Raw genomic sequence first — 72,089 nt, 5'->3', positions numbered from 1 at the left:
TCTTGGACTTCTAGCCTCCAGAACTGGGATACAATACAGTTGTGTTGTTTAAGCCCCCCAGTTTGTCGGACTTTGTTAGGGTAGCCCTAGGACACTAACTAGTACAGTGAGCACAAATGTGATTTCCTAAGGATGAAATCCAAAGACCCTTTCTTACTCACCTTGGTCAACTCCTCTGACTTATTAGCCACTTTGTGTTTTAAAATTGGAGGCTCAGCATGATGGGATATGATATGCCAGAGTACCAGAGTTAGGCCAAGCTGGGCTCAAATTCTTGGGTAATTCAATTCATCTTCTCTACATCCACAAAATAGAATTTTTATATACCTCATATGGTGTTTCTGAGGATTACAGAAGATAATATATATAAAATATGTACCATATAGTAAGCACAATAGAAATAAAAACATAAATGTTAGCTCTGTACCTGGGATGGGAAGAGTCTAGACATTGGCTAGTCAGCTGAGATACCAAGTTACATGGTATCTCACTCTGGAGGTGAGAGACTGAGCATGGCTTAACCATGGTAGGTGTTTGTTCCTCCTCTATGCTCTTACCTTTCTCACTACACTTAGCAGTCTATATGCTTTCAGCTGTGTTTCCTCTCTTACTAGATTTTGAGATCATTGATAGTGGACATAGTAAATATTTGATGAATGAAGAAATAACTGAATGGGACAAATCTAAAAGTGCATTATTGGCTGATCCAAGAGCCAAGTGTCCATGTTGTTGTGTCAAGGTTCAGTGTGGAAAGCAATGAATTGTATGAGTCTGCAAGATGGCAGAAGATGCTGTTGGGTTGATTGTTTGGACTGAAATGTGTTTTTCTGAAGTTCTCAACAACTCCCTCTTCCAGGACTGGCTAAAAATATAATTTGGTAAATCACCATTGGAGTCAACCAGAATGGGTGATGAAAATGCACTTTCAATATATTTTTTGAAACTGTATATACTACTATTGTATATTGCTGTCGCTTTTTAATTGTTTCCCTGTGCTACTCAGATGCAAAGATAACATCAAGACTAACCTTTTAAAATGTTTAAATTTTTTAGCAGTTTCTCACTTTAAGAATGCAGAATGACAAACCAGAAAGAGCATTAATTTTAGGAGCCAAAATTATATGGCAATAATCCTAGAAATCCCAAATATATCAGAACTTGCTAGTTCCTATGTCATTTAAAAAGTAAGCTGGATCGTCACAAAAATAGACTTCCTCAAAGCAACCCAAGTACCCATCAATAGAAAAGTGGATAAAAAAGTTGTGGTACATATATATGATGGAATATATTACTCAGCCATAAGAAAGAATGAAATGTTTCCTTTTGCAACAGCATGGATGGACCTAGAGGGTATTATGCTAAGTCAGTCAGAGAAATACAAATATCATATGATTTCACTTATCTATGGAATCTAAAGAACAGAGTAAGTGAACAAGCAAAATAAAAGTAGACTCATACATATAGAGAACAGACTGACAGCTGTCAGAAGAGAGAAGGTTTGGGGCAGGGTGGAAAGGGTGAAGGGATTAAGCAGCACAATTGGTAGATACAGAATAGTCACAGAGCTATAGATTACAGCATAGGGAACGTGGTCAATAATAATTATGCAAGAGGCCAGGTGGGTACTTGAAGCAGCAGGGTGACCACTCTGTAAAGTACATGATTTTATAACCACTTTTCTGTACATCTGAAACTAATACCAAATAATATTGACTGTAAAATGTAATTGAAAAAATAAAAATAGAAATAAGAAGTACAGATTGGTAGTTACAAAATAGTCCCAGGGATATAAAGTACAGCACAGGGAATATAGTCAATAATGCCTATGCATGGTGCCAGGTGGGTACTGGAAATGTTGGGGGGAATACTTTGTAAAGTATATGATTGTCTAACCACTATGCTGTACACCTGAAACAAATGCAAAATAATATTAAACTGTAATTGAGAAGTAAAATTTAAATTAAACAATGAATGAACTTCCTCAGCAAATACTAATTTTCTTTAATTAACACTCTGGAAGCTCTTTGTTGTTCTTATTATCAGACTATGAGATAGGTTGTATTGACTTTGTTATAATTTCAACATAAACTTCTCTTCTTTTTAAAAAAAATATTTTATTGTTGTTCAAGTATAGTTGTCTGCATTTACCCGCCACCACTCCCCCCACCCCAGCCAAACCCACCTCCCTCCTTTGCTTCCACCCCACCTTGGTTTTTTCCATGTGTCCCTTATAGTTGTTGCTGTAAACCCTTCCCTTCTTTCACATGAATCTTTTCTGTTTTGTTTCTGGTGCCTCAGTAGCTTTTTCAAATAACTCTGTATTTATTCAGTTTACCCATGGTCCCTCTCCTATTCTGAATTTATTCTAGTCTAGATATATATATTTCTCAGTGCAGGTACAGAAAAAAAAGAATCATAGTAGCTTTTTCTAGTGCTATTCATTTCAGACTTTATCATGGGGCTTAAAATAAAAAGCTGTATTTGTATGTCACTGCATAAAGATGTTTGCTTCACTAGATAAGATAGCATTAATAAAATATTAATACAATTTAAAAATAGGCAATGGTTGTGTTACCCCTGACTTGAAAATAAAAAGCATAAGACAGGGCATGGCAGGAGATGAAGCTGAAAAATGAGGAATTTTTCTGAGAAAGAAAGAGAGTAGTAGTAAAGTGATTCTGAACTTCAGGGCAAATCCTTGGCCTAACTCTGGCCTGATTCCATGCAGTCCAGTGTATGCTTTACTATAAAATTCAGAGAATGTCAGGTATACACAATCAATATCCTTTTGTGTCATACATCCCAATTCCTCTTTTAAATATGCTGGCATGAATGTTCTCATCTCCATGTTATTTATAACACTGAAAAATTGGGAACCACTCAAATATTGAAGAGTACAGAGCTGACTAATTAAACTATGATACAGTCATATGATGGTGTGTTATGCAGCTGGTAAAATGTTGTTGAAAGAGATTTAATGGCATGGGATGATGTTCACAATATATCTATAATTAGGAGGAAGGAGATTACACATTAGTAAGTACAGTAGGAACCTAATAAAAATACATACATATATTCATAGAAGTCTGGAATATAATTCCTCAAATTTGCAACAGTGGCTGTCCCTGAGTTGTGGAGTTAAAGATGGGTTTTATTTTTCTTTGTGCTTTAAAAATACTCTCTATACTTTGATAATGAATATGTATTAAATTTACAGTCATAAAAAGAATGGATACCTCTACCCCTTGTAAACACTGTTGTAGTGGGTGGAATGATTGCCTTCTCCCCATCTATGTCCATGCCCTAATCCCTGGAGCCTATGAATGTGACCTTATTTGAAAAAAAGTCTTGGCCCTGGCTGGTGTAGCTCAGTGGATTGAGCGCGGGCTGGGAACCAAAGTGTCCCAGGTTCGATTCCCAGCCAGGGTACATGCCTGGGTTGCAGGCCATAACCCCCAGCAACCGCACATTGATGTTTATGTCTCTCTCTCTCTCTCTCCCTCCCTCCCTCCCCTCTCTAAAAAATAAATAAATAAAATCTTTAAAAAAAAGTCTTTGCATATGTAATTAAGTTAAGGCCTTCAAGATGAGATCATTATGGATTATTTGGGTAGGCCTTAAATCCAATAACAAATGTCCTTACGAAAGGCAGAAGAGGAGAAGGCACAGATACAGAGGAGAAAATCATGTGAAGATGGAAGTAGGCTTTAGAATGACGTGGCCATAAGCTAAGGAATGCTAACAGCCAGAGAAGCTAGAAGAAGCAAGGAAGGAGTCAACCCTAGAGTCTCCTGAGGGAGTATATCCCCAGCCTCTGGAACTGTGAGAAAATACATTTCTGTTGTTTTAAGTTTGTGGTAATTTATTACAGCAGCCACAGGAAACTAATATATGCTACAATGGGCCATGTATCCCATTCACTATTCCTTCTGCATCAACAGCTGACTGAGATCTTTTCTCTGGCTTTCCTCAGCCCTGCATCACTGTATGGCATCTTCAAAGAGTCATACTGACTTCTGTTGCCAGTTCACTGGTGCTCTTTGCTTCAGTGTCATTTGTGAAAACTTCCTTTTGATACAGACTGCACCTGTTATTTGGTTCTGGGCTGAGAACTTGTCCTCTAGTTTTCTCTGGCAGTTGGACATTTGTTACTTATACATTCACAAAAGGGCCTTAATGGCTGCCTAAGGCCTCTGTATTTTCAAAGGAGACCTAGTGACTTTCACTACCCTATATATATGGTAAGTCTTTACTTAATGTCCTCAATAGGTTCTGCAACTTTAGGTGAAATGACATATCATGAAACCAATTTTACCATAGGCTAATTGATGTAAACAAGAGGTAAGTTCCTGCAGTGTCTCAACAACCTTAAAATGAGGTGTTATTTGAGGACCTGCTGTATCTGCAGTGACTTAAAGAGGCTCCCAAATGACATGGGCACCCAGTTGATATATTATACAGTTAGAGGAGAAAAGGAAATTCTTTATAGCAACATGGGGAGAAATCACCCCCAAATTGATGAAGAGGTTTCCCAAATAACAGAGGTAGATAATTTTCAGACATTTTGCTATTCCTATTTACTGAGGAAGTGAAGCTAGCTCATTGGTGACCTGACTCAGTCTACTGTGCCAGCTTCATCTCCCATCTCTTGCTGGCTGTCCAGTAATTGTGGTGGTGTGTTCCTCCCTCCCCCACACCATTGCCCATGCTGTCTGCTCTGCCTGGGGTCCTCCCCCACCATGGTCCTCTTACTCTGACTCACTCCTTGCCTGCTTACCCAATCCAGCCTGGGCTGGATACCAGGCCTGGTCTCTTGTATTTATTTCGCAGCATGGCCTCACATCTTTCTCTGCTCTACTCACAATGTGTGGAAGTGATCTCTTTGTGGAAGTGGGGCATTTTCAAGTCCATGTTACCTGATGAGAGAGTTTTTTCAAGATGAAAGAAAGAAAATGAAGCAAAGTCTCCTGTGGATGGAATATTGTCTATGGCTGAATAATCTCTGCAAAGAAAAGGCTGTAATAAACCACTGCCATGGAAATCTTTTATCTTTTGCCCACTGGATCTACATGTAAAATTCCCTAAGCAAAATTCTCATTTTCTTTTGCAGGGGAAAAATAGCAGAAGCTGATGAGAAAAGGTTGAATAGGGCCCTCCAAAATGTGAGAAATGTGTACTTTGAATGATCATTATAAAAAAAAGAAAATGATCTGTGTGACCCTCCCCTACTGTACTGTGAGCTACTTCAGGGATGCAACCTCTGGTTTCCTTGCACTTAGTGCAGAGTTGGCGCTCCTTAGATAGTTGTGGAAAGAATGTGTGAATATTTTCATCCTAGCCCTGTGCTTTTTGCTCAGGAACTGTGAAGAGAGAAGCACAACAAACACACTGATACCAGGTCTGCCATGTGTCTGGATTAGTGTCCTGAAGCCCTTCAGACAAAACCTTTCTATCACCCATCTCAGAAGCATCAATGTATGACAGGGTTTTAAGCAAATGAGAAAGGGGAAAAACAGATAATCCTTTCTCTTTTCAGTGTAGAAAAATTAACAAGGAGCTTTATGCTGGGAGGTGATAAGGACACCACACACAATGGGGGAAATCAATGTACAGTCCCTCTGTGGTCAATAAATATGGTGGTTTCAGAGGAGATTTTGCTAAGAGGTTAATCAATTTTGGTCCTGATAGCCTCCACATCAGGACCCAGGATTTCAGGAATAATTGATGCAAGGTTGTGCACCCAAGCATTTGCAAGCTGTACTGCTCATGCTAAGACAATACTGGAGGTAGTTTTCAGTTATGAAAACTATAACTACCGCTATGACTTGAGCACAAAATTTGAAAAGAACTCCTTAGATAGATGATCCCTCTTGGAAAAAAATGGCACTATGCTCTTCCTTGTCTTAAGGTTCTTGGGTCAAGCCTAATGGTTTCTTGGAAGTGTCTCAGAACATTGAGTCTGGAAGAAGAAAGTAATTTAGAGCTGGGAAGAAAAGCAGGAGAGTCAAGAGCCACAAGATTGATCAAACAGGTTACCACACTGGAAGGGCAGTACTATCTGGGAGCCAGAGAAGCATAAGGGAGCAAGCAGAGAGGAAAGCAAGATGCAGGGAGTTGAAACTGGTGACAGAAGCAATTTCAGGAATACAGCCCTCCTCTGCGTGGCCTGGTATGCTTTGCTGGGAAAGGGATATGCTCCTAAAGCTCTAGAATAGCTGTCTTTCCCCTCTTCATGGTCTAGTAAGGTTAGCCAAGAGCTGACAATCATGAGGAATTATATGTTTTGAGGTATGAATGGGATTAGTAGACACTTTTCAAATGCAGTACCTATGCTGAAAAGTTAATTTGAGGATTAATTATATATCTTTTGTGAAACATAGAACACCACACATGTCATTTAACAAATATTTACTGAGCTGTATTTATTGATTATGAGAAAATCATACTAGAGTATGGTGGGTATAGAAATGGGTATTACATTCCATGCACTCACCTTACACCTTACTTTCACATTGAAAGTATCTCACCTTACATAATAAAATCATGAAGAGAGATGAAAAACATGGGTCATGTTCTAGTTACAGTCAGGTAAAGTAGGGGAAAGTAAAGTGACAAGAAATGAGGCTGGAAAGATATGTTGGGATAGACTCCAATGCCAGCTACAGTAGCTATTACTTAGAATGATAGTTGGACAGTGTTATGTAGAATGTTTTGGAAGTGTGGAAGGCAGTTAGGCCATTGCATTGGTCTAAGTCAGGATGATATGGGACTGACCTACTCTGGTGTTAGTGAAAAGAGAATAGAGACAGGACTCACAGACATGTTGGAGAGTTAAGTTGACTCTGGCTTAGTGATTGATTGACTGTTGGGAATAAGGAGGAGAAGAAACAAAGATGACAACTAGTTTGAAGCTTGGGTGACTTGTTGAATAGAGTCACTCATAGAAATAGAGAAGTCACCTGAAGTCATTGATTTGAAAGAGGAGATTTGCTTGGTTTTGTACATTGGGTTTGTGGTACTGGCTGAACATCTAAATGGAGACATCCAAAAGTGAGGATAGATCTCATTCTCATAGGTTCCCATAGGTCCCCATACTCTCCCTACCTCTACACTCACCACCTTCCCTTGTAGCTTTTTGTGTAATGAGTTTCTGTTAGCTCTGCCTGGAGGAGACGTTTCTTTGTTCAGTGTATTACTGAGAAATCATAGGTTCACAATACTATTTTTTATTTTTATTTTTAAAATATTTTATTTATTTATTTTTAGAGAGAGAAGAAGGGAGGGAGAAAGAGAGGGAGAGAAATGTCAATGTGTGGTTGCCTCTCACATGGCCCCCTCTGGGGACCCAGCCCGCAACCTAGGCATGTGCCCTGACTAGAAATTGAGCCAGTGACCTCCTGATTCACAGCCTGTGCTCAATCCACTGAGCTACAGCAGCCAAGGCACAATACTACTTTTTAAAATCAGTGATTAGGAGCAAGGTCAAGGCCAAATCTGATGGGTCATATTTACTGAAGTGATCATTGAAGCCACTAAGTAGATGAAGTCACTGAAGGAATGTCATGGGTTGAATGGTTTCCTCCTAAAACTCATGTGTTGAATTCTGAAATTCTAATACCTAATAATGTGACCTTATTGGGAGATAGGATATTTACAGAGGTAATCAAATTAAAATGAGGTCATTAGGGTGAGACCTAATCCAATATGACTGATGTCCTTATAAAAAGGGAAAATTTGGACAGAGACAGACATGCATATGTAGGGGAGAAAAAAGAATTTCCCCTCTTTCCTTCTAGGTTCTTGACTGAGATCCCCATGTAATAAAAAGGTATATTAATAGGAGAAAACCAAACAGGTTTAATGACCTGTTTACCCCCTGTATAGAAGGAAGATACCCAGGAAAACAGAGTGACTATCTGAAATGGCCAAAACTATCACCTTAAACACCATCTCCAGAAAAAGACAAAAGAAGATGTTGGGGGAAAGGGAGTCAGTCATGGAAGGTTACCAGGCAAAGCTCTAGAGATTTAGAGTCATCCTTCCCTTTCTGGTACTGAGAGGAAGACACCTTTGTAAATGTATATTTCCCTCATATATGTAAATGCCTCTTACAAAAGGGTAATTTCTTCTTGGTTTTCAGAGCTTCTCTCCTGTTTGGTATTTCTTAAAAAATAACCAACTCAAGCTAATCCTTCTGCCAAAGAGTCATATTTTGGGTTAACATATACTGCTTCATTTCACATAGAAAGAATAATGTATGAAGAAATATGGGGGGGAATAGCCACCTACAGGCCATGGAGAGACACCTGGAATACTTCCTTTCCTCACAGCCTCAGGCAGAACCAACCCTGCTGAGACCATGACCTCAAACTTCTAGCTTCCAGAACTGTGAGACAAATTTCTGTTGTTTAAGCCCCACCCCCCCACTCTGTGGTAATTTGTTATGGCAGCTCTAGCACACTAATAGAGGAAGAGACTATATAATGAAGAGCAGAGGACTAAAGTTAAAAGCATAGGATCACTTCTACCAAGGATGAGAGAGGACAGGAAATTTTAAAAAATGTATTGGTTATAGAGTTGAAACAAGAATAACAGTAGTATCCTGTCATGAAAGCCAATGGAGGAGAGAATTTCAAAAAAGGGAGTGGCAAATAACAGTGCCAAATGCTCCAGGGAATTTGAGTAGGACAGAGACTTAATGGTTTTACAATTAGGAGGTTCTGGAAGTCTTACATGGCCTATGGTAAGGGGTAGGGGATGGAGAAACCAGGTTATAGAATGTTGATGAATAAATGAGAGGTGAGGGACTGTTGACTATGGGGGGTGGTGCATTCATGGTAGGACATGTCTGAGGAATGGTACAGGATAGCTAACTCAGAATCAGCTGGTAAGACTATAAAAAGGTGGTCCAGTGTCAGACCCAGAATTGTATTTAGATTCATCCAGTCTGGGTTGAGGCCTAGAAATTTGGCTTCTTAAAAAGCACTCTGGGTATTTCTTATACACAGGACGATTTGAGAACCACTTACTAGATTGTTTTGTGAAGAAAATTGTCAGTGAAGTAGAAGAGAAAGGAGACTATTGATCAGGATGGGATAGGAAAAATTTCCTTAACAACCCCCACATATCAGTGTTTTTGACCCATTTCTCAGTGAAAAATGCTAATTTCTTACACATACTGTATGATCATCATAAGCCAGGGGAGAGGTCCTGTTGAACCTGGCTGACAAGACTTCAATCATCTTGCTGCCATATCTTGTCAAACATTTCACACCTACTCTTTTAAACTTTGTCTCTAAATGAAATGTTGCCTTCACTCCCAAATTCATTGGCCAGAACTAGTCACATGAGTCTACCTAACTGCAAGGGAGTAGGAAATGAAGACTTTATACTCCTAGAAAGAGAGGAGGACCAGATATTAGTGAGGAAGAGTCAGAGAAGCTGAAAAGTGTTTCTGGCTTGGGAGAGAGCTAAGCATGGATGTAGGCCAAGAGAAAGGTGCCAGAAGAGGAATTTGAAGCGTGGAAGGAAAAGGGTAAGAAAAAAAAAAACAAGAATTAACAGGGTAAAGTCCTAGAAGAAGGGTGAGCGCAAAGATACCTATGGGCAGGGAATGTTTCACATTTGACTCTTAAGGAAAAGTAAAATGTGAACAAAAGAAGGAGAAGGAAGTCTCTCATTTTGTAGGCCACAGAAATGTATCACTATTAGCAATATTATTCTGAGACTTGATTTGTCCCTTCCTTTCTCCTTTCTAGATTTCTATTTACAATTCTTTTATATGAGAGTTCAGAGAGTTCCAGCACTTCCAAAATTGCCCTAAGGCAGGGGTGTCAAACTCATTTTCACCAGGGGCCTCATCAGCCTCGGCTGCCTTCCAAGGGCTGAAATAATTTTAGGACTGTATAAATGTAACTGCTCCTTAACTGTTAAGGAGTTGAAATTACATTTGGCCCTTTGATGGCAACTGTGGGGCTGATGTGGACCCCGGTGAAAATACCCCTGCCCCAGGATTGAATTAACAGGGCATTCAAGAGTAAATTGCATCTATCCATCTTAAAGGTAAAGTTCTGAGTTGAATCAAAGCTTCAGGGTCCCCTCTGGATTGGCAGTTTCATATTTCCCTTTTTGAACAGCGTGTTATTGTGTAGGTTCCCAAAGTGTCAGTTCTCCTGGCCATGGTCACACCATTACAATTTGAATAGTGAACTATGCTACTAGGTTAGGGAAACAGTAATGCTATTACTTACACTATATTTACAATTCCACATTATGAGAAACAGCATTCTAGATTTGCAAGGGACCTTGAGGTAGGACCATACTAAACTGACTAAAGTAAATGAAAAATTATTTATTTTCTATTTTATAAAGCCCACATCAGAAGCTGATACCCAGTTGTTTCTGTTGTTCCTTATAGTTAGCCTGGTTCCCTCATCTTGCATTTGAGATATCTGTCCTTTTCTTTTGCTTTCTATGGGCATGAGAACAAACGTGCAAGCCTTTGTATACATGAGGAGTGTTGACTGTAAAAAAAAGTCAACCAGATATTTCTCCAGCAAAACTGATTTATTCAGGAACAACAAGGAATTGAAATCTAGTACATGCAACTGTTGTGAGCCAAGTCCACTAAAACAAAGGAGAATAATATCTTTTATAAAGAGGAAGAAGAAATTGGGTAAGCTGTTTTCCTGTTGTGCTTTGCAAAGATGTAGGGCATAAGAGCTCCCCCTTCTGGCCTCCCTACTTCACTTTATTTTTTAATTTTTTTTTAAATATATTTTATTGGTGATGCTATTACAGTTGTCCCATTCCCCCCTTCACTCCCCTCCACCCTGCACACCCTCTCCCACCCACATTCCCCCCTTTAGTTCATGTCCATGTGTCATAGGTTCTTTAGCTTCTACATTTCCCATACTATTCGTGCCCTCCCCCTGTCTATTTTCTACCTACCATCTATGCTACTTATTCTCTGTACCTTTTCCCCCTCTCTCCTTCTCCCACTCCCCTGTTGCTAACCAACCCTCCATGTGTCCTCCACTTCTGTGGTTCTGTTCCTATTCTGTTTGCTTAGTTTCTTTTTTTTTGTTTTAGGTGTGGTTGTTAATAATCGTGGTTGTTACATGTTCTTTATCTTCTTTTTCTTAGATAAATCCCTTTAACATTTCATATAATAAGGGCTTGGTGATGATGAACTCTTTTAACTTGACCTTACCTGAGAAGTCTGTCTGCCTTTCCATTCTAAATGAAAGGTTTGCTGGATAGAGCAATCTTGGATGTAGGACCTTGCCCTTCATGACTTGGAATACTTCTTTCCAGCCCCTTTTTGACTACAAGGTCTCTTTTGAGAAATCAGCTGACAGTCTGATGGGAACTCCTTTGTAGATTACTGTCCCCTTATCTCTTGCTGCTTATAAGATTCCCTCCTTCATTTTTATCTTGGGTAATGTAATTATGATGTGCCTTGGTGTGTTCCTCCTTGGGCCCAACTTCTTTGGGACTCTCTGGGCTTCCTGGACTTCCTGGAAGTCTATTTCCTTTGCCAGATTGGAGAAGTTCTCCTTTATTATTTGTTCAAATAACTTTTCCACTTGTCGCTCTTCCTCTTCCCCTTCTGGTAGCCCTATAAACGGATGCTGGAACATTTAAAGATGTCCTGGAAGTTCTTAAGCCTCTCCTCATTTTTTTGAATTCTTATTTCTCCATTCTTTCTGTTTGGTTGTTTCTTTCTTCCTTCTGGTCCACTCCATTGATTTGAGTCCCACTTTCTTTCCCACCACTATTGGTTCCTTGTACATTTTCCTTCATTTCACTTATTGTAGCCTTCATTTTTTCATGTAATTTGCGACCAAATTCAACCAATTCTGTGAGTATCCTGATCACCAGTGCTTTGAACTGTGCATCTGATAGGCTGGCTACCTCTTCATCGCTTAGTTATATTTGTTCTGGAGCTTTGATCTGTTATTCAGTTCAGGCCATTTTTTTTTCTTGTTGGGACTGTTATAAATGAGGGGCAGAGCCTTAGGTGTTCACCGGGGCAGGGCAACGCAGTTCCTGGGTTGTGATGCTGTATGTGGGGGTGGGGCCTGAGAGGGAACAATGGCGCTTGCTCCTCTCTGTCAGATTTCAGTCCCTACCGCTGCTTCCTCCAAGCTAACTGGGCCTTTCTGGTGCTAATTCCCATGTTGTTGGGCTTGTACACGTTCTAGATCCCCGTGGGTCTCTCCAACACACTCTCCTGTGAGGCTGGGAGTCCATCCCTGCACCTCAACCCCCACAGGTGTTTTCAATCAGTGTCCTGAGGCTCTATTTCCAGGTGCTGGGACCCTGGGTTGCACAGTCTGTCTCACTGCCCAATTTCGCCTGGTTTATCTGCGCACAAATGTGGGATTGCCCTGACAGCCTGGTGCCTTGCATGCAGTGCCTCGCTTCACAGTTGCCACCTTGCTGGGTCTGCCAGCTGCCTGCATGCCCAGGGTCTGCCCACTGCAGTCTTGCGCCAGGGATGCCTTATGTGTCTGGTGCCACCGCCTTTTGTGCTGCAACCCCTCTCCGCCCGGCTGCCTGACTCCTCCCTTCCTACCAGTCTGGATGAATGTGTATATTTTAACTCCTTGGTTGTCCGACTTTCATACAGTTCACTTTTCTGTCAGATCTGGTTGTCATCTTATTTCTAAATTGTTGCTGACCTTATTTTCGTTGTGCAAGGAGGCACAGTGTATCTATCTATGCCTCCATCTTGGCTGGAAGTCTCCCAACTTCACTTCAAATCAGGTTTCTGTATATTCATTTTTCTTAGAAAACCATTATTATATTGTACCACAGTCTTAATTTCAAACTCAAAGTATCGTTTTTCTTTCCCAGAAGTTTATCAAGTGGCTAATATCTGCCAGTCACTGTGGCTATAAAATTAATAAATTAATGAATCACTGTTTGCTTTAAAAAATTTGTAAGGGAGAAAAAATAATTTTCCATTTATTCCTCTAGATTCTTGGCTAAGACCTTCCCACCTACCCCATAATAAAAGATTAATAAGAGAAAAACAAAGGGAAGTTTAATAACATGTATATCTCTTGTATACATAGGAGAGACCCAGGAAAACTGAGTAGCTCCCAGAAATGGCCCAAGCTATCATCTTAAGTACCATTTCAAGCTAAAAACAAGATGTCAGAGGTGGAGAGAGGTCAATTTTGGGAGGTTTTTGGGCAAAGCACAGTAAACAGGGGTATGAGTGTTTTACAGATTTAGGCTATTGCCTTCTCCATTGAAAAGAGTTTCTAGAGATTGAGTCATCCTCCTCTTTCTGGTACAGAGAGGGAGACCCCCTTACTAATAGAGATTTCCCTTACAAATGTGAGTATATCTTAGAAAAGCGTAACTTCTACTGGTTTTCAGAGATTCTGCCCATCTGCTATTTCTGAAAAACAAAACAAAACAAAACAAAAAAAAACCCCAACCCCTACAGATAATCCTTCTGCTTTGAAAATTGGTAAAGCAACTATGGGAAACAATATGAACATTCCTCAAAAAAAATTAAAACCAGAACTACCATATGACCCACTAAACCCACTTCTAGGTATATATCTGAAGAAATCCAAAGCACTTATTCAAAAAGACACATGCACCCCTATGTTCATTGCAACATTATTTACAATAACCAAGATGTGAAAGCAACCTAAATGTTCATTGATAGACGATTAGATAAAGAGTGGTCCATACATACAATGGAATATTACTCAGCCATAAAAAATAATGAAATCTTGACATTTGTAATAATATGGATGGGCCTAGAGGGTATTATACTAAGTGAAATAAGTCAAACAAAGATAAGTACCATATGATTTCACTTACATGTGGAATCTAAAAATAAACAAACAAAGCAGAAATAAATTCCTAGGTATAGAGAACAAATTATGATTGCCAGATGAGAGATATGTTGGTGAACTAGGTGAAAAAGGTGAAGGGATTAAGAAGTAAAATTAGAAGTTACAAAATAGTTACAGGAATGTAAAGTACAGCAGAGGGAATATAGTCAATAATATTGTAGTAACTGTGTATGGTGCCAGGTGGGTACTAGAGTTATGAGGGGGAAAAGATCACCTTGTAAGTTTTATAAACATCTAACTGTTGGAGGTGAAATGGTACCAGGTGTTATACTGGTGGAGTCAGACTGGGCCTTGGTTTAGCAACCTTGGTACTTGAGCTTTGGCTAAGAAAGAATTCAGAGTCAAGATGGAAACTGTAAGAGAAAGTTTATTTAGAAACTCACAGAGGTAGACTAAGTCAGTCGTAGAAGAAATGGACTCAGGAAACAAGTTACAGGGGCAAAAGAAAGGCCCTTTCTTTGGAGAAAGGGAGAGACAAGGAAAAGTGTACCTCGGGGGAGAGGGTGGGGAAAGGTACTGGCTTGCTCCATTCCATAGAGAGAGCCACACTGGGTCCTCCATATTGAGGGTATTTATCTGGAGGTCCCAGGGGAGAACCCCAATAGCATATTCATAAGCTTTCCAGATGTGTCCTTGCAGGGTCATGGTCTCCAGTAATTGGTCAGTGCTAGAGCAGGGGTTCATTAGTCACTGCAGCTGGTCCTGATGTCAGCCATGGAGTCACTTGTCTGGTTTTGCTGCTTCTCTGGGCCTGGAGCTGAAACAGAATTGAGGCGTAGATATTATCCATAGGGGTTAATGCTTAAAGGAGTGGTCATGAAAGGGCCTAGATGGGAATTGCACGAAGCCACTCTTCTGCTCTTTGTTCCACCTGGAAGGGGTCTACCTCAGGACTAGTGACATGCCACAAGAAGAAAGGTCAGGGGAGGGTCTGGACCACATGGCCAGCACTATGAAAGGTCAGGGGCTCTAAACTGCATGAGCAATGATATGCTAGGGAAGGAAAGGTTACCCTGGGGCTGAGGTCCTTGTTTTCCCAGTTTTTCCCATTGCTAGGTACATGAGGCTTTCCATGCTGGTGACTTTCTGTACCTGGCCCACCGTCCTTGCTCTGCTTATGTCTGTCTGACTGCCTACCATGTAACTGCTATGCTGCACACCTGAAACTAATATAATATTGAATGTCAACAGTAACTGAAAAACAAAGTTAAAAATACTATATACAAGAGCAAAAATAAAACATACAAAATGACTAGAAATAACAAAATAATGCTTCTGCCAAAGAGACATATATTGGGGTGACATATTGCTTCTTTTTTTTTTTTGGAGAAAAACAAAAAGGAGTTCTATGGAAAGTAACCTCACATGGTGATCTGATCATAAATCTCTAACTAGGCAGGTCATTGTGGATAGTCATGCCCTAGGCATATAACTTTTTTTTTAAAAGATTTTATTTATTTTTAGAGAGGGAAGGGAGGGAGATAGAGAGAGAGAGAGAGAGAAACATCAATGTGTGGTTGCTGGGGGTCATGGCCTGCAACCCAGGCATGTACCCTGACTGGGAATCGAACCTGCGACACTTTGGTTCCCAGCCCGTGCTCAATCCACTGAGCTACGCCAACCAGGGCTCAGCATATAACTTTTAATAAAACATTAATCTTTGCCTTAAACAAACTCTGTCCATTGTTTTTATGCATCTAAATTAACATAGACCTTTGTCTATGAACCTTTGAAATAAATTGTAGCCACCCACAAGAAAGCACATACTTTTGTTAACTATCCTGTAATCCAATATCTGTCTTGCTTTTCCCCACTTTGTAACCTTCCTTAAGTTCCCTCCTTAATTTCAAACAAATAAAAGAAGCTGCAAAACTCTTATTGTCCAGAGCATTTAGGATCTTGCTTCCCAGCATATGTTATCAGTTTGATTCAAATAAATTCATAAAAATTCTCTACAGGTTTGGAAGTTTCTTACACCACCTTCAAATTCATAATCTAGTTGGAGAGAGAGAGTTGTACATTATATTCAGATTGTTTCTTTCCCTGTGGCTTAACAGAGCTTGGTGTCAAGAATAATGGAACACAAAGAAGGAATGAATTATGCCTTGAGCCATCAGGAAATCTTCACAGAGCAGGTAACAGTTGACCTGTCTTGAAGTCTGAGTAGGAGTTCCTCTTTCTTTCTGTTCTCTAAATCTTTATCACTCTTCTACTTCTTTATTTAGTTATATATCTACACTTATACTCTCAAATAGTCCCATGGTTGAATTTTACCCTGGCATTTATAATGGACTCTAATCCCATCCAATACAAAGTGGGCAGCCCAGATGCCCTCCAATATCTAGGGATTTTTGGTAAGAGCTAATAACTGTTTTATTTAGTCACCTCTGAATTCTGTTCTCTGTGGCCACTTGATCTTTGCTTTGAGGCTTATCCCCTGAAATAAACCTGCTTCTCTTTTCCTGCATTGCTTCACATAAGTCCTGCACTGGGTGTGTGTATCAGGGGTTGGGGGATGGGACTTCATTGTTACTCATGCCTTTGACCTAGGACTGTGTGTAGCCGAATTTGCTAAGGATTTAAGACATGAAAAGGAGGTGGAATTGGGGAGAAAACAGAGGCAGAAATTCAGCCCATGAGCCACTGCTTAAGCCTTGTGCTCTCACTGAGTCCTGGGTGAAAGGGGCACCTTTTACTAATTAACTCAAACTTGATGTATGGGTTAGTGGCAGCCCTGAAAGGGGTTTACACCCTAGTACAGCTAAACAACATCAGAGGGAAATTCTTAAAATATTTGTAATTTCTGCCCTGGTAGGATTGCCAAATTTAGCAAATAAAAATACAGTACACCCAGTTGAATTTACATTTCAGATAAACAATGAATTTTTTTTGAAGTATAACTATGCCTCAAGAAATATTTGGGGCATTTGAATACTAAAAATTATGCGTTGTTCACACCTGAAATTAAAATACAAAGTGTCTACTTAAGTTTGATCCATAACACTAGCCATGGGAGATATTCTCCAGACCTCCTTTATATTTATGATTCTGCTGCTCTTTGAGCTGCACGACCTCTTGCTTCTGCCTTTCACCTCTTCTTGTCCTTCTGCAGCTCATTTCCTTTTAACCACACCAATTTATTTTCATTTCTTGTGGAGAGCAGTTTAACTATTAGTATAGTCTCAGCCCAAACTGTTCAGTCACAGACTAGGGGGCTCATCTTCATAACCAGATATGGACTTTGTCCTAAATATAAACAGTTCTCTCCCAGAGAGGAATTTTACAGCCAACTCAGCATAAGTGTTATTGTCCTTCAATAGAGTTACCTAGCCAGAATTTAAACAGACCTCATGAAGTTTGACCCATTATAATGACAATAATTGACCCATCTTTCTTATTATGAATAAACAAATAAATATGATAATACTAGTTTGGAAAGATAATACCACTTACGTATTTTTGATTTAGCAATTGAATCATTGATCCCAGGATGCTGGGATTGAGATTATTTTAGTGATTCTGTAGTCCATACTCCTTTGTTAATTTGTACATAGAGTAACTGAAGAAAGAGATCTATAACTTGTTTGCGGTCATACCAAGTACGTGTGAGAGCTTGGACTCCCCCAGAATTTTCTATGCTTGTTCTTGTGTCTCAGGAGATGCAAATGGTTTGGCAAAATTTTCATTTTTAAAGCAGACCTCCTTCTGCCCTGCAGTGTGATTCTTGTCTGGTGGTTCTTCAGTATTGTGCTAAGGTGAAGGCAAGCTTCACAGTTTGTTGCTTACTCAGCCTCCTGGAAAAAATTCTAAATGGAATGGCATTGACACTGATAGCCTGACAGCAGATGCCCCACCACCAGGCAAGATGGCAACAGACGGAAGTATTGGACTGAGCATGCGCGAGGCTCATGAGCTGATTGGATGGTGGGGAAGCCCTCCTATCCACTTCTGGTACCTGATTGGGGGTGGGACCAGGGGAAGGCAGGCACAAGCACCAGAGAGGTAAAAATGGTGGCAAGGGGAGGTGCTGTATCAAAGAAACCTGACAGTCTAGCCAGGAGAAAAAGAGGGATTGGTTGGGGGATGGAACCTCTCGGAGTACACAGAAGTTTGGTCTGAGAAAGCATCTGGTCTGGCCCACGTGGGAATATAAACCCAAAGAAAGGAAGGGATGGGTCCCTTGCTCACCTTCAGAATGTACTGGCCAGTATGTTTGTGGAGTTTCTGGCCCTGGAAGCCATGTGGCCATTGGTGGTGCCAACCGCACGTGTGGATTCCAAGGAGAAAGCTTAAGACCTGCCTGGATGACCACTCAGCAGTCACCTGTGGCTCCCAAGGGATGGTACTTTGAATAGGAAAAGGAAGTCTGGATGTTGTCTTTGGTTTTGGTTTGACCGAGGGTGACGTGGTTTCCCTCTGTGTTTCCCAGAGGGTATGGACTTAGAGACAAGAGTCTTCCTTTCCCCCAGACTGTGAGGCATTTGAATAAAGACCTCTTTCCTTCCTTACCAACCCCTGCCTCTGGAATTTTCCTGTTGGTGGTGGCAAGCAGCCAAACCCCACTTTGGTTGGTAACAGTATGTTCCTTCAGGCCGCCACACCCATCTTTGCTGGAACTCCTGGAATCTACAGTGGGGAGTTGGCTGCCCTCTGCTCATTCCTATTATCTGGCCAAACACTTGGGTTTACCCATGAAGATTTCCACATAAAAATAACAACAGATGCCTTTACGTAATCAGTTGCAGTGCAACGAAGAGTAAGCACTTGCCTCTCCCCGAGTTGACCTGTAGGTGTCTTCTCACTGTAAACATATGCCAAGTGTGATTTTATGGCAAAAAAAGATTTCTTGTCAGTGTGCAGTGGTGCAGAAATCGCCGAGTTTCTCTCTCAGCTGTTCTTGAAGCCACTGTGCAAGTGCCAGTCCTGCTGAGAGTATTTCCATTTTGCTACTTGTTTTTCCTCAGTTTGTTTCCTCAGTTAATGTTAAACACTATTTCCTAACCTTTCTAAGTGAGATCTTGCTGCTAAAGTCATATTCCAAAAGGCTCAGCCCCTCTGGTGAAGACTTGGACATTTTTAGGACTTCCTTCTTTTAACTTCCCCCTGCTGGTGAAAAATAATCCACATAAAATCTGTTCAGAAGCTGAAAAATGTAAAGGAAGGGAATTTGAGTCTTGCAGTAACAAAACGCCTTCACTTACACAAAGGTAATGATTTTGCCTTTTAAATATGGAAAGATAAATGAATAATTTTTGCTTTAAGCCATTGTGGTCTGGCTGCTAAGCCAAAACCCCACTTCTCTTGCACAGCATGTTTACATAACACATTTTGCAGATGTTATGAAGTACTGTAATCGATAGACTGGTCGTACATTGTGTCCATTCTTTAGCTTTTATGACATATGCCTATGGCTGTTGGAATTACAGTGAACTATGAGAATGGGATGAAATAGCCTGCTTTTGGCCAATATATTCCACCTCCTGTTAGCTGCTTTTCAATGACTACAGGATATGAAAATTATATGTCTGAAATGTGCCCAAACTAGAGTTAAGAGTCCCACAGTGAGTTAATTGCACAGGGAAACATAAGTACTCAGTCACTCTGCAATGAACAAACATTAAAGATTCAATGCAATATATTTCTTTAGTGCCTATGCTTCATAAAATCTATTTTGGCTACTCAGAGGAAGTTTTTGCTTCCTTTTTCATTTAAGGTGGCTTCTTCATAGTCGAAGTAAATAGGTATGTAGTCTTCAAATAAGTTAGGTATTAGTATGTTATTTGTAATTCTGGAAATTGAATTAAGGGGAAACAATGAAAAAATAGAGGTTATTACAGAAAACAATATTTTCTACTTTTAAAATATGTACTCCTTTCCACAAGCTTAGCTCCACAGTGTATATCCATAATTTATGAAAACTCCTTTGCTGAGGAATGTGGGGAATACTTTGAATTGTAACATACTTTATGAATGTTAAATATCTAGTTCTTTGGCCTGTTTGGGATCTGAGCATATAGCTAATCCATCTGTCCTGTTCGCTACCATTATACATTCCACTTACTTTTGGAATGGCTGTGTTAATGCTGAAGGTTGTACAGAGATGATTCAGACACAGTTGCTACCCTGAAGTTGCTGACAGCCTATTATAGGAAAGAGGTGGTGGACACATTGTTGATAATTGTGGATGAAACCCTCTAGTCTGGGCTCTGCTTATGAAAGCCTGACACAGAACTTCATATGTAGGAGTTTACTCATCCATAAAATAAGGCTCTAGATAACATGAAATTTAAAACAATCATTCTATGATTTTATGATATACAGCATAAAAATATATGACCCAAGAGAAGAGAGTGTCTCTTATGTGCCATTCACTGCTATTTCTTTAGCACTTACTGTGGAAGCTAGCACACAGTAGGTGCTCAGTCCATTGAATGAATGGACAAAGAACATTCTAAAGAAATCAGTGTATGGAGAGCTCATTTTTGGATTGGGTTATCAGGGAAGACTTTATAGAGATAGTATTTGAAACAGGCTTTAAAAGATGCATTTTCATAGGTACAAATTTGGAATTGGGTGCAGTTTAAGGCATTTTTTGTCCAAGGGAAGCTGTGTGGTGTAGTGGGTAGAATATGGGATTTGGGTCAGAAGATTTGAGGTCACATCCAAACTCTGCCACTCACTAACATGTGTCCTTGAGTAAGTCAATAAACTTCTCAGCCTCAGTTTCCTCACATATAAAATAGGGATGATGAGCCCTGACCAGTGTGGCTCAGTTGGTTGGGCGTTGTCCTACAAAGCAAAAGGTCACTGGTTCGATTCCCAGTTAGACACATGCCTGGGTTATAGGTTCAGTCCCAGAATCGGGTGTGTGCAAGAGGCAATTGATTGATGTTTCTTGCTCACATTGATGTTTCTCTCCCTCCATCCCTCCTTTCCCCTCTCTCTAAAAATAAATAAAATATTTTAAAAAAGAAATAAAATGAAGGTGATGACACTTGACAGATTGGTTATAAGCAATAAATGAGATAGTCTGTTACATCACCTGATGCCGTGCTCCAAAATGTCAATTTGAAGGAGTAACAAAAATCAAAGAAGTGTGGCCATGGCTGGGTTGCTTAGTTGGTTAGAGTGTCATCCTGATATACCAATGTTGTGGGTTTGATCTCTGATCAGGGCACATACAAGAAATAATGAATGCATAAATAAGTGGAAAAACAAGTCCATGTTTTTCTATCTAAAAGTCAATAAATAAAACTTTTTAAAAAATCCAGGGGCCCTGGCTGGTGTAGCTCAGTGGATTGTGTGCGGGCCTGTGAATCAAAAGATTGCTAGTTTGATTTCCCAGTCAGAGCACATGCCTGGGTTGCAGGCCGGGTCCCCAGTTGGGGGCACGTGAGAGGCAACCACACATTGATGTTTCTCTCTCTTCCTCCCTTACCCTCTCTCTAAAAATAAATAAAATCTTTAAAAAACTAGGAAGCACGGAGGTAGAAAATGAAGGGTATGTCTGTGGACTGATGGATATTCTGCGTTGGTGTAGTATACAGTTTCAAAAGCAATTGGATTCAGATTGCATAGAAGCATGCCTTGATGTGGTTAAAAATGCGGAAGATGTGGAAGAGTCTTTAAGTATATTATATATGTGTGTGTATATATTTTATAGCTGTGTATATACATATGTGTGTATATATATTTCTTTTTTTGAGGTTTTAGAGGACTTTATTTATTTATTTAGATTAAAAATATTTTATTGTTGTTCCAATAGAGTTGTCTGCATTTACCCCCACCACTCCTTTCTCACCCCAGCCATCCTCACCTCTGTCCCCTGATTCCACCCCCCTTGGTTTTGTCCATGTGTCCTTTATAGTTGTTCCTGAAAACCCTTCCCTGCTTTCCCCCCATTACCCCCTCCCACCTCCCATTTGGTTCTTGTCAGATTGTTCTTAATTTCAATGTCTTTAGTTATATTTTGCTTGCTTGTTTGTTTTGTTGATTAGGTTCCACTTAAAGGTGAGATCATATGGTATTTGTCTTTCACTGCCTGGATTATTTCATTTAGCATAATGTTCTCCAGTTCCATCTGTGCTGTCAAGAAGGGTAGGAGCTCCGTCTTTCTTTCTTTCTGCTGTGTAGTATTCCATTGCATTAATGTACCATAGTTTTTTGATCCATTCATTTACTGATGGGCACTTAGGTTGCTTCCAGCACTTGGCTATTGTAAATTGTGCTGCTGTGAACATTGGAGTGCATAGGTTTGTATGGACTGGTGTTTCAATGAAATAAAACTCAGATATTTAGCTCAGATCCAAGGTCTGTGACCTTTCCAATAGTTAAGGCTCACATAATTGTTTTCTTATATGAAGGAAGCCATGACTATGTCATTTACACTAAAAGCAATAAAAATATCTCTTGCTTCTGAAAGGAGTGTTGGTAAAATAAGTAGCATGTGTGTGTTTATAACCAAGAAGAGCATGGTTATAATGCCGGAACAGAATTTCATAGTCTTACAGCACTGAAAAGGAATTAACATGCAACTTGCAAATAGTGAATTCAACCAAAGATATTAGATGTGCGGTCAGGAGAGAGGGAGTGGCAGAGATGACTTGTGAATTTTGAGCCTGGGAGAAGGGTGGTGCTATTGAAAGACACAAGGTTGTCTTGAGGAGTTGTAGCTTCTGGAGAAGATATTGTATTTGCCTTGGCCAGTCTGAGATGCCATGGAAGTTGGTCTATCAGCAACCAGTGGAGGAAGAGTTTGTTAGAGATAATGCTTTGGGAGTTCATTTCTGTAAAGGTCACAATTGAAGTTGTTCACTGCCACTTTTCTGATCCAGTTATTGTGTCCCTTGATGAGCTTCTGGATAATATCAAACTAATATTCTCTGAGTAATTACTACCTTCACAATAGGCCTGTGCAGTAGGCACTATTATTATTCCCCTTTACAGCTCAGGAAACTGAGATAAATACACACAAAATTAAGTGACTTGCCCAGTGGAGCTGTTTTCAAACCCAGTTCTGTCTGACTCTAATACTCAAGTTCTTGAACACTCCTGGGTAGGGTTGTCCAGTTAAATTTGAATTTCAGATAAACAGCAATTTTTTAAAGCACAAGTATGTCCCATTCCATATTTGGGATTTATGAAGGGGGACGCAGAAACCCCAGAATTTATTTCTAAAAAATTGTGCATAGTCATAACTTGGTACTTGTCAGCTTCAGAACTTGTCAAACCCTGAACTCATCACATTTTGATGAGGAAAAAAATGTTTCAGCATTTTGTGCTTGCTCACCACTTGGTGCCCCTCTCTCACAATGAAACAGATGTCAATGTGTCATTCTTACGGTAGCTCTTGAGCAGTTTGGCACTTGTCTATTTTGGCATTGGTCACAAGTTCTGGAATGAATTAATGATGACTACCAAGGTATTACTGTATTTATTCTTACATGTTTAAATGTCAGTCACCTTCAAAGTACTCTCCATTTGATGCAATACACTTATCAAGAGTTTTTCCCACTATTCAAGACAGTTTTTGAACTTGTGCTTGTGCTGTTTTTGTGTTCACTTCTTCCACATTGGCAAAACATTTCCCTTTGAGGACTTTTTTGACCCAGGGAAACAAAAAAATCTCTAGGGGTGAGATTGTGTATATAGGGAAGGTGGGGCACAGGGATCATGCTGTTTGTGGTCAAATCTGGTGAACACTCAGCATAGTGTGGGCAGGTGAGCTCATAATCACCCATCATGAAATGGGCAAACACGTTGAAAGAGTCTTCAAAAAACATTCACTGATGCTGAATGCAGCCTCTCACAACAACACAAGCTGGTACAGTGATACAGATGGGTTCCTAGAACACTCACCTAGTGAAGGAAACCTGTACTACAAGGGGCCTGCCCTCTGGAAGATAATTCTGTGTTTTTGGGGGGTCCCTCTTCAAACTTATACTAAAAATCAGTCACTGTTTATCTGAGATTCACATTTAATTGGGGGTGTTATATGTTTATTTGCTAAATCTGACAATCTCTTTCTAGGGGCATAATGGGAAGAGTTAACCCCTGGGTGCCATCCCTGCCTTTTTCTTCTCACTCACACAGAATTAAGTTTCTTTTGGTCTATTGCTGTCTCTCTTCTCCCTTAATGACCTTATGCTTGGGCCCTTGGGACACACCAGATGCTTCTGGAGCCAGGCAAGAGAATTTCACCTCATTCACCTCTGCCATTCCTTCATCTGATCCTCCACTGTAGGGACCAAACTGGACTGCAGACCTTCTTACACATCTTAATATATTCCATCACCAGCCAGGGAAAACCATGTCATGGCTCAGGTGTACTTAACCTCTATTCCCTTATTCCTGACACCACATCTTCTTTGCCTTGTTTTCTTTTTTTTTTTAATCACAAAAGGAGTGGATCACCACTAGGAGAATAAGAAATGAAAATGGGGAAGAGTTAATGAGCAATAGAGGCACATCCATTGTGGGTGTGAAAATTATAGGAAGGGATTTCCAAGTGGGAAGAATGACATGTACAAACATACTGAGGCAGTAGACCTGCACTATTCTTTCCCACTGTTCTTAGGGTTTCTTCTCTTTGCTCTCCAGCTCCCATTCACCCCACTGAAAATTGACTGAGTAGCCTATACTTTGGCTACCTTTTCTTTCTCATTAAATCAATTCAGTCATTTTCAGCTGAAGTTTCTTTATTTTTCTGCATGTATTAACAGGGCTTTAAGAGAAAGTTTCAAAAATGACCAACCTGTATTTTCTCCCATCCATTTTTATGTACAATTAGTTAGAGCTGTTGAACATACTTCATCCTTTTGAAAATAGAGTAACAATATTCAATGATTTTTTAGTTCAGATTACTTTAAAAGATAAAATCATTGAATATTTTAACTCTACCTAGGCATTTAATGATGGGGGTGCTGCTTGGTCTAGATCAGCTCTTATAATCTGACACTATCTTTGGGAACTAGGGGGTACAGGGGTAGTTCTCTAAGGACATCTCTCTTTTCAGAGACCGCTACTAGCTGGGGCCAGATGGCTAATCAAGACATTTCTCCAGAAATGCCCATGTCCACATGATTGATTGATTAATGGTTACAATTGTACAACTGAAGTTGCCTTTAGATAACCGACATGTCACCCTGAACAAAGGTTGATATAGGCCTTTAAGGCAACAAGAAAGGCCAGTGTATTATTGACTGGTATTTTATTCTTTCCTTTGTACTTTATCCAAAAGAGAATTTGAGATGCCTTGCAATCAGACAGTTCAAGATAAATATTAAGAGAAGGCCTTGGAGGTGGACATGGAGAAAGGAAAATAGGCACATGCCTGTGCTTGGCTGTGTCCTGTGAGCTTGAGTGTGCATTTTGAACTTGGCCCCTGCCTGGTTCTGATGACTGATTTCAATTGGGTAAGCACAAGCTCTTCATGCTCTTCCTTACCCTGTGATTTGGCATTTCTGAAGTAATCTCTACTCTAATAACACTGACCTGACCTGAATATTTCCCAGTTTATTAGGTGCATCCAGTGCCAGCTCTCTGGGTCTCTCTCCAGGAAGCTGGAAACCTTGCCTCATTAATGCAAGTAAGAAGTACCAGGTTATTATTCATTTCCACTCAGAGCAGGGGCCTGAGTGTTTGTTGAATTGGAAACTTATCATCTCTTAGGTTATCTACCTTATACCATCAGAATTCACATGAAACAGTACTAGCAACATGTGAGTAGCTCTGGGCCTCTCATGGAAAGGATTTTACTTCATTAGAAATTTGTTGTAGATAAGATCTTTAGTCTAATTTGCTAATAGTATTATCAGTCATATAGTCAATAACATTGAATGTAATCATCATCATTATTTATCACTAATGATAGTTCAGGGCTATACTAAATGTAATTATGATTATTTCCTAGTGAATGTAAACATGAGAGGTGCAACTTAGCATCACTACGCAGAGGACTGCAGCCTATGAGCAATTGTCTCATTAATAATTTGGTTTATGTTGCAATTGCCAAGAAGTGTTCCAAGTTAATGCTATGGATTTATTTAGTTGACTTTTCTTTTTTTAACCTCACCCAAAGATATTTTTTTCCACTGCTATTTTGAGAGAGAGGAAGTGGGGGAAAGAGAGAGAGAGAGACAGACAGACATCAGTGTGAAAGAGAAACATCAATTGGTTGTCTTTTCATATGCCCCCCAACTGGGAATCAAACCTGCAGCCTAAATATGTACCCTGACCAGGAATTGAACCCATGACCTTTCAGTCTATGGGACAATGGTCCAACCCATTGAGCCACATAAGCCAGGGCTCATTCGCTTTTTTATTGCAGCCTAATACTTCCTCTGGTCATCAGGCATCTTGACCTTTAAGCAAATTTTATCTCATATGTCTTAGAATCAGAGCTTCATATTGCTGTTTCATATGCTAGTCTTTTAAATGGAAGGTGGTAGAAAGGCAAGACTACTCTTTTATATCTATAGCTATCACTGTGACATACACCATATGGGGACTGAAATAAATGTTTTGCTTTGAGGAGTTTTGCATATTATTGTCAGAAGTTGAATAGTTTGTATTCTGGTAAGTTCTGGAAAGTTCTGATACTATGCTTTTGGTGGCTCTTCATTTTCCTTATTGAGAACTGCCTAACTAACCTGTTTTTCATCTGAATTTTCCTTACCAGTAAATCAATTTAGTCATTTTCAGCTAAAGCTTAATGGACTTTCTGCCTATGTACATAAGACTTTTAAGAGTAGAATTCCCAAAGTGTCTAATATATTTTTACTCTCACACTTTTATTTTAGTTGAGTTTTTAATTTTGACATAATTGTAGATTCACATGCAGCAAAAAATAATACAGACTAAACACTTTCCCCAAAGGTGACATTTTACAAAAATGCTAATACAATATCATATCCAGGATATTGACATTAATACAGTCAACATACAGAACAGTTATAACCTCACAAGATTCCCTCATGTCACTGTTTTATAACCATGCCTCCCTCCCTCCCCCATTCATTTTGTCTATAATTAGCCACATGTATATGTCACCTCAATTCCTTTTATATGTAGACAGAGTTCTACCTTCAATATATCCTGGATCAAGTGAGTTATCGGTAAAAAACAATAATATTTTATGGCTTCCTAATTCTGTTAATTGCATGTAGCAAACTTCAGAGCTGATAAGTAGCAGAAATCATTTAAAAGGTCCCTCCAGCTAGATTTAGGCTATACCTTGCAGTTAGGGGAATGAGGAGACTCTTTTGAGGGATTTACTTGAGCCTTGCAGTGAGTAGGCATTGAGGGAGAAGCAGTGGGAATAGTGGGAGAAGTTAGGAGATAAAACAGAAGAGTTACAGGCTGTGTTCCTAAGGCATGACTATCCAACAATGGAAAACACAATATCCTGTGGAGTGAGGTGAATTTTTCCTTGACCAAAGTTTATATGGGACCCCTCAAAATCCTAGTTTGTATGTTTGTATGTGTGTATGTGAGTGGCAGGGGAATATCTGGCAGGAGTGAGTGATGCTCTTAAATTAGGTGGAGAGTGGCTTTTGTTTCTTTTGGAGAAGGTGCTCAAACTATAGCTGTATCTACTTAGAACAGGGTCCAAAATCCTGTGAAAGGGTCCTGAGCAGTGCTGAGGTTGCTATAGCTGGTTTGCAAGGATGATATTCAGCCCTAATAAGAAATTGAGGCAGAGGCCCATGCAAACAGCCTTTACAAATTCAGAAAGCATTCCAAGAAAATCATAACTGAAAGCATTCCAGAACTTAGTTCTACTCAGTGAATATTTGTCAAGTATTTACAATAGGCCAGATTCTGGCTGGGTATTGGAGATATAATGCCCATACTATAAGGAAGTGAGAGGCCAATGGAGATAATACACACCAGGCCAACCTAGGATTGTACAGGGTGGGGCAAAAGTATGTTTACAATTTTGAGTACCTGAGACAGAGTTTATTCTCATATTATTGATTAATTATTGTATTATTGTCCATATGAACAATTGTAAGCCCGCTTATGCCCACCTTATACTAGAATAAGACATCTTTTGGTGTGGCTGGGGCTCCCATAAGAATCTCTGCCCTAGTCAGATTTGGTTTTAGCAGTTAATGTACTCCCTGCCTAGTTTATTATTAGGGCTTAAAATTAGCTAGCTAGCAAGCATAAAATTGATTGATAGATAGATAGATAGATAGATAGACAAATAGATACATAGATAGATGAAAATGAAAGTCAGCAATTCCAGTAGAGGGGGGTTGCAGAAGGCCAGGGCTAACACTATAACAATTCAACACTCCTTTATCCTTGGAGAGTAATACAAGCAGCATTTACCACTCAAGATATCAGTACGCAGATTGGTGCAGCTCATGTCACTGTGAATGTTTTTAGAGCTCTGAAAAATCTGTAGCTGACTAAAAATCTCTGAGTGATCTCACTCAGGATCAAAAAGCTTTGATTAACATCTTTAATCTGTGTAATGAAATCTTGAACTATTTTTCATGCCCTTATTGTTGCTTCAACCAGTAACCAAAATCTCAAGAGGACTCAATGAAATGGAATGTGACCTAAAATCAAGAGTCATCAATCAAAAAGGGAGATTATTTGGGGGAATAGGAATGATTAAAATACCAAAGAAACACTGCTTGTTGTTAGAAATATATGTGTGTAATTTGTTTCATTGGTCATGTAGGCCAGGGAACAAATCAGGACCTCAGTTGCATCAAAAAGAAATTTGATTTTAGACTTCTTTCCACTGCCTTGATTTTCTGGAACTTCAAGTTTGATTCCCTGTGACTATAAATCTTCATTCTTTGTTATCTTCTTGCCCTGTTCCCCCACCCTCCATTTGTGTTCTCCATAACTCCCCTAGTTTTATTAAGAAATAATGATTTCCATCTTTTTTCTTTGTCTTTATTGTTGACACTATTACAGATGTTCCCGTTTCCTCCCCCTTTCCCCACCTCTAACCAGCTCCCACCCCCCTTCCCTCTGGCCATTACCACACTGCTGCCAGTGTCTGTGGGTCATGAGTATATGTTTTTTGTCTAGTCCCTTCACCTTCTTTCATCCAGTTCCCCTTCTCTCCTCCCCTCTGACAGCTGTCAGTCTGTTCCAAGAAGCACTCCACATTTTCTTCCATGCTTCATCTTTGCCATATCAGGTTTTCAGATACGAGAGGCCTTTTCAGTGAGTCCCTGTTGAGATAGGCTGGGTAACTTAACAAATAACCTTCAAACATCAATGGCTTAACATAATTAATATTTATTTCTCATTCACACAAAATCCATTGCTGTTGTTCCTGGGTAGTCAGTTGTCCTGGGCAGTTCCTCTAAATGGTGACTCAAGAATGCAGCCCCCATTCATCTTGTGTTGCTGTTATGTTCAGTATGAGCCTCTATGGGCATTTCAGAAGGGAAAGAAAGCACAAGGATGGAATACTTGACACTTTGTCCAGAAGTGTTACATATTCCACTTTTGCTTTCATTTTGTTGGCCAGAACCAATCACATGTTCCCACAAAATGCAAGAGGGACTAGGAAATGTAGCCCGAGGCTTGGCAGTCAGTTCCCAATGACAGTAGTACACTTCTGTGTACTGCTGTCTATTTCTTTTTCACCATCCTTGGAAAGCAGTGTTCCATGAGAGTGCCTCAGCTCTCTGATCCATCCCTAAGTGATGGCTTTGTTCCATATACTAGCTGAACTATGTGTCATCACACAGTCTTCTTCGGGTCAAAGCCACCAGTAAGAAATGTCATTCTTTTTAAAACTATAAATGATGTATCTGGAGAAGAGTGGGCACCTCTTTATGTGCCTGCCCACAATACTTTACAATTTATGTTTTCTGGAGCCAAAAATTCCCTCATTAAAATTGGACCATCACTTAGAGGATAAAAAAATACAATTGACTAATTTCAGCTAAAATTTTCATATTTGTTATAGCATAAATTTTGTAACTAGAAACCTTGATTCATTTTTCTTAGACAAAAGCTGGGTTTTGATTGGCCTAGCTGAGTTCCCTGACTGGTATTCCCTGGTACTGGTTTCTAACCACACAGCATGACTCACGCCATTGTGGTAAGGAGCCCCTGTCTTAAACATTTTGGTCTGGGGACACCTTGCAGCATAACACATCTCCAAAAAAAGGCTAAACATATATGTATATGGATGTATTCTTATAGAGGCTAAAAATACTATATTTGATTGTCCTGCCTCCCTGGATACTATTAACTTGCAGCTACCAAGGAATAACCTGGGTTCTTAATCTTCTGCAGTTAAAGCAGGCTCTGTTATTTCCATAACCATTCATTTCCTGACTGAGGCCTGCTGTTCTCTAAAGATAGGGGAATGGTTAAATAAATTATGCTGCATCTATATGTTGGAGTATTAAGAACACTTTAAATTTTGTATCTCAGATATTTTAGTAACCATTAGAAAATGCTCATAATATTTAGTTTTTAAATATATATAGGCAATTTCAATTCATGTGTATATATATGCATAGTAAAAAGATTGAAAAAATATATAAAAAAATTAATTGGTTATATCCCTGGACAGTAGGATAGTGGGTGACTTTCATAATCTTTATATTTGTCTATGTTTTCCAAGGTTTAAAAAATTGGGACAACTGTAATAGAATAAACAAGAATAAAAAATAAAAATAAAAGAAATGAGCATGAAGTACTAATGAGAAGAATATTAGTCACTACACCTGTCAATCAATTCCACACCTAATCATTCTTTTGAAAATTACTAGATGCTATTAGAAAGGGGAACTTTGGCTGTCTTTAAGTAGCTGAGTCCTGTATCTTTAAATGAAAAAAAATGTAGATTGACCTAGCATACAAAATAATGCTTATATCATTTTTTCTTATTCCAAAATTTTAATTTTACTGGTGAAACTTGTAGTCATTGAAGATAAACCTTTCCATGTGAACTACATTTTTTTTGTTCCATTGCAGAAGCTGATTATAGAATTATAAGTTTTGCAAGCATGTGTCATAATTAAGTCATGAAATGTGAACCATTGGGTGGAGAGCATTAGCCTTTGATTTCCTTTTTTCATAGGAGGGGCCAGTATTAGCATAGTTTTTGGAGTCTTGGGGTCCAATCTTGGCTCAGTTATGGACTAGCTGTGTGACTTAGACTACTGTAGCCTAACTCCCAGTTGCAGTCAGTTCCAGTTCCAGATGCTTTACAAGGATAGGACAAGCCTTCTCAACCTACAACATACCCTCCCAAATCTAGCAACTAAAGAATTAAGTTCTAGTGAAGTAGGGGACTTTCAGTAACCAGCTCAGGTATGCATCTTTTTTGATTGTTCAATGCCTGTGGGATACTAATTGTTAAATATTTTGAATAGTAGTACATCTGGTCCTAGTCAAAGACTAACGGGAGTAATTTATTCCCCATGTTACAGAAGAATAAAATATGGTAATGAACAACTGTGTTAAAAAAATTCAAGCCTCGAAAAGTGGGAGACTTCCAGTAATTGTAAGTTGATAATGAAGTCTTTATTATCCTTTTTTTTTTCACTTTGTGAGTCCCTCTAATGGTTCTGTGTCAGGATAGTATTGGTGAGTGTAGCTGTTGTGGTCCTTGGGAAGCATCTTTACAGAGAAGGACATCATTCACACCAACAGTTTTCCTTTCCAATTTCATTTTCTAAGAGGTGCAAACAACAACAACAAAAAACCCATAAAAACAAACAAAAAATAACTTTTCAGCTACCTGTTCTCTGTTTGGGATTCTAGGAGAGAAGCCAGAGACTGATGAACTGTCTCTGTGGTCACTTATGTACATGGTTTGGCTCTGTTATTACATTGCAAAGCAAGATCAATGAAGACAGTCTAACTCAAGCTTTCAGTTTTAGAACTATCATCTATATTCTTATGCATTTTAACATTAGAACTTTGTTGCTTGGTTATAATTGCATCAAAAAGAGAGAGATGTAAATCTTCCTTGAATTAGATGATCTGAGTGAGATATAGTGTGGAATATTTTCCAAAAATAATTTTAACCTAATCTAAGTCCTTGGAATTAAAATACCTTGACTATAAATTTGTCTTCTGCTCTCAGTTCTGGAAGGACAATAGAGGATGAGTTTTACTTGCCTCTGTAAAGACTGAATGAAGTAGAACTCTTTATGAGCTGAACGTTTGTATCTTCTCAGGAATTGTGTGTTGAAGCTTTAGCCCCATCCCCCAATGTGACAGTATTAGGTGGTGAAGCCTTTGGGAGGGAGTTAGGATTAGATGAGTTCAGCAGGGTAGAGCTCCCATGATAGGATTAGTGCCCTTATTAGAAGAGGAAGACACACCAGAGATTCTTTTCTCTGCCATGTGAGTACAGAATGAGAAGATGGCTATCTGCAAGCTAGGAAGGGAGCCCTTACTAAGAACCAAATCTACCAGCACTTTGGACTTCCCAACCTCCAGAACTGTAAGAAATAAACATCTGTAGTTTAAGCCACTCAGTCTGTGGAATTTGGTTATAGCAGCCTAAATTGACTGAGACAAACAAACTCCATGACACCAACCTTTCTATAATATAGGTTTAGTTAAATTGCTGACCAAAGCATGCACCCCGGATATAACAACCCTCTATTGAAACTGATATCAGTACTTTAAACTAGCATTGTATTGGGATTTTAGGTGCCCATTTTGGAGGGATAAGTTTCTTGTAGGTGCATGGTTTTGTATTTTATCTGGGCTAGTGATGCCAAAGATTGCTGGTATGTGCCTTGGGAAGTTCTTTACTAAGAGCATGGCATTTGGAGAATGGTTAGACTACGTTCATCAAAGTAAACCAGGTATTGGGGGTGAAAAAGAGATATCATCCTTTTGAGCATCTATGTTTTTGTCTGAGGAGTTAACAGAACGTTAGACATTGCGGACATAGAGTTAGTACGGTATTGCTCTCTAGAGCCTCCTGTTCTAGCAGCAGGAGAGTCCCATGACAGTAGTAATTCATTTCAACAACTACTTGAGTGCTTCTGCTACTTTTAAAGGTGAATCATTTCAAATCCCTTCTTCAGCCTACCTACCAGCCAATCTGCAATTAAGGAGATCAGACTGTCTGAACTTTAGCTTCCAACTCTTCTGTGGTCTTTTAAAGAAATTCTGTAATGCATTGTTAATCCACAAGAGTAAATCTTGTTTCTGGAATGTTCCTTTTCTCTATAGGATTGTGTTCTTGTACAAATGTCTTATTTTTATTCCTTTACCCTCATTTTTATGGTGTTTGGGAATGAAACAGTTATAACCCTGTTTGGTTCCATTCACCATAATTGGAAATCTCCCAACATATACCAATTTTAGCTCCCCCTGTTCCTTCTCCATCTACTTAATTACTCCTTCAGAAGACTTAATGTCCCATTGTTTATCTCTGCCTGATCCCTGATATTCCAGCTACTCCATTTAAAGTAGAGGACCTGTTTAACACAGAGAAAAGACTAGGTTTGTTTTTTTAATTTTTTTTCTCTATGGACACATCTTAGCCCAGCAGATTTTGGAATCAGATCGAATTGTGTTCAGCTCCTAGTATTATCATTTACTTATCACATGGCATAGGAAAAATCAATGAACTTCTCTGGGCCTGAGTTTTTCTGTTTGTTTAATGGGCATAATATCTACACGTCAGAGTATCAATGAAGATTACATGAGTTGAAAGTTTAGTTACACTTAACAGATTACCTAAGCTATAATAATAGATCCAATAGTAGAGAATTTGTATTATATTCATGTAAGGCAGAGGGTAGGCTGAACAACTGATTATATTCAAAATTAGTTACCTCCGTGGGAAAGAAAACCAGTCTGTCTACTCAGCTATTTGGTACTGAATTTTTAAAAAAAATCTGATTTATTAGAAAGGCCAATATAAGCAGCCTAATCAGGAGAGGCATTCTGTGAAAATTTCCCTAAAGTAAAACAAATATTATTGGGGTTTACCAACCGCAATGATACCATCATCTTTAGGTTATCAGTTTACTGCAGTGAAAGCATTCTGTAGTTGAAATGTATTGACTATTTGGGTGTTTGCAAATCTATTTCAAATCAATAAATGAGTACAGAGGATCCATGTGGCCCTTTTCTAGGCCCTAAAATGAGAAGGTGAGTAGGGGTGAATTCCTGCTCTGAGGAAGTTGTAGGAGATTATATATGTGTATATCTATATAGATATGGATATATATTGATCTATCTAGAACTCTATATCTATATCTATATCTAGCTATATCTAGCTATATGTATATATCCGAATACCTTCCAACAGGTCATAAGAATCAAGGTTTTTTTCTCTCTGGTGTTCTTGTTAGAGAGGGGTGGCAGGGTGGTGTTGTAGATGGACTGAGTTTCTATCCACACTTTTAAATGATGAAGGTTCTTGCCCTAGCTGGTGTGGCTCAGTGGATTAAGTATGGGCCTGTGAACCAAAGGGTCATTGGTTCAACTCCCAGTCCAGGCACATGCCTGGGTTGCCGGCCAGGTCCCCAGTAGGGGCGCATGAGAGGCAACCACACATTGATGTTTCTCTCCTACCCTTTCTCTCTCCCTTCCCTTCTCTAAAAATAAATAAATAAAATCTTTAAAAACATATTTAAAAATGATGTAGGTTCCTTATTTGTATTCTTTTATGGATGGTTAGCCAGGTGTGGCCACAAGAGGAGAAAAGGTAGAGAGGCTCAGGAAAGCAAACATTATTATATTCACAGGTACTAGAGACAGGAGGCATGGCAGGCCCTGCAGGACCACTTGGGAAAGCACCAAGATGCTCAGAAGGCAGAACACAGGAGCAAGGGGTAAAGGTTTAGGTGCCAAAGGATTTCTGTGGGAAAGGCAAGTCAGGGTACAGAGTTTTGGATTGACTGGTTTGAATAATTTCCTTGAGCTTTGGGCTATAGGGGTGTTTCCTCATTGTCTGGCACCAGGCCCTGGGAAATTAAGGGGTATAATGGGTCAGGCAGAGGAGATAGGGTTCTGGATTAGTTGGTCTGCATATCAAAGGAATGCTCTTGGCTGGGCCCTTTGTTATCTCTAAGAATTGGCTAGCCTCAGGACAGGCAGACCTTTTCTAGACAGAAGTGTTTTTTTAGGACATCAAAACACCATAAAACATAGAAAATTAAAAATATTTATAACAAACAAAAATTCATAGAAATGGACAACAGTATGGAGGTTACCTGAGGGAAGGGGATGAGGGAAGTAGTAAAGATTAAAGAGGGGATAAATGGTGATGGAAGGAGACTTAACTTTGGGTGGTGGGCACACAATGCAACATACAGATTATGTATGATAGAAGTGTACACTTGAAACCTAAATAATTTTATTAACCAGTAACCCCAATAAATTTAATTAAAATATTTATAGTACAATTATTTTAGCTGTTCATTTATCTAGTTCCATGTTTTGATCTCTGAATATGTAGTAAGCCACAACCATATCAGCACAAAGGCACAAGAGGCAAACTAGTAGCAGGAATTCTAACAAGAGGAGCAATGCTGTTCTTAGATGTGGTTGTGAATATTTAGGCTGATGATATACAGCCCCATGGCCTCCTTTTGTCAGGGTCTGGAGGGCTGTGTCAGGTGATCTCCAACAGGTCCAAGGCAGCTAGCTGTTCTAATACATCTTTGCTTGAACAATTGGATTAAGGTGATATTTTGACATATTGCTAGTTACTTTTTATAGCCCCAAATATCTCACACTCTTTTTTTATGCATGTCACTAACCTGGTGACTGACCATGCCATAGGTGGGCCAGAGTCAGTGAATAAGGTCAGCAGTTGTTCTTGTAGGACTCTAGCACACTAAGGCAATAGCTGATATATCTGAGACTCTTGGCTTCCGAGATGATTGTATTCTTGCTGGCTGTGGCAGCCCTGTGAGTAAAGAATTTTGAGAGTCAAAAGAAGATAAATACACTTTCCAGCCCCTACCCAGGAGTTTTCTGAGACTCTGCTTAAAATAATCAGTTGTACAATGGACATTTGCCTTCCATTGGCTGTCTTCCTGATGAAGTACCATAGGAAGAATACTAATAACTCACTTGCTTATTTTAGTTTTTTTCCTATAGATTGAAATATTCAATTATTTTTATTAAAAGATGGTAAAATATTAGTGTTAAAGACAAGTTTGAATTAGATAGTTCCTGATATCTCAGTGGCTTAAAATAGTAGATATTTATTTCATGTTTACTAAGGCCCAACTAGCAATGTTAAGGGAGAGGAGGCTCTGTTCTATGCTCAGGGACTCATATTGACAGACTTTGCCATCTTCAATACATTTTTTTTGGTATTGATATGCAGCTGGTAGACAAGGAAAAAAAGGCATGGGAGATGTGTATAGATCAGGCAGAGATTGCTCACATAAAGTCTACACAATTCTGTTAGCCAGGATTCAGCCACATGATTCTATGAGAATGCAAGAGGTACTGGGAAAAGTATTAACTGACAGGGCAGCCTCTTTCCAGCATCAGTACACTTTGATACAGCTACACACAGCTACTGTTTTCAACTTGGCATCATTGCAATAATAATACATCATTTTGTACCCTGCCCTTTCACTCAATACAGTAAAACCTTCTCTATCTGCATAGTTTGCATAATTATTTTAGTTGCCACATAATATTCTATTGTACTGATAAATCATAATTTATTAGGTCATTTCTTATCGGACTTTTGGATTATTTTTATGGTTTTGAGGATTATAAATTTTCTTTCTGTGAACATCCTTATGCTTCAAGGATTTTTCCTCTGTTAAATTATTGCCTTATAATAAATTCTCATGAGTTGAGTTAGGCAAAGGAGGTGGCTCTTCCATATTGCTTTGCTGCTTTTAAACTGATATTTCTATTTACAAGGCCACCAGTAGAGTGTGGAGATTCAAGTTCCACTTGAACTTTATCAGGCAATGAGAATTAAAACAGTACTTTTCTAATCTGCAGAGAAGCCTTGAGAAAGCATATTATTCTTCCTTAGTTATTGAAAATTATCCTTAAATGTTTGGGGAATGTTTCTTGCTCATAAAGAAATAGAAATTTCTCTCCCCATGTGGCTGAATCAACTGTGGCACATCCACACAATGGAGAACCATGCCACTATAAAAAAAAGGGGATTTCTAATAAACTGATTTGGAATAATTTCAGGGTTATAAATTCTTAAGTGAAAAAACAAAATGCAAAACACTAGCTATGCTATGCTATCATTTATGTAAGTAACAAAGGGATAAAAGAAAATATATACATATCTGCTCATTTGTACAATAGATACAGGAAGGATAAACCAGAAACTGAAGAGACTGATTACCTACAAAGTCTGGGTGAGAAAGGGGTACAATGAAGGGAAAAAAAGGAAATGAGGTGATAGTGACACTTCTCAGAGTTTATCATTTTGTGTAGCTTTGATTCTTAGAACTGTGGTAATGTTCCACACACCCTGCCAAAATGAATCAATAACTAAAATCAACAAAGATGTGGGAGGAAGAACTCAGTTGAAATACAAACAGTAATAAATGACCCAAAGTGTATTTCAAATGATTAACATAACCGCACCAAATGGGATGATAAGAAAAAAACTGACCAGAGTAGCTGATAAGATGGCCCCCAATGATCCTCGCCTTCTGGCTTTCATGTTGATGTGTAATCTTTTCTTGAATTGGCCTGGATTTAGTGATTACTTCTAGTGAAAAGAATGTGGCAGAGGTGATAGGATGTGATTTTTGAAATTAGAGTACAAAAAGACAGGGCTTCTGTTTTGGGTACCCTTTATTCCCTACTCATTCCAACAAAAGCTGGCTGCTATGCTGTCAGCTGCTCTACAGAGAGGTCCATGTGGCAAGGAATTAATGTTTCCTGTTGACAGTCATTGAGAAACTGAGGCCTGACAACAACACTTAAGTGAGGTGGGGAACAGGTCCTCCTCAAGTTGAGCCTTGAGATGAATGCAGCCCTGGTTGACACCTTGATTGCAGCCTTGTGAGAGACCAGGAGCCAAAGGCATCTACCTAAGCTATGCCCAGATTCCTGACCTAAATAAATTGTGAGAAAAATGGTGGTTTTCATTTGCTAAATTTTGGGGGAAATTTGTTATGTAGCAATAGATAACTAATATAGTAACTTTGGAAAACAGCATTGTGATTTGATGTTGTAAGTTTAAAGACTAACTGCAGAAATACTCCTTTTGGTAACACTGTTAATACAGTGGTATTGTTTAGCAATTATGTAACAATAAATAAATTTTAAAAAAAGATTGAACAGATAAAGTGAATCTATTGTGGATAATGAGAGCCAGTTTTCTCTTTGGCAGAGAAACAAAGATGTTACAAATAAGGAAAGAGGGAATGTGAGAATGGTTGAGGTTTTGTTTGGATACAGAGGTTTTGGTATAAACTCATGGCTTTTAGTGTAGATACAGAGAAATAAATATAGAAATAGATGTCATTGCTATATATGGGTTAGTATATACACCTATATTTCTAGGTTTGTCCCCAGAGGGCCTAGGGCTCATGACAATCCACTGGCAATAAGCACACTTAGTGCCCAGACCTTGATTTCGAAACAATTTTTTAATAAAAGGAACCAAAGCTCCTCAGAGAGTGACTAATTTCAGAATTGGGACACAGAAAATTTTGAATGAACCTGGAACATCTAGTGGTACCAGAAAATAAGAAAATGTTCACACACAAAGAAAGCATGTCATAGTCAATTAATATTCAACAGAGGAAGCAAGCACATACAATGGGCTAAAGATAGTTTATTCAATAAATGGTGTTGGGAAAATTTGGCAGTTACGTGCAGAAAAATTACACTAGACCACTTTCTTACACCATACATAAGTATAAATTCAAAATGGATCAAAGACATAAATGTTACACCTGAAACCATGAACATCATAGAAGAAAACATAGGAAGCAAAATCTTAGACATTGCCCACAGTGATATTTTATCAGATATATCTCCCTAGGCAAGGGAAACAAAAGAAAAAAAATAAACAATAGGACTACATCAAACTAAAAAGTTTTTGCACAGCAAAGGAAAACATTGATAAAGAGAAAACCCACAGAATGGGAGAACATATTCACTGATACATCTGATAAGGGGTTATATCTAGAATTTATAAAGAACTTACAGATTATGTCAGCACATGCCGACATGCTGCAGGAAAGGAATGCGGCAGGCAGAAAACTTGGAAAGAAAAGAGCCGTGATCCATCCCTTCCACCAAGAACGTGCTTTCTTCTGAGGAACCGCAGTTGTGTGGATGCGGGTAGACTTTTAACACAGGGATGAGTTACTCCAGCATTTTTACCTGCATGTTCTGAGTCAGTTGGGCATATCAGGCCTTTCAGCAGAACCTGCCTTAGGCACTTAACCTTTCCTACCTCAGGTGTGCCAAGACAAAAAAAAAAATGGCCCAAATGGAAGAACAGATCAAAGCTCCAGAAAAAAATAGAACTAAGCGACAAAGAGATAGCCAGCCTATCAGATGCACAGTTCAAAACACTGGTAATCAGGACACTCATAGAATTGGTTGAATTTGGTCACAAATTAGATGGAAAAATGAAGGCTATGCTAAGTGAAATGAAGGAAAATGCACAGGGATCCAACAGCAATGGGAAGGAAACTGGAACTCAGATCAATGGTGAGGACCAGAAGGAAGAAAGGAACTTCCAACCAGAAAAGAACGAAGAAACAACAATTCAAAAAATTGAGGAGAGGCTTAGGAACCTCCAGGACATCTTTAAACATTCCAACATCTGAATCATAGGGGTACCAGAAGGAGAAGAGGAAGAGCAAGAATTCAAAAACTTATTTGAACAAATAATGAAGGAGAACTTTCCCAATCTGGCAAAGGAAATAGACTTCCAGGAAGTCCAGGGAGCTCAGAGAGTCCCAAAGAAGTTGGACCCAAGGAGGAACACACCAAGGCACATCATAATTACATTACTCAAGGTAAAAATGAAACAGAGAATCTTAGAAGCAGCAAGAGATAAGGAGACAGTCACCTACAAAGAAGTTCCCATCAGACTGTCAGCTGATTTCTCAAAAGAGATCTGCAGGCAAGAAAGGGCTGGAAAGAAGTATTCCAGGTCATGAAAGGCAAGGACTTACATCCAAGATTACTCTATCCAGCAAAGCTTTTATTTAGAATGGAAGGGCAGATAAAGTGCTTCTCAGATAAGGTCAAGTTAAAGGAGTTCATCATCACCAAGCCCTTATTTTATGAAATGTTAAAGGGAATTATCTAAGAAAAAAGATAAAAAATATGCACAGTAAAATGACAACAAACTCACAGTTGTTAACAACCACATCTAAACAAAAACAATCTAAGCAAACAACTACAACAGAAACAGAACCACAGAAATGGAGATCACGTGGAGAGTTATTAGCAGGGGAGTGGGAGGAGGAGAGAGGGGGGAAAGGTACAGGGAATAAGAAGCATAAAGGGTAGGTAGACGATAGACAGGGGGAGTTTAAGAATAGTATAGGAAATGTAGAAGCCAAAGAACTTATATGTATGACCCATGGACATGCACTAAAGTGGGGTGGGGGGGTGGGGATGTAGGTGGGAGGGGGTGTGCAGGGCAGAGGGGAATAAAGGGGGGAAAACGGGACAACTTTAATGGCATAGTCAATAAAATATATTATTAAAAAAGAACGTACAAAACTCAACACCAAACAACCCAATTAACAAATGGGCAAAGGACCCGAATAGACCCTTCCTCAAAGAGGATGTACAAATGGCCAAGAGACATATGAAAAGATGCTCAATGCCTCTAATCATTAGAGAAACATGAATTAATAGCACAATAAGATATCATCTCACACCTGTCAGAGTGGCTATTATCAATAAGTCAACAAGCAAGTGCTTGCGAGAATATGGAGAAAGGGGGACCCTTCTGCACTGTTGGTGGGAATGCAGACTAGTGCAGCCACTATAGGAAGCAGTATGGAGATACCTCAAAAAATTAAAAATGGCTCTGCCTTTTGATCTAGCAATCCTGCATTTGAGAATATATCTGAAGGACCCAAAAACACTAATTTGAAAGAACATGGCTGAGGTACCCCAGCAAGATGGAGGAATAGGTGGATGCACCATACTTCCTCGCACAACCAAGAATAGAACAACTATAATTTACAGTCATAATAAAATCACTCAGAACTGTCAGAGGATTTGTCTGAATGGAAGTCAGACAGCCAAGAAGTTGAAGTGGACCCGTACATCCAGACTGGTAGGGGATGACGAGCCGAGCGGGTGCGGGGCTGGTGCGGGTCGGTGGCGCGCGGAGGTTGGGGGAAATTTGGCGCAAAATCTGCGCGACAGCCATCTGGGGCTCAAGAGCGCAGAGGTGATCCTGGAGTACGCAAGCAGCGGCTGGGGGAATCAGTGGGGCAGCGATTGTGGACCAGGGCAGAGCTCGAGGCCCAGAAGCCCAGGGAAGTGTCTGAGTCCAGGAGAACGGAACTGTTGCCATTGTTCCCTCCCGTCCCCGCTCCCACCCCTGCCCCCACATATAACATCACAATCTAGCGACTGGGGAGCCCAGCCCCAGTGAACACCTAAGGCTCCGCCCCCCACCGTAACAAGAGCGACCAGACCGAAAAAAAATAATAAAATAAATAAAATAATAGGAGAGATAGGGAAAGACATAAGATATGTTTCCAGCAGAACAGATCAGTCCCCCAGGACTCATCCTTTTGAGCGACCAAGAAATAGCCAATCTATCAGATGCACAGTTCAAAACACTGGTGATCAGAAAGCTCATGGAATTGGTAGACTTTGGGTGCAATTTAGATGAAAGGGTGCAGGTTACCATAAAAGAGATGCAGGAAGATATGCGGAAGAGAGCCAATAGTGAAAGGAAGGAATCTGAGTCTCAAAACAATACAGTGGACCAGAAGGAAGATAGAATCAACCAAGCAGGAAAGCATGATGGAACAAGAATTCAAAAAATCGAAGAAAAGGTTAAGAGCATCCAGGACACCTTTAAACGTTCCAACATCCGAATTATAGGGGTACCAGAAGGGGAAGGGGAAAAGAAACAAATTGAGCACTTATTTGAACAAATAATAAAGGAGAACTTCCCCAAACTGGCAAAGGGAACAGTCTTCCAAGAAATCCAAGAAGCTCAGAGAGCCCCAAAGAAGTTGGACCCAAGAAGAAACACACCAAGGCACATCATAATTACATTAGCCAAGGTAAAAACGAAGGAGGGAATCCTAGAAGCAGCAAGAGATAAGGGGACAGTAACCTACAAAGGAGTTCCCATCAGACTGTCAGCTGATTTCTCCAAAGAGACCTTACAGGCAAGAAAGGGCTGGAAAGAAATATTCCAAGTCATGAAAGACAAGGACCTACATCCCAGATTGCTCTATCCAGCAAAGCTCTAATTTAGAATGGAAGGGCAGATAAAGTGCTTTTCAGATAAGGTCAAATTAAAGGAGTTCATCATCACCAAGCCCTTATTTTATGAAATGCTAAAGGGACTTATCTAAGAAAAGAAGATAAAGAAAAGACATGTATAGTAAAAGGACAGCAAACTCACAATTATTAACAACCACACCTAAAGCAAAGCCAAAAGAAACTAAGTAAACAACTAGAACAGGAACAGAACCACAGAAATGGAAGGCACATGGAGGGCTAGCAGTAGAGGGGGGAGGAGGAGAGAGGGGGAAAAGGTATAGAGAATAAGTAGCATAAAATGTAGGTTGAAAATAGATAGGAGGAGGGCAAGAGTAGTACAGGAAATGTAGAAGCTAAAGAACTCATAAGTATGACACATGGACATGAACTAAAGGGGGGGAACGTGGGTGGAAGAGGGGGTACAGGGTGGAGGGGAGTGAAGGGGGAAATGGGACAACTGTAATAGCATAATCAATAAAATATATTTTAAAAAAGAACACAACTACGCCTATGTTCATTGCAGCATTACTTACAATCACCAAGATATAGAAGCAGCCCAAGTGTGCATCTGTAGATGAGTGGATAAAACAACTGTGGGACATTTACACAATGGAATACTACTTGGCTATAAAAAAGAAGAAAGTTTTACACTTTGTGACAGTATTCATATACTTGGAGAACAATGTGATAAGTGAAATAAGGCAGGTAGAGAAAGACAAATACCATATGATTTCATTCACATGTGGAATCTAATGAACAAACTGAACTAACAAGAAAAATAGAGACAGACTGATAGAGATCAGGATGACAGCTAAGCAGCGGGAGAGTAGGCAGTGGAGGGATTGAGCAAAAAGGAAAAAGGCCTCATAGACTTGAACAACAGTATGGTGATTGTGGCAGGGAATGTAAGGGGACTAAATGGTAATGAAAAACACAGTAAAGAAATTATTAAATTAAACAAAAGCATGTCAAAATTAGATAGGATCCAAACTGATGGGGCCCCCAATGGCCAAATCTGGGACAAGTTGAGCAACAAAATAAATAGTGATAGCATTATATTATAACCTGTTTAATGAAATAAATATCCATTTGTCCCTATTGATGTAAATAAGTGATTTAATGAGTAAACAAATTGAAGATATCTTAGTCTGCTTGTGCGGCTATAAGCAAAGTACCATAAACTTGCAGTCTTATAGACAACAGAAATTTGTCACAGTTCTGGTGATTGGAAGTCCAAGGTCAGGATGCCAGCATGGTAGAGTTCTGGTGAGGACCCTCTTCTACATTGCAGACTGCTTACTTTTTGTATCCTCACATGGCAGAAAGAGAGCAGAAAGCTCTCTCTTGACTTTTACAGGAGCATTAATCCATCATGACCTCATCTAATTAATTACCTCCCAAAGACCCCACCTCCTAATACCATCATCACATTGGAGGGGAGGATTCCAACATATGAATTTTAGAGGAGTACCAACATTCAGTCTATGACAGAAGAGAATGGGTAGCACTTCCTTATAGAAGGATTCCAATTAATATGTCTGTGTGGAAAAAGTCCAGCAATTTTTAATGTAACAAGAATGGGTTCACATGACATTGATGTAACCTGGCAGCCAAGGAGAGTAGACTGAAATGCACATGCATGAACAATGATGACTTCACTGTACTAGTCAGTGGGGGCAGTAGACACTCTTGAGTGAGCATGTATACTGTGTGGCCATTGCATTCAAAATAACTGAGTGAGTACAGCAATGAATTTGCAACATATTTTGTGTTAAGCTTGAACATTCCTCTGTGTATGTCCAAACTATTCAGATGATTCAGAAGGCTGCAGCTATGGGCAGCTGGTGATGGGCAGCTTTGTTACGGCAACATGCCAGCTTATGCATCACATCTCATGCAGCATTTTTTTGGTGAAACATTAAATCACCCAGGTGGCTCAGCCACCCTACAGCCCAGATTTGGCATCCTGTAACTTCAGGCTTTTCCAAAAATTAAAATCACCTTTGAAAGGGAAGAGATTTTGAACTATTGATGAGATTCAGGAGAATACAATGGGGCAGCTGATAGTGATTGGGAGAACTGTGTGAGGCGTCGTGCCCTATGTAAAATGTTTTTTTGTATCTTGTATCTTCTTCAATAAATGTTTCTATTTTTCACATTACATGACTGGATATCTTCTGGATAGACCTCATATGTGCAGAAAAATGGGAAAAATACAAAGTCATCACTAGACAAACAGTACAATGATATTTATTTATAGTAAGACATGCTCATAGGTAAAATCAGTAAGTGAAGTTGAGAAGAAACAAGATATTGGCATGTTTCAAATATCTTAAACATGGACTTCTGGCCAAGATGGAGGCATAGGTAGATACACTTTGCCTCCTCACACAAACAAAAGAAGGACAACAACAAGTTTAAAAACAAAAAATAACCAGAACTGCCAGAAAATTGAACTGATGGAAGTCTGACAATGAAGGATTTAAAGGAGAAACATTCATCCAGACTGGTAGGAGGGTCAGAAATGGGCAATTAGGGTGGAGAGGATTCACAGGCAAGGCAGTGGCTGGAGGACCAGGGCAACCAAGGTGGTGACTGGTGGACCAGGCAAGCTTGCATCTGGTGGAATGCACTGTCCCACATTTACATGCAGATAAGCTCGGAGGGACAACTGGGGAGCAAGACAGACCACACAGTCCAGGGTTCCAGCATGGGGAAATAAAGCCTCAAAACCTCTGGCTGAAAAAATACTGTGGGGGTTGAGGTGGGAGAAACTCCTAGCCTCACAGGAGCATTTGTTGGAGGGATCCACAGGGTCTTAGAATGTACACAAAACCACCCACCTGGGAATCAACACCAGAAGGGCCCAATTTACTTGTGGGTAGCAGAAAAGTGACTGAAAGCCAGCCAGAGCTGAGCAAGTGGCCTTGTTCCCTCTCTGATCCTTCTCCCTCATACAGTGCCACAACACAGCAAAGTGGGTTTCCTCGCCCTGGTGAATATTAAGGCTCCACCCCTTACTGCATAACAGGAGTGCAGAGACAAAAAACATGGCAAAAATGTAAGAACGGACCAAAGCTCCAGAAAAAAATACAATTAAGTGATGAAAAGATAGCCAAGCTATCAGATGCATGGTTCAAAACACTGGTAATCAGGATGCTCACAGAAGTGGTTGAGTATGGACACAAAATAGAGGAAAAGGTGAAGGCTGTGACAAGTGAAATAAAGGAAAATGTACAGGGAACTAACAGTGAAGGGAAGGAAAAAGAATGAAGAAACAAGAATTCAAAAAAACAAGGAGAGGCTTAGGAACCTCCAGGACAACTTTAAACATTCAAGTATCTGAATCATACGGTTGCCAGAGGGGGAAGAGGAAGAGCAAGAAATTGAAAACTTATGTGAAAACATAATGAAGGAGAACTTCTCCAATCTGGCAAAGGAAATAGACTTCCAGGAAGTCCAGGAAGCCCAGAGAGTCCCAAAGAAGTTGGATCCAAGGAAGCACACACCAAGGGACATCATAATTACATTACCCAAGATTAAAGGTTAGGAGAGAATCTTAAAAGCAGCAAGAGAAAAGGAGACAGTAACCTACAAAGGAGTTCCCATAAGACTATCAGCTGATTTCTCAAATCTCTCAGGCAAGAAGGGGCTGGAAAGAAGTATTCCAAATCATGAAAGGCAAGGAGGTATATCCAAGATTATTCTATCTGGCAAAACCATCATTTATAATAAAAGAGCAGATAAAGTGCTTCCCAGATAAGGTCAAGTTAAAGGAGTTCATCATCACCAAGCCCTTATTATATGAAATGTTAAAGGGAGTTATCTAAGAAAAAGAAACATAAAAAATACAAATAGTAAAATGATAACAATTCACAACTATCAACAAGAGAACCCCCCAAAACAAAAACAGACTGAGGAAATAAGTAGAACAGGAATAGATTCTCAGAAACAGAACTCATGGAGGGTTATCAGCGGGGAGGGGAAGGGGGAAGAATGGGGGAAAAGGTACAGAGAATAAGAAATATAAATGGTAGGTACAAAATAGACAGGGGGAGGTTAAGAATAGTATGAGAAATGGAGAAGCCAAAAAACTCATATGTATGACCCATGGACATGAACTGAGGTGGGGCAATGGTGGTGGAAGGGGGGTACAGGGCAGGAGAAAATAAAGGGAGAAAAATAGGACAACTGTAATAGCATAATCAATAAAATATATTAAAAAACAAAATATCTCAAAGATGTTTACCAATTAGAAAAGGAAAAAATATTAACTTCACAGTGGAGAAACCAATCATATACCACCTACACCAAGTAATCAGGGATAATAGCGACAGTAGGGCATGATGTGCCTCTTGATTTGATGCCCAGGGAAAGACACACATTACTTCTGTGGCATTCATGCCAACAGTATATGATCTCAGTCCAGCCACGAGGAAACAAGACAAAGCCAGAGAGAGGCTCATTTTGCAAAATAACTGCTGAGTACTCTTTAAAAGTATCTAGGTCATGAAACAAATGAAAACTGAAGAACTCATGTGGATTGAAGAGGACTAAAGAGAAATAACAACTTAATGCAAGGTGGGGCGCTGGAACAGAAAAAGGGCATTAGTGGAAATACTGTTGAAACTTGAATAAGGCATGTATTTAATAGCATTTCATTAATGTTAATTTCCTGGTTTTGATGATTGTTCTATTGTTACATAAGATGTTAACATTAGGGGAGGCTGGATAAAGAGTAGGTATGAACTCTGATTTTTGTAACCTTTCTACTGGGAAAGTTCCTTTTCTGAAGAACTCTCGTTCCATCCCTGAGAGCAAGTCTTACCTGATTTTCAAGGCGGGGGTGGAGGGAAGCTGATTCCCATTCCCCTTAATATCTTCATAGGGCATACACCATTATTAATTATATCTTCACTGAGCTAGTAATTAATCTACAGTTTAATAAGTCTATAAATAAAAATGATCCTGTTATCACTGTACTTAGAACCTCAGAATTATGTTGTTTCTGCATGCTTCTAAATAGTTGTTGTTTCTCTCAGGCTGTGCTTTGGGTTATGTGTAGTGACATGTGCTATGGTCTTGTATGTTGAATGGCAGAAGGACATGACAGTTACCATAGTCTCCAGCTACTGACCCCAGAGTTCTTTTGCTTTCAGTCTCTGAGCAGCTCCTAAACTGCCGCAGACAATAAAACCCTTGGTTGCACCTTTAACAAACAGGATAATTTATGTCTGCTGTCAGTGTTCTGTTGGCCAGGGTTTGTTTCACAACAAACAAAAGGAAAAAGAATTACATGTTGAAACAGCACAGGCAGCACATGTTCAGTAACTTAAATCAATTTGGAATTGCTCTAAGTGATGACCCTTATAAAATAGTTCTGACATGGGAGACTTACAGTTAAAGCCTCATTTTAGGGTCAAAAATAGCTATTTGGTCAACTCTCTTTCTTTATTTCCTCTTTATCATAGAGTTATCCTCTAATTTTAATAGAAATGGATATTTTTATGAAAGTAAAGCAGGCTAGCTATAAAAATTCAAGCAATACAAAAAAGTACATGTGTATAAAATAAATAAAAATTTCAGTACTCAGAAATGAGTGATATTAACATACTTTGTGGTCATTATTATAGGTATCTCTTCTTATAAAGAAAGAAGGATAAATGGATATGTAGGTGTGCACATAAAAACAAATTTAAAATAATTGGGTCATATAGAAACATATTATTATCTTCATAATAACAGGTATTAGATTTTTCCTGAATTTAACAAAAGGAAAGTAAAATAAAATTGAGCCAAAGAAATCACTGAATGCTAGATAAAACTGTCTTTGCCATAAGGGATGTTGGTTCCTAAAATATCCATTTAAAATTAAGAAATCTGATTCTAAAGATCATTAGGAGACTGATGTAATGATTTTTTATAGGACTCCACATTTCAATTTTTAACATTATGTGTGACCTTGAAAGGACAGCTAATTAGTTTTCTTACTACTTCTCTCACTTGCTTCTACTCTATTTCTCAGTTTTTGTGGCTGGGTTTTATGTCATCGGGGCTTATAATTATTTACATGCTATTGTACAATCACGATTCCCTTGGTTAAATTCTACCTTTAATTGAATTTAATGCTTTCAATCCCATTACCTTATCTTGTCCTGAGCTCTTCATTAGACTCCCCTCTTTGTTGGTGCAACTGCATTATCAAGTAGTTTATCAACTGCATTATCAACTGCATTATCATTTTTTTTTCAGAGGAGCTCACAGGGCTACACGTCCTGAGTGTTTAATTTATTTGTGTTTGAGAATATCTACCTGTTAATTTTGTACTTGAATAACTTGTCCGAGTAAAGTACTTTGGAGTCATATGCACTTTCCTTTAGGATTTTGCTCTATCTTCTAGCACTAAAAGTTCCCAGGGGGAGAATCTGAGGCCAGTAAGAATTTTCTTACTTGTAGGTAACTTGCTTTTTCTTCCTGCATATTTAAACAGTTTTTTTTGTATTTTAGGTTTAATAACCAGAATATGTTAATTTTTCTGTTTCAATTATAGTTGACATTCGATATATTATTTTCATTTTTTGCATGTAGCTGTCCAGATATCCCAACACCATTTGTTGAAGAGACTAGTTTCACTCCATTTTATGCTCCTGCCCACTTTGTCAAATATTAATTCACCATAGAGACATAGGTTTATTTCTGGACTCTCTATTCTGTTTCACTGATCTGTGTGTCTGTTCTTATGCCAGTACCAGACTCTTTTGATTATAGTGGCCTTGTAATATACTTTGATATTAGGTATTGTGATCCCTCCTACTTTGTTCTTCTTTCTCAAAATTGCTGCAGCTATTTGGGGTCATTTATGGTTCCATATAAATTTTTGAAATGTTTGTTCTGTATCTGTGCAATATGTCATTGGTATCCTGATAGAGATTGTATTGAATGTATAAATTACTTTGGGTAGTATGGACACTATGATGATGTTAATTCTTCCAATCCATGAAAATAGTATATGCTTCCAATTATTTGTGTCTTCCTTAATTTCCTTCTTCAGTGTTGTATAGTTTTCTGAGTACAGGTCTTTTACCTCTTTAGTTAGGTTTATTTTTAGGTACTTTATTTTTCTTCTAGCTATATCAAATGGGATTTTTAAATGATTTCTGTTTCTGATATTTCATTGTTGGTGTACAAAAATGCCTTTGATTTCTGAATATTGACTTTGTATCCCACTGTTTTGCCAAATTCACATATTAGGTCAAGTAGTTTTTTGGTGGAGTCTATAAGGTTTTCTCTGCACACTATCATGTCATCTGCAAACATATTATTTTCAGGTGTAAAACATAGTGATTAGATATTTATATAACTTACAAAGTGATCCCCCTGATAAGTCTAGTACCCATCTGACACCACTAACCAGAGTATGTTTTGATAGTATTTGCTTTGTATCAGTGTTTCTTGGTATATAGTGTGCCTTTTGATTGGAAGATCCAGTTCTTCATTCTTGGAAATGTTCTCTATTTCAGAGACCAAATTGATGGGTCATCTGTTTTGCTTTGGGGGTAAAATTATGCTTGGAGACCAAGATTGTCTTTGCTGATAGTTCACTTAATCACAGGTTCATTGAGGGACTTGTAATAACTCCACAAGCCAATGGTATTTAACATAATGTCTCTTAATAAGCCAACAAAGAAATAACTTACTCCAATGACAGATTAATCACATTAATATTCCAAGCAAGGAGAGATGAAAGGAATAAAGTACAAATTTAGTTGAGTTGGTACTTGGGAGAGATGGCTTAGCCAACCAAGGGCTGATGTCCATCTCCCAGGGCACAAGTAAAAGTTCCCTGTTGCTAGGGGATGGTAAGATGTTCTTCTGGAGACTGCTACATGGTTTTACCTATAACTTGCTCTATATATTTCTTCCAGCTGGCTTTTTTTGAGTTATATAATTTTGTAATAAACTGGTCATCTAATAAGTGAAATGTTTCTCTAAACACCTGGGCTTGGGACTGGCATCTGAATGGTGGGGAGGGTATCTTGTAGGACTCAGCCTGTAGCTTGTGGATTCTGATGCTATCTCCTGGCAGATAGTGTCAGCACTGAGTTGATTATAGGACAACATCAAATTGGTTCAGAGAATTGCTTGGTAGTGGTGGAGAACCCCTCCCCACCATGAATCAGAATTGGGATCTGCACAGTTTTATCCACCTTTGTTATCTCAAATATTTCTTTCATTCAGTTGATTCTATTTTTCTTGCTATGTACAATGTATTATAATCTGTATGAGGAGCATTTTAGTTTTCATTTTACTTTCTTAGCTTCTCCATCTTTTTACTCTGATTTTATATTATGTTTTAACAACTGTTTTCTTTCCTTTAAAAAATGTAAAGTCCTTCCAGAAAAAAACAAAAATTGTTGTTTTCTTAAGTTTTGTTTTCCTGTTTTCCTCCAGCCTTGCTGAGTCTTCCTGTATTCCAACTCTTTTCACTTCACCCTGTGTCCTTTCCTGAAGTAGTGTTTACACAGTTGCTTTGTAATTTTATACCTGCTTCCTGCTTATTATTGGAAGCTTTTTCCAATCTTTCTATTTGCTCTGCAGTGATGTATAATGATCATCTTTGATACCATTCCTACTTAATCTAGGTCTGTTTTAAACCCCAACCCCTTGTTGATGTACATTGTGAACTTTGGACATTATTGGTTTCTGTAGTCTCAGTGCTGAAGGATATTATTCTCTTAGGTGAATGGGTGTTGCTGATGGAGAGATTGGCTGGTGTAGCATGCGTGTTTGGGAATAAGTCATGTTGAGGGCTTCTCTTCAAATATAATGTATATTAGCAGAAAGCAAGACTCATAGTGGCCTAGGTACATTGCAGGCCTGATTCCCCACAGGAGAACCTATCCATGGGTGTGGGTCCTGTGCATCTCTGAGGGGGAGCTGGGCCAGTGCCACGCAGAATGGTCTCCTACAGGCTTTGACTCATTTTCTCATCTTAAGATATTGCTTTGGAAAAGGTGATGAATCCTAGTGGAACTTGCTGCCATTGCTGAGATCCCATAGAGACCTATGTACTGCCTTGTTTCATTTCTCTATAAGCTGAAGTATATTAATAAATCTCCCATGATTTGTTGGACTCATTTTCATTTTTTCTAGCTCTGCTTCTGACAAGCTATTTTGGAGTTAGGAGCCCAACCGTGGTATGCTTTACTATGGTTCACTATCATTTGCATATCTCATATCTTCTCCTCCTTCCTTTTCCAGTTCATATTATGTGCTGAATTATTTTATTGATACTTTTGTACATATCCTATAATAACTTGTCTTCATGTATTTTGTGGCAAAACTACAATTCTGGCTAAAACTAACTTTGCCTTCTCTGTCCACTCACCTGTGCAATGAACATGACTGAGAAAACACACAGCCTTGCTGACTGTTTCAAACGGGCCCTTAGTGCCATCTAAAATCTCACTACTCTTCCCTAGTCTATTTGTCACCCATTCTCTCAGATGACTGTTTCACACATTCTCTTCTCTCTTTAAACACTAAACACCTCCTCCTTCTACTTCTTTTTCAGATAATGTTCTTGTTTCCAACTCCACTGAGAAAATTGAAGTAATCAGAAGACAACTTTTGCTGACGCTTACTCAAAACATCTACCCACATATATTCATGTGTACTATTCTCCTCCTCCTATCTGATTACTAAGGATGAAGTCTAATTGCTTCTAAAGGCAACATTTCCAACCCTGCATTAGTCCCTGTCTCCCCCTTACCTACACAAGGACATCACTTCAGCAATTCTACTCTCTCCCTCATATATTTTTTTCCTTTTCTACTGGATCAATTTCATCAGCATAAAGACATGCTTTTCATCCTGTCAGTTTACAGTAGTCTTCTGTTGACCCCACTTAACCATCCCATTTCCCATCTGCATAAGAAGTCATAAAGTTGTCTACACTAGTTGTCTCAAATTCATCTCTTTCCATTCTCTCCTGAAGCCAGTTCAGACAGGCTTTCACCCTCACTACTTTACTAAACTTCCCTTCTCAAGGTTGTGAAGATTTCCTTATTTCAAATTCAATGGTTAATAGTTTACTTGCTCCTATTTCATTTAGCACTCTTTCTGGGGATTCCTCCTTTCCTTTTGACTGAGGGTTGTTTCTTTGTCTCCCCATTTTATGTAGCTCATCTGTTTTTTTTTCTATATATTAGATTGATCTGCTTTGACACTCTGTCTTAATGGAGTGGCCTTCTATGGTAGGAGACTTTTGGGACTCAGTGGTGCAGTCTCCTTGATCTCTTGAGCTAGATGTGCTTGGGATGCCCTTTATGCTGTTTATGTGGGCTGTCTTGTATTAATTGGGTTTTGATTGTTGTTGGGTCATTCTTTCATGGTTCTTCCCTCCAGCTGGCTGACTCATTTATGCCTCTGACCACGTCTTGTATGCTGTTGTACCGTTACTGCCAGGACAGACAAAATAACCCAGGAAACAAAACCTACACCAGCTGTAATAACCCCCACCCACAACCACACTATTAACAGCAAATGAGACAATATTAATAAAGGTATAAAGAGTTTAAGATTATTATAAGAAAGGAAAACTGAATATGAGATGACTAACTGAAAGAAAAATGATTTTGATGGGGTAGAAAGAGGAGAAATAATAAGAGTACAGAATAGAAACAAGGTGAAGGAAGAAAGAAAATAGAATTTGCATTGTAATTAAAAGGGGGGAAGATGGCAAAATGGAGTAAGAAAAGGGAAGAGTACAGTGTGAGTTTTAAAAAAATTTAAAAACAATATTGAAGAAATAGGAACAAAATTGGAGGAAAAGACCCACCACAGCAATATCAACAACAAATGAGCAAAGATTAATACCGGTGGAATGATAATAACAAGAAAAAAAAAGAAAAAATCTTATGAGATCTTTAGAGGAAAGAAAAGTGATTTTGAGACGATAGAGGGAGAGGAAATACTAAGAGTGAGGAATGAAAACCAAGCTAAGACAGGGAAAAAGTAAATTTTAAAATGAAAAAAAGAGCAGGAGGAAGGCAAAATGAGTAGAAGAAGGGAACTGTAAAATTTGAGATTTGAAATACAAAAATAGTGAAGATCTAGGAATAAAATTAAAGAAATGCAACAACAACCATCGTATCAACAATAAATGAGCAAAGATTGATAAAAGTGGAGAGAGAATAAAGATATTTTAAGAATGGGAAAAAGAATGTGAGATGACTAATGACAAGATAAAAGCTTTTGAGAGGCTGGAACAGGGGGGAAATAGTAAGAGTGCAGAATAGAAACAAGGCATAGTAAGAGAAAAAAATAAATTTTAAAACAAAAATAAGAAGAGAAAGAAAGAAGATAAAATGGGGTAAAAGAAGGGAAGAGCAAAGTATGTGACTTGAAATTAAAATAAAAAACTAGTGAAATAATAAGAAAAAGTTTGAAAAAAAGAAATGAGTGTTTAAAAGTTATGCAGGAGAAAAAATAACACAAGTAATGAAGAAGACCATGGTGGAATTAGTCTCAGTAGCATACAGTGTTTACCACTGTCTTCTCTTTTTGGATCTGCCCTGGTGATGTCAGATGTTGTCTTAGTCTGGCCCTAGGCAGCCTGTTCGAGACTATACATGATCCATAGTCTGTGGCTGTTTCCAGATTTGGTTGGTCCCCACTCTTCTGTCCTGCCAGCTTTCCATCAGCCCAGGGCCCAACAGTGGTTCATTTAATGACCTAAGAGGACTGTCAGTACCTTCTTCACCTGCCTCCAGAGGGGGCCTGTGGTGTGATTGGGAGGGTGGGAACCCTGGGTCACCACCAGGGGGGTGCTATTCAGTCTCAAGGGAAGATTGTGGGAGTGTTTCCCTGCCCACCTCTCCATGTCCCTCCATCACACGTCATAGTCTGTCCCAGGTTGTTTCCAATAATATATGGTTCCTGGTGAATTAACTTTCTGTTTCTTGTGAGGGGCTAATCTGCGTAAAGCAGGTAGCTCTTTCCTGCCTGGCACAACAGCAGCTCTGTCTAGGCACTGAGACTGGCTGGGGCCATGAATACCCCTTGTGGCACCTGTCTCTAATCTCTCTGTTCTGCTTGTTTCAGCAGATCATGGCCTGAGGAATAGTGTAGCTTGTAGTGTCTAGTAGAAAGGGCCCTTTCATTGTTTAGGTTCCCGTTAAAGGTGAGATTATATGGTATTTGTCTTTCACTGCCTGGCTTATTTTGCTTAGCATAATGCTTTCCAACTCCATCCAAGCTGTTGCAAAGGGTAGGAGCTCCTTCTTTCTTTCTGTTGCATAGAATTCCATTGTGTAAATGTACCATAGTTTTTTGATCCATTTATTTACTGATGGGCATCTAGGTTGCTTCCAGCACCTAGCTATTGTAAATTGTGCTGCTTTGAACATCAAGGTGGGTGGGCTGGAATGGGAGTAAAAGGGAGAAAACTGTACTTGAACAATGATTAAAATAAAAAAATTAAAAAAGGGGGCCCTTTCTGAGCTTTTCCTTCTTTCCCCTGCAGATATGCACCCAGCAGGGTCTCCCCAATCTTAGCCTGCATGAACTGATCTGCAGAGCCTGTAATCCCACAGATGGGGGCAGTCAGGCATACCTGCCTGTGAGGACACCTTCCTGGCTGTGGTGAGTCTCAGATGTTCAGCTCCTGCCCATTGAGTCCCCAGCCTGTTGCTCTTGCAGGAGATTTGTGCCCAAACTCTCCACGCTGCACAGTCCCCTGCTCACCAGTTGTGCTGGGTCAGTTCACACAGCCTCTTTAACATGAGTCTATCACTCTGAGTTCTTTGTTGGCAGAGCTGCTGCACATGTGCATGGCAGCACACAAGCACAGGGTCCATGCCAAGTCTTGAGTCTCATCTCAGTTCCTCTTTTAAAAGAATTTCTGTGTGGCCCCCACAGTGCAGCACCAAGCCCTGGAGGGCCTGTTGTCTCCATACTCCCCCTCCCCCCAAAGTACAAAGTCTTTCTTGGTCAGAGGTGGCCACAGCCTGCTAGAGCCTCTGACAGTTTTAGATAAAGGGTTTCTCTGGATCTCTCTGAGATGATGCTGTGAATAGTCCAGCAGCAACACTATATCAAGGGGTGCTGGTGGGGTGCTCTTGCCACTCCCTCCAGTGATTCTCAGCTTTGGGAAGGCCTGATCCTACCACACTGTTTCTGTAGCCAGCACCCCTCAGCCATCTCTCTTCCTCTGTAGCTCACTGCTCTTTAGCCAAACCACAGCCTCCTCACTCAGATTCTGTCCTGTTTGTAGTTCCCATAGTGTCCAGGGTCAGGGAGGTGGCAGCCCCTTCCCCAGTAAGTACCATAGTCCCCAGATACTGGCTCCTGACAGCAGCAGGGTGTATGGCCCTGCCAGGATGGAAAGTAGAGACACTTCAGGGTGCCAAGATGTGGGTGCTTTGGAGGCTTCTTCCAAAGGAGGATATTTTAAATTTCTCAAAATGGCTCCCTCCCTAAATCTGTACAGCCAGAGGTGCTGGGTTGGGGAGCTGCTGCTCTACTAGGAGGGCCTGGGCCACTCACTTCTGAATGCCCTATAGGTGGGCAGGCTCTTGCCCACTAACGCATATCCCCTGCACACTTATCCATGTACACACTTACTCACACACACTCTCATTCACTCTCAGTTGGATTTTCAAGTTTATTGCTCTGTGGTTTAGCTGCAAGACTGGTTTGGATCTGGAAGTAAGTGGGCTGAGCTTCCAGCTACTCTGCAGCCATCTTGGATCTGCCACCATCATCTTTTACCTTTATTATTGCATTAGATTCTTCACTGTTCCTTCTTCCACTCTGCCCACTACAGTCTCTTCCCAGAATGATTGCTACACGTGTTTACTCAAAATTCTACAATGGCTTCTCCTTATAATGGCCCACAAGGCCCTATATGACCTGTCCCTTGTTCTCTCTCTTACCTCATTATTTATTTTTATTCCTCTTGATCACTCCATGCCAGCCTCCTTAGCCTCTTCACTGTTTCTTATAACAGGAAAACTTCTATCCATGGTATTTACATTTACAGTTGCCCTTTACTGGGACTATCCTTAAGTAATTTAGCAATACCTGGCACTGATAGACACTCAAATGTGTTGAATTAAATTCAATTTCACAATAAATCAATAGATTTTCTGAATATAGCAATTATAAGAGCACCCAATGGATCCAAATAATTTCTTTATTCTTCATTGCATTCTGGCTTCATTCTTTTCCTTGACTCTTTTTATGTGTTCAGCAAAGAGAAGAGGTAAGACAGTAGTTCTTTTAGATTCAGATTATAGCTCATTTCCTCATGGGTGAGAACTGACCCTCTCAGCCTGTTCTGCGCAAACACCAAGGTTTGTTTTGCTGACATGAATGTTCTTGGACATTTGGGAAATATGAGTATTCTCTTGCTTTCCACTTAGCAGAGCAACAAATGACTGCTCAGAGGGTACATTCAGTTTTCTGTCTGCACATTCTGGAACTCATAAATCAGCCATTTACAACATTATACACTCAACAAAAAACATTGCTTTAGTTTGGAGAAACAATGTTCAGATTGCATTTTCCTTCACCCTGTCAGCTAAAGCCATTGCCTTTTGGTCTGGCACAAATGTATTTGCACTATGTTTCATTTAACAAATACTCATAGTTGAATCCTGGCTTAATTCCTGGGGAGACATACTTGGGCGTTTACAGTTAACAACAAGGGTGTCCAACCCTTGGCCCGCTGGCCGCATGCAGCCCAAGATGGCTATGAATGCAGCCCGATATAAAATCATAAATTTACTTAAAACATTACTAGTTTTATTACTTAGATATGTACATTTTCTATATTAGTGATCACAAACTTGGGACATGCTTGATGATTTTAAAAGATTAGTGAAAGAGCTATTGCATAATTGGGGTTATTATGTGAGGATGTTTTTGCATATCTGTGGTGCCAGATATCATGAAAATTATGCACAGACCTTTTTTTTGCTCATCCATTTTTGTTAGTGTTTGTGTGTTTAATGTGTGGCCCAAGACAGCTCTTCTTCCAGTGTGGCCTAGAGATGCCAAAAGGTTGCACACCCCTGGTTAACAACATTGTTTCCAACTCATTAAACTCACTTTTAGTTGTTTTTCTCAATTGACTTTCCCTCATTTAACATGCATGTGCTTACTCTATTACATTCCTCTTTAATTTTCTGATGCCAGATCTGATTTTCAAAGACTTCTTTCTGACTGTTGGTTACCCTTTAATATTGCAATGAGATGCAGTGGATCTTTAGTTTTAAGCCTAACATGGCTTAAAAAGGTGGTACAGAAATTGTGTTCAATTACTAAGGAAAATTTGAAAAAAAACATTTGGCATGATTATAACATATCTCTGCCCTTTAAAATATCTTCCAGGTATAGGAGGCCTGTCCAGAAGGTATCCAGCCATATACTATGAAAAATAGAGCTATTTACTAAAGAAGATACAAGATACAAGAAACATTGTACATAGGACACTCATGTCTCAGTCCCCTTCAAAGTAGGTACCATGGGACCTTACACACTTCTCCCAATCACCATCAGCTGCCCCATTATATTTTCCTGAGTCTTATGGATTGTTGGAAATTTCTTCCTTTTCAAAGGTGATTTTAGTTTTGGGAAAAGCCAGAAGTTACAGGATGCCAAATCTGGGCTGTTGGGAGGCTTAGTCACCTGGGTGATTTGATGTTTCACCAAAAAACTCTGCAGGAAATGTGATGCCTGAGCAGGCATGTTGTTGTGATGAAGCTGCCAATTGCCCATAGCTGCAGCCTTCTGAATCATTGGAATAGTTTTTGCGGGGGAATGCTTAAGCTTAATGCAAATTTTGATGGAAATTCATTGCTTTACTGGCTCACTAATTTTGCATGTGATGGCCACACAGTACACATACTGACTGAACAATGTCTACTGCTCCCACTGACTAGTACTGTGAAGTCGTCATTGTTCATGCACACATGTTCCAGTCCACTCTCCTTGGCTGCCAGGTTACATTGATGTCGCACAAACTTTTCTCATTATATTAACAATGGCTGGACTTTTTCTGGACAGACCTTGTATGATGAGGCAACAGATGGCAATTGGGAGAAGTGTGTGAGGTCTCTAGGTGCCTACTTTGAAGGGGACTAAGGCATGAGTGTCCTATGTACAATGTTTCTTGTATCTTGTATCTTCTTTAATAAGTGTCTCTCCTTTCCATATTACATGGCAGATACTTTATAGGCAGACCTTGTATAGCTGAGTCTTGATTTTTAATACAATCAGTCTACCTCTGATTATTATTTATGTTTAGATAATTTGCATTGAATGTATTAATATAGTTGGTTTTGTGTAATTACTTTTTTAAAAAAGATTTTATTTATTTATTTTTAGAAAGAGGGGAAAGGAAGAAGAGAGAAAAAGAGAAACATTAATGTATGGTTGCTCTTGTGCACCCCGTACTGGGGACCAGAACTGCAACCCAGGCATGTGCCCTGACTGGGAATTAAACTGGCAACTTTTTGGTTTGCAGGCTAGCACTCAATCCACTGAGCCATACCAGCCAAGGTGGTTTAGTGTAATTACTCATCTATTTGTATTTAGGTCTATCATTTTGGTTTTTAGTTTTCTGTTTGTCTCATGTCTTTCCCCCCATATATTGCTCCTTTCCTTCTTTTGAAAGGTTAATTGAGCATTTTCAGTATTCCATTTTAATTTTTCTATTAACTTTTAAATTTTGACTCTTTTCATTGTTTGCCATTGATTGTTCTACAGATTACAGCATACATCTTTAACTTACTGTTGTCTACATAGAATTAATACTGAATTTTCACATGATGTAAAAGAATCTTGTACTTGCACAGTTCCATTTGGCTTCATGTCTTTTGTACTATAGTTTTCATATATATCACATCTGAATATGTTATAAATACTGACAATAAGGATTTAAGGGAAGAAAATATATAGTCTTTATGCTTATCAACATATTTACTGATTCAAATGCTCCTAATTAAATCCTGTAGATGTGAATTACCATTTGGTGTCCTTTCCTTACACCTCAAGAAATTGTCTATGTCTATTGGTAACATATATTCTCAGCTTTATATATATATATATATATTTACCATTACATTTTCTTTTTAAAATTAAAAAAAATAATTGCCCTTGCTGGTGTGGGTCAGTGGATTGAGTGCTGACCTGTGAACCAAAATGCTGCTGATTCAATTCCTAATCAGGGCAGATGCCTGGGTTGTGGGTCAGGTGCCCAGTTAGGGGCATGCAAGAGGCAACTGATCAACGTATCTGTCCTAGTTTTTTCCTTTTAATTTGCATGGAATATCATTTCCATCTCCTTACTTTTAGTCTATGTGTGTCTTTCATTATAAGCTGTGTCTCCTGTAGATAGTATATATATGGGTCTTGCTTTCTTATCCATTCAGCTACCCTATGTCTTTTGATTGGAGTATTTAAGCCATTTACATTTGATGTGATTATTGATAAGTATTGATAGGTATGTGATTATTGATAGGATTTATTCTCTTAACTATATATTTAACTATATGTTCTGTTGTTTCTTCCTCTTCTCCTTCTTTCTTAATTCTCCTCTCTTCTTCAAGCAAGCCCTTTAACATTTGTTGCAATACTGGTTAGGTGGTAACAAATTCCTTTAGCTTTTTCTTGTCTGGTAAGCTCTTTATTTCTCCTTTAAATTTAAATGATAGTCTTGCCGGGTAAAGTAGCCTTGTTTGTAGGTCCTTGCTTTTCATCACTTTGAATATTTTATGCCAATCTCTTCTAGCCTGAAAAGTTTTTGTTTAGAAATCAGCTGACAGTCTAATTGGACCCCCCTTGTAGGTAACTGTCTTTCTCTTGTGGCTTTTTAGTGTCTCTTTTTATTTAACCTTTGCCATTTTATTTATGATGTGTTGGTGTGGGTCTCTTTGGGTTCACCTTGTTTGGGAATCTCTTTGCTTCCTGGACTTGTGTGCCATTTTCTTTCACCAGATTAGGGAAGTTTTCAGTCATTATTTCTTCAAATAGGTTCTCCATCCCTTGCTGTTTCTCTTTTCCTTCTGGTACCCCTATGATACAGATGTTGTTATGCTCCATGTTGTACCAAAGGCCCCTTAAACTATCCTTATTTCTTATTTTATTATTTGTTTATTTACTTATTTATTTAGCTGCTTGGATTGGGTGTTTTTTTTACCTTGTCTTCAAAATTGTTGATTCAGTCCTTTGCTTCATCCAACTTACTGTTTATTCCTTCCAGTGTATCCTTCATTTCAAATATTGCATTCTTAATTTCTGACTGATCCTTTTTATGGTTTCTATGTTTTTTTAATGCTGTTGAGCATCCTTATAACCATTACTTTGAACTATATATCTGATAAGTTTTATGCCTCATTTTATTTAGCTCTTTTTCTGGAGATTTCTCCTGTTCTTTCATTTTGGGCATGTTTCTTTATCTTTGCATTTTGGCTGCCTCTTTGTGTTTGTTCTATGTATTAGATAGATCTATTATGGCTCTCAGTCTTTATGGGGTGGCCTTATGTAATAGGTGTCCTGTGGGGTCCAATGGTGCTCTCCCATTGATCACCTGAGCTAGTTCTCCAGAAATGTCTCTTGTGTGTGTTATGTGGGTCCTTTTGTTATGATTGAGGCTTGGTTGCTATTGGCCCATTTGTGCATGTGGTAGACCCTCAGGCTGGCTGACCATGAAGCTCAACATTGACTATGGCATGTGAACTGTTGTGCAGTTGCTGACTACTCAACACTCAGTCACTGACACCTCTTGAGTGTGTCTAGATCTATACATACTGTCCTAGGTTGCCAACTCCTTAGCAGGATGTAAGCTGTACATTGGGGGGCAAAAGGGACTCCAGAGTGTGAAGTTATTGCTTTCCCCCAGGCTGATGCCACACTGAGGGGAGTGCTCCACCCAAGAAATATGATGTCTGTGGTGTGGGGGAATGACTAGCACAAGGATCCTGATGGCTGTCCCTTTAGCTCTCTCCCCAGAGCCACAAATCCCAGACTCTGCTCCTGTGACTTTAGTCTGCTCCACCCTCCCTCTGCCAGAGCCCAGAGTGAGTGATTGTGCATGAAATTTTATGCCTTGACCATTTGAGAATATGCTTATGTCTTTAACAAACTCTCATTTCTCCCTAGTGGAGAGAAACCCTGCTGCTTTTCACAGCCAGATGTTATATGGGTGCCTCTTTCCTGTCTATGGTGTTCTGGGTGGGGGTACTGGCTTGGGTTTTAGACTCTATGCTTATCAGGGGGAACCTCTCAAAGCTGAGATATGTTTTTAGAAACTCAGCCATCACCCATGGGAATAGGGCCAGCCTTTATTACATCTCCACCCTTCCTGCTACTCTTGATGTGGCTTTGTCCATAAATCCTTAATTATAAGACTTCTTTTCAGCTAGTCTTCAGTTGGTTATTATGGATGATGGCTCTATGATTTAGCTGTAATTCCAGTTTGGTCCTGGGAGGAGGTGGTTTATCTTCTACCTACTCTGGTTCTATCATAGATCTCTCTCTGTGATATATATTTTTACACTTTAAATATTATTCCTTTGTCTTCTGGACTCCATTGTTTCATTCAAGAATCCAGGTATCTCATGTGCATTATTGTTCACATATATTTCATGTGTCATTTTCCTCTTTTTACTCTTAAGATTCTCTCCATCTTTGGTTTTCATTACTTTGAGGATATACAAGAGTGGTTTGACTAGTTAATTTTTAAATGACAGTTGTAGTGATTAGATAAATTTTACATACAAATTCTAACGTTTTAATTTAAAACAAAAATGTTCATTATTTATTAATATTTAACATCAGGTTGAGTTTTATTTTCTTGCACTAACAACACCTCCTCTAATGTTTACAGTTTGTGTTTCTTTAAACTAGATAATGAATTTGATAATGACACTACAATACAACTGAGTGCACAATCTTCCTAGGATTCTCCCCATTATTTCATAGATGTCTTTTCTATATATAATTTTACAGTGACATGCATTTATAAAGTCTTTCTGAAATATTCAGCTTAATTTTTAAAAATTAAGAATTTAATTTTTGAGTAGTTTTAGATTCACAGCAAAATTGAGGGACAGGTACAGAGATTTCCCATATACCCCCAGCTCCCCTACTCCACACACAGTCTACCCCATTATCAACATCCCCCACCAGAGTAGTATAGTTGTTACAATTGATAGAATCTTTGTTGATACATCATAATCACCAAAAGTCTGCAGCTTATATTGTGGTTCATTCTTGGTGTTGTACATTCTATGAATTTGGAATAATGTAAAATGACATGCATTCATCATTATAGTATCATATAAAATATTTTCACTGCCCTGAACATTTTCTGTGTTGCACCCAGTCATCCCTCCCTCCCTCTCCCAAACCCTGGAAACCACTGACCTTTTTACAGTCTCCATAGTTTTGCCTTTTCAAAATGTCATGTAGTTGGAATCACGCAGTATTTAGCCTTTTCAGATTGGCTTCTTTTGCTTAATAATATACATTTAGAGTTCCTCCACATCTTTTCATGGCTTGATAGCTCATTTCATGTTAGCACTGAATAATATTTCATTGTGTGGATATACCACAGTTTATCCATTCACCTACTGAAGGACATCTCGATTACTTCCAAGTTTTGGCAATTATGAATAAAGTTGCTATGAACATCCATGTGCAGGTTTTGGTGTGGACATAAGATTTCAGTTCATTTGGGTAAATACCAAGAAGTGTAATTACTGGATTTAGGATAAGAGTATGTTTAGTTTTGTAAGAAACTGCAAAGCTGTCTTCCAAAGTGGCTGTGCCATTTTGCATTCCCAATAGCAATGAATGAGAGAGTTCCTGTTGCTTTACATCTTGTCCAGCATTTGGCTTTGTCAATGTTTCTGATTTGGGCCATTCGAATGGATGTATAGAGGTATCTCATTGTCTAATTTGCATTTCTCTGAGAACATAATATGGTGTGGAGAATCTTTTCATATGCTTATTTGCCATCTGTATATTTTCTGTAGTGAGGTGTCTGTTAAGGTCTTTTGTCCATTTTCTAATCATGTTCTTATTGTTGAGTTTTAAGAGTTCTTTGTATTTTGTATTGTATTGTACTTTATATTTTGAATAGTAGTCCTGTATCAGATGTGTCCTTTGCGAATATTTTTTCCCACTCAGTGGCTTGTTTTCTCATCTTCTGGATATTGTTTTTCACAGAGCTTTTCAGCTTAACTTTTATACAAAGAACAGCTTACCTTTTCTTTGAACTTCTGTTTATTTGATTTAATTAATGTTTAAATCTGATAATTATAATAACAAGTAACATTTGAATAAACAGATTTGGAAATAAATTGCTTTATACTTAGTATGCACACAGCCTAATGATGGAAGCAGAGTAGTTGCATACACTAAAACATAGCTTATTATCCCTGATGATTCAGCATGTTTTGGGTATTGGCAGTACATTTTACAGATAGAATGAAGTCTTTGATTAATTTTGGGGTAATTTAAATAGAGGTTGTTTAAGAGAGATTCTATTATACTTGGGAAACTCTGTAAGAGCAGAAGGGTGCATGATTAAAACAGAGTCATGGCAAGTGAATTTGGGTACTCCTAAAGTGTATATTCAACCAGTTGTTTTGACCTGAAAAATTACCCTTTTACATTGTTAGGATGTTTGCTTCTACCAAGTCATGTGGATACCTAAGTGCCAAAAGATGCTAAAGACATTCAGCCCTACCAATTAGATAAAAAAAACTTTGGGCTGAAATTGAGGACAAGGGAGAAGAGTACCACAATTAGGTACTATGGGGGAAATTATTATAAAATCAAATTGTGCCATTTAGAGCTTTCTGAGTTTGAGGAAGTTACCTGTGGGACTAACACAGATGGTGGAGGAGTGGAAGGGGAATGATATAGGTGAGGCTTCATATTTCCTACACCAGCTTAACCAGGCCAACTATGATTTTATCCATTTTTTTGTGGGAGGGTCCTCTGCTTAGAAATTCATTGAAGAAGATTTATGGCTTAAAGTTTTAAAATCTTGCTGTATAAGAAAAAAATTGAAGATGGTATCCAGTATTCACAATGCAAAGGTATGAAGATAATTTTTCATGGCCTCAGATATTAATTTCTAATGTACAGAGAAGCATTATGGCCAAAGTGACCTTAAGGATTTCAGACATGGAGTTGTTGTTATATTATAAGTTTTGCTGAAGCACATACAGTGGAATTCCTGACTAGAATACTATAATAGATGTATAAACTTTATCTAAAAAACTTACCTGATAAGGGGATAAGAGTTTTAAAATGCTGTACCTCACAATCTCAATCCATAGGTCTAAGGATAAACATGATAAAAAGCAAGCAGAGTCATGATATTTTTGGTAGAGTACCATGGAATTCTTAAACATATAGATGGCTGTTTTGGATAATGCCATCATAATACCAATAAAAAAATAGAAGAAAAGCAAGGTGGAGTACTGATGACACATTTCAACTATACCCACCCAAGAGGCTCTTGACTTACCTTGCATGTAATTTCAACTATCAACTAGAGGACTTAATGTGCTCTGGGATAAGAAAGGCATGACCATAAGACACAGAATTTGTATCACTAAAATAGGCAAGTATTGGACAAAAGAGCAATATGAATTTATTTCTAGAACTTACCTCGTGATTTCCAGTAATATAATTTTTTGAAGAGGGTGGAGCTTTCTCTTTGTGGTGGTATACCCATTTTGGATTCTCTTTTCCTCATGTGTTCCAATCAGTAATATGTACTTGAACCACATTTTTCTTAGAGAAGGGCCTCTTTATCAGTATTCCTTTGCTCAGCATACTCAAACTCATCCCCACACACCAGTTACCTTAGAATGGACTAGGACCAGGATAGGGCTATGAGAAGTGCTATAATTTTCAGTTGATTTTTCTGTACCACTTTTGGAAGATTAATTCAGAGGGCCAGACTTTGGTGGATGGGAAGTTGAGTTGTTCAAAGGAAAAGCACCGAAGCAGTGGCTGCATGGCATTTCTTGTATCTGAGCAGAAGGAATTCTTAAAGCCTCACACTGTTAATTAGATAATAGAGTCCACACACATATTTGAGACCAATGTGAAGGCCAAGCATAATAGTGGGCATTTGAATTTAATGTTCTGTCCTTTAGTATAGTGACAGACAATGGGACTTACTCAGGTTCAGAGATCCTCAGCTTGGCTACATTGTACTAAAATTAAAAGAAGTAATGGTAACTGTGAAAGACAGGGTCTATCATAGTGTTTATAAAAGCAAAGAAAAATGAAGCTGTGCATAAAAGCCCACCACAGACTATGATTTCAAAAAGTTCAATGAAAAGTCAGGTGTGAATCCATGGCTCAAGACTCTAGAAAGGAAGATAGCTCTAGAAAGGTGGGATACTCTAAAAAATGAAAGTGATCTTTCCCAAATGATTCCAATAAGCAAGGTAAAGGAGGAACATTAAAAAATATGGCTGTGTTCAACAATTGGTGCTGAGACAATTGGATATTCACTTGCAAAAGAATGAAGTTGGACCTTTACCTTGTACTATATAAAAAAATTAATTCAGTGGATCAAAGAACTAAATATAAGACTTAAAGTTATACAATCCTTAGAAGAAAAGATAAGGGAGAAGCTTTATGACATTTGGCTTGATAATGATTTTTTTTGGATATTACACAAAAACAGAGAACAAAGTAAACATAAATTGGACTGTGTCAAATTAAAAAAAAATGCTGTGCCTCAAAGGACACAATGAATAGAATGAAAGTCAACCTAAGGAATGGGAAACATATTTGCAAATGATATATTTAATAAGATTAGTTTCTAGAACATATAAAAAACCTCCTGTAACTCAACAACAAAAAACAAGTAACCTATTTTAAAACATTGGCAAAATATTTAAATAGACATTTCTCCAAAGAAGATATACAAATGGCTAACAAGTATATGAAAAGATGTTTAACAGCACTAAGGATTAGATAAGTGAAAATCATAACTACCATGAGATATCACTTTGCTCCCATTAGGAAGGCTACTATTTTTTAAAAAATACAGTACAAGTGCTGGTGAAGATGTGGAGAAATTGGAAAACTTGTGCACTGTTGGTTGGAATGTAAAATGGTGCAACCACTATTGAAATGAGTAGGGAAGTTCTTTAAAAAATTAATAATAGAACTACCATGTGATCCAGCAATTCTACTTCTGTGTTTATACCCCCCCAAAAATTGAAAGCAGGGTCTCAAAGAGGTGCTAATACATCCATGTCGATAGCAGAATTGTTCACAATAGCTAAAATGTGGAAATAACCCAAATGTCCATTGACACATAAATAGTTAAACAAAAATGTAGTATACACATACAATGGACTATTATTCAGCATTTAAAAGGATGGAAATTCTGACACATGGTACAAGATGGATGAACCTAGGAGATGTTATGATAAAGAAACCATCAGAAAAGACAAATACTGCACAGTTCCACTTTTATGAGATATCTAAAGTAGTGAAACTCATAGATAGAAAACAGAATGGTAGTTTCCAGGGTCTGGGAGAATGAGAAAAGGTAGAGTTGTTTAACAGGAAGAGTTTATGTTTTGCAACATGAATAAGTCCTGGGGATCTGTTTCACAACAATGGAATATACTTTACTGCACTGAACACTTAAAAACCTTTAAGATGGTAAATTTTATATTAGGTGTATTTTACTGCAATTAAATATTTAAAATATTTAAAATATTTAACCATGGCTATGAAATAAATTTCTGAAGAACTTGGATTTAAGAAAATCATCATAAAAGATAAAGGTATCTAACCAAGTTGCATACCAAATGTCAATGACAAATTAAGAAAACACTGTCAGGAAGATTAAAACTGAGATTGAAGCCCTGGCTGGTGTAGCTCAGTGGATTGAGCGCGGGCTGGGAACCAAAGTATCGCAGGTTCGATTCCCAGCCAGGGTACATGCCTGGGTTGCAGGCCATAACCCCCAGCAACCGCACATTGATGTCTCTCTCTCTCTCTCTCTCTCCCCCTCTGTTCCCTCCCTAAAAATAAAATAAATAAAATCTTTAAAAAAAAAACAAAACTGAGATTGAGCTGTGAGTGTCAAAAGAAAGCAATGATGTGCTATCCTCAGTGCTGAATGGGAGAATGCAAGGGATGGGCATGTGGCAAATGATGAGATAAGGCAAATGGCAAATGACAAGAGATGATGCCAAGAAGGCTGATTTACTCAAATTTTATTTTACTCCTCTCCTTTCTCTCAAGAAAAATGGCTTTCCACAAATTTGACAGCGATTGATACTGGCCTCCTTGTTCTTCAGGTCATTATATATATGTGGCCAGCCACACCATGAGCTGTGATTGCTTTCTGCTTTGTTGCCTTAATTCTTGGCCTGCCACTAACAGCACCATTCCATGGGTAAATAGAAGGCAGTAGGAAACCTGAACATCAACATCCCTACAACCAACCCTCGTGACATTTACTGCTAATTTTCTGCTGTCTGTCTAGCTGGTAATGTTCCTAAATTGCTTCTGCTACCTTGACATTTAATGATTAAACACAGGGACCTTAAGTCAGAAAGAGCTGGATTTCAGGTCTTCATCACGTACTGTTTATAATGACTTGGACAGTTTCTAAACTCCTCCAAGCCTCAATTTCCTAATCTATCAATATATTCTCTACTTCCCAGAGTTTCTGTGAAAATTAGGGAGAATATTTAAAAAAAACCCTAGATTAGTGTCTGACTGATGGTAAGACATCAGGAATTATAGATACCCTGTCTGAAGTGTCTCTGGGTACTTATTCCTTAAGAGATGATATTTTGTTCACATATCTGCTGTTTGGCTTCATTGCAGGCTCAATGACTAGTAGGAAATTATGTCTCATGAGTCCTAGCCTGAGTATCTGAAGCTTAGAAGTTGCCTCTGAAGCAGTTTTTTCTTACTTTTTATTTTAATTTATTGAATTTATTTAACTTATTTATTGAACATTGGTTAATAAAAACATATAGGTTTCAGGTGTACAATTCGATAATGCATCCTCTGTATATTGTATTGTGTGCTCTATGAGGGTTTTTTTGCTTAATCCCTTTACCTTTTTCACACAGTTCCCCAACCCCCCACCCCCAACAACAGTCAGTCTGTTCTCTGTATCTATGAGTCTGTTTTAATTTTGTTACTTTATTGTGTTCATTATATTCCAAATATAGGAAGAAGTGAATGGTACTTGTCTTTCTCTGACTTGCTTATTTCACTGAACATAATACTCTTCAGGTCCATCCATGCTGTCATAAAGGGTAAGATTTTTCTGCTTTTTTATGACCATGTAGTATTCCATTGTATAAATATACAAGCTTTTTTATTCACTCATCTACTGATGGACAGTTGGGCTATGAAGCAATTTTTTTATTGTTGTTCAAGTACAGTTGTCTCCATTTTCACCCCACCTTGCCCTCTGCACCTCGCCCCCTCCAACTCACCCATCCCCACCTCTTACCCTCAAACCAACCCCTCTGGCTTTGTCTATGTGTCCTTTATATGTGTTCCTTGATGGCCCTTCCCCTGTTTTTTGATCATTCATTTTATTTTCATCTAAACTCAAAAGTGTGCCAGCTTAGTTAAACAATACAGCAAAAATTGACAAATGTATACACACTTTTGGAAATACATTTTTTGAAGACTCAATTTAATTTAAAAATTCTTTATGACCTTCTTTATATCTGTCTACATTCTTTGACATATTATATGGACTGTCTATTTGTATACTCCACAGATGCATTCCACTTTAAGAAAACCTAAAAAAGAAAAAAAATCTGAACTTACAGAATATAATTAGTGTAACTTGCTTCAGGGATGTGTGTGTGAGTGTGTAGGGGATAGGTATAAGATTATCCTGTGGGGCTTTGTCAAACTGCATACATTCCCACATTTGTTCTCTCCATTTTTACTCTTTAAAATTTCTGGCAGTAAGGCATATAGATCCTTGAGGAGAAGCATGAGTAGCTTAAAAATTCAGAAAATCACTGGTAATTCTGAAGCATGCCTAATATATTTGCTTTACCAGAGTTTTGGTTTAGAAAATTACTTGCCAACAATGCCACAGAGAGTGCGTGTATTATATCTCCACTTGTTGGAAAACCCTGGCTAAACTTACAGTAACTCAGATCACATGCTGGAAACATATCTACTGCCTAGTATAAACAATGTGTGAAAGTGATTGTCAATCCAAGCTCTCCAAAGCAGTCTCCCTTTCAGTCAGCAGCATTTCTTTACTTCTGTCAGAGAAGAGTTAGATGCCAGAAAGAAAGGAAGGCATGAGAGAAGGAGATTTCTAGAAAAGGCCTTTGTGTACATACATTGGTTCTCTACGTTCTCCATTTGACATTCATAAAACATAGAAGGGCCAGAGACTTTTCTTCATCTGGCAACTCTGATGTTTATAGTGGGGACAGAGACAAGGAATTAGTGGTACTTTATAGACTAAAGGAAGGGAAGGGGTGAAAGAAAGGATAAAGGCTACTTTTGAGTAGTTGACACTATGCCATCTGATGATATGACTCTGCAGCACAGACTTTGTTTTTCAAAAAGCAACATTGTAAATAAAGACTGTTTGAATGTAATTAGGTCCCCTCTGGCAAACACGAATATGGGCTTTAATCAACACCTGTAACAGTTCAATACACACCCAACTAAATTTAACAAAGCAACAGAAAAGGGGTTCATTTTCATAAATGCTATTGAGATAACTTGATGTTACCATGGGGAAAATGAAAAAGCCTATATCTCATGTGATAATATATCATAATTAATAAAAAATAGTGTTAAATATTTAGAAAAATAGCTATCAGGGAATAAAGGGAGAAAATAGAGCATTTATTCAGTTATGAAGGGAGATAATATCTGATTAAAGTAGAAAATAAATTACAAAGGAAAAGACAGGCAGTGTTATTGCACAAAATGTTAATACAACTAAAACACAATAAAACCAAGACAGAAGTGACAAAATAGACAATTATATTTAATACATATAATGGCATTTCCAAAATATATTGAGTTTAAAAAAAATTGCATTAAAGGCTTCTGACCCAGATGGAGGCATAGGTAGATATGCTTCAATTCCTTGTACAACCAAAAGAAGGATAACAACCAATTTAAACACCCGCCCCCCCCCCCCCCCCCGCGAACTGCCAGAAAATAGAACTGTATGGAAGTCCAACAACCAAGGAGTTAAAGAAAAAACATTCATTCATACTGGTAGCAGGGGTGGAGATGGGAAGCTGGGGCAGAGAGGATGCATGGCAAGGTGGTGGCTAGAAGACCAGGTTGTCCCACATTCAGATAAACCAGGAGGAACAACTGGGGAGTGAGACAGACTGTGCAATGCAGGGTTCCAGCATGGGGAAATAAGCCTCAAAGCCTCTGGCTGTAAAAACCCATGGGGGTTGTGGTAGTGGGAACCTCCCAGTCTCATAGAAGAGTCCATTGGAGGGGTCCATGTAATCCTAGAATGTACACCAAACCACCCATCTGGGAATCAGCACCAGAAGGATGAAATTCACTTGTGGGCAGTGGATGAAGTGGTTGAAAGTGGGGTGAGAACCAAGCAAATGGCATTGTTCCCTTTCTGAACCCTCAACCACATTCAGCACCACAATGCAGCAAAGTGGGTTTCCCTACCCTGGTGAATACCTCAGGCTCCACCTCTTACAACATAACAGGTGCCAGTGAGACAAAGAAATGTGGCTGAAGTGAAACAACAAATCAAAACTCCAGAAAAAGAACTAAGCAACAAGGAAATAGCCAACCTATTAGGTGCAGAGTTCAAAACACTGGTAATCAGGATGATCACAGAAATGGTTGAGTATGATCACAAAATAGAGGAAAAAGTGAAGACTGTGCAAAGTGAAATAAAGGAAAATGTACAGGTATCCAACAGTTAAGGGAAAGAAACTGGGACTCAAATAAACAATTTTGAACAGAAGGAAGAAATAAACATTCAACTGGAACAGAATGAAGAAACAAGAATTCAGAAAAATGAGAAGCCTAGGAATCTTTGGGAAAACTTTAAACACTCAAACATCTGAATCATAGGGGAGCCAGAAGGAAAAGAGGAAAAGCAAGATATTGAAAACTTATTTGAACAAATAATGAAGGAAAACTTCCCCAATCTGGCGAGGAAAATAGATATGCAAGTCCAGGAAGCTCAGAGAGTCTCAAAGGAATTAAACCCAAGGAGGAACACATCAAGACACATCATAATTATATTAACCAAGATTAAATATAGGAGAGCAAAGCAGCAAGAGATAAGGAGACAGTTACCTACAAAGGAGTTCCCAGAAGATTATCAGCTGATTTCTCAAAAGAAACTTTACAGGCAAGAAGGGGTTAGAAAGAAGTATTCAAAGTAACAAAAGGCAAGGACTTACATCCAAGACTACTCTATCCAGCAAAGCTATCATTTAGAATGGAAGGACAGTGCTTCCCAGGTAAGGTCAAGTTAAAGATCATCATCACCAAACCCATATTATATATAATGTTAAAGGGACTTATCTAAGAAAAAGAAGATATAAACTATGAACAGTAGAGTGACAACAAACTCACAACTATCAACAACTGAGACTAAAAAGGCAAAAATAGACTAAGCAAACAATGAGAAAAAGAACAGAATCACAGAAATGGAGATCACATGGAGGGTTATCAGCAGGGAGGGGGAGGGGGAGAGGGGATAATGTGGAAAAAGGTACAGGGAATAAGAAGCATAATCGG

The 72,089-nt window shown here is 38.8% G+C and overlaps 1 non-coding gene across 1 annotated transcript; it reads right to left on the bottom strand.

Moving 5' to 3' along the window:
* Positions 1 to 35,601: 35,601 nt before the first annotated feature.
* Positions 35,602 to 35,728, bottom strand: LOC114505851. Its single transcript, XR_003685313.1, has one exon. It is a non-coding gene; the product is annotated as a small nucleolar RNA SNORA3/SNORA45 family (small nucleolar RNA).
* Between the last annotated feature and the right edge of the window lie 36,361 nt (positions 35,729 to 72,089).

This window comes from Phyllostomus discolor, chromosome X (assembly GCF_004126475.2).
Source record: "Phyllostomus discolor isolate MPI-MPIP mPhyDis1 chromosome X, mPhyDis1.pri.v3, whole genome shotgun sequence".
Taxonomy (NCBI): domain Eukaryota; kingdom Metazoa; phylum Chordata; class Mammalia; order Chiroptera; family Phyllostomidae; genus Phyllostomus; species Phyllostomus discolor.
The sequence above is the reverse complement of the archived record's forward strand: the minus strand, read 5'-3'. Positions and strand labels throughout refer to the sequence as shown.